This window comes from Muntiacus reevesi, chromosome X (assembly GCF_963930625.1).
Source record: "Muntiacus reevesi chromosome X, mMunRee1.1, whole genome shotgun sequence".
Lineage (NCBI taxonomy): Eukaryota > Metazoa > Chordata > Mammalia > Artiodactyla > Cervidae > Muntiacus > Muntiacus reevesi.
This window is the reverse complement of record NC_089271.1, coordinates 90,810,079-90,881,763: the sequence shown is the minus strand read 5'-3', so window position 1 is coordinate 90,881,763 and position 71,685 is coordinate 90,810,079. Positions and strand designations below refer to the sequence as shown.

The 71,685-nt window shown below is 42.1% G+C and overlaps 2 protein-coding genes, 1 long non-coding RNA gene and 1 pseudogene across 7 annotated transcripts; 3 read left to right on the top strand and 1 right to left on the bottom strand.

Annotated features, from left to right (window-relative positions):
* The first annotated feature begins 13,851 nt into the window (after positions 1-13,851).
* On the top strand, positions 13,852-15,840 carry LOC136153204 (uncharacterized). Its single transcript, XR_010660371.1, has 3 exons — positions 13,852-14,238; positions 14,725-14,792; positions 15,786-15,840. It is a non-coding gene; the product is annotated as an uncharacterized lncRNA (long non-coding RNA).
* Positions 15,841-16,204: 364 nt separating this feature from the next.
* Positions 16,205-24,386, top strand: ARMCX4 (armadillo repeat containing X-linked 4). 2 transcript variants are annotated; one of them, XM_065916160.1, is made up of 3 exons: positions 16,205-16,287; positions 16,572-16,637; positions 17,009-24,386. In XM_065916160.1, the coding sequence occupies exon 3, from the start codon at positions 17,154-17,156 to the stop codon at positions 24,099-24,101; it is 6,948 nt and encodes a 2,315-aa protein (XP_065772232.1). In that variant the 5' UTR covers positions 16,205-16,287; positions 16,572-16,637; positions 17,009-17,153; the 3' UTR covers positions 24,102-24,386. The 2 variants fall into 2 exon arrangements, with proteins under 2 accessions (XP_065772232.1, XP_065772231.1); XM_065916159.1 differs by having other exon boundaries at positions 16,572-16,662.
* A 16,167-nt stretch (positions 24,387-40,553) lies between these two features.
* Positions 40,554-41,642, bottom strand: LOC136153828 (casein kinase I pseudogene; annotated as a pseudogene).
* Positions 41,643-59,661: 18,019 nt separating this feature from the next.
* Positions 59,662-63,811, top strand: ARMCX1 (armadillo repeat containing X-linked 1). 4 transcript variants are annotated; one of them, XM_065915066.1, is made up of 5 exons: positions 59,740-59,797; positions 60,141-60,209; positions 60,696-60,798; positions 61,565-61,681; positions 61,935-63,811. In XM_065915066.1, exon 5 carries the CDS (start codon positions 62,059-62,061, stop codon positions 63,415-63,417), a length of 1,359 nt encoding a protein of 452 aa, XP_065771138.1. In that variant the 5' UTR covers positions 59,740-59,797; positions 60,141-60,209; positions 60,696-60,798; positions 61,565-61,681; positions 61,935-62,058; the 3' UTR covers positions 63,418-63,811. The 4 variants fall into 4 exon arrangements, with proteins under 4 accessions (XP_065771136.1, XP_065771137.1, XP_065771138.1 ...); XM_065915067.1 differs by having other exon boundaries at positions 59,777-59,797; positions 60,144-60,209; XM_065915064.1 differs by lacking the exon at positions 60,141-60,209 and having other exon boundaries at positions 59,662-59,797.
* Positions 63,812-71,685: the final 7,874 nt, after the last annotated feature.

The following is a 71,685-nucleotide window of genomic DNA, read 5'->3' as shown; positions in this document are numbered from 1 at the left end:
AAGCTGGTTTGGTAGTACTGAATTCTCTTAACTTTTGCTTGTCTGAAAAGCTTTTGATTTCTCCATCAATTTTGAATGAGATCCTTGCTGGGTACAGTAATCTTAGTTGTAGATTTTTTTCCCTTTCAGTACTTTAAATATATCCTGCCATTCCCTTCTGGCCTGCAGAGTTTCTGCTGAAAGATCAGCTGTTAAGCATATGGGATTTTCTTTGTATGTTACTTGTTGCTGTTCCCTTGCTGCTTTTAATATTCTTTCTTTGTGTTTAATCTTTGTTAGTTTGATTAGTATGCATCTTGAGATGTTTCTCCCTGGGTTTATCCTTTGTGGGACTTTTTGTGCCTCTTGGACTTGATTGACTATTTCCTTTTCCATTTTAGCGAAATTTTCAACTACAATGTCTTCAAATTTTTTCTCGTATCCTTTCTTTTTCTTTTCTTCTTCTGGGATCCTTATAATTCAAATGTTGGTGCATTTAATATTGTCCCAGAGATGTCTGAGACTATCCTTAGTTCTTTTCATTCTTTTACTTTATTCTGCTCTTCAGCAGTTATTTCCACCATTTTATCTTCCAACTCACTGATCCTTTCTTCTGCTTCAGATGTTCTGCTATTGATTCCTTCTAGAATATTTTTAATTTCAGTAATTGTGTTGTTTTTCTCTTGTGTATGTTTATTCTTTAATTCTTCTAGGTCTTTGTTAATTGATTCTTGCATTTTCTCTATTTTATTTTCAAGGTTTTGAATCATCATTACTATCATTATTCTGAATTCGTTTTCAGGGAGGTTGCCTATTTCCTCTTCATTTATTTAGACTTGTGTGTTTCTAGTTTGTTCCTTCATTTGTGCAGTATTTCTCTGCCATTTAATTTTTTTTAGCTTGTCGTGTTTGAGGTCTCCTTTTCCCAGACTTCAAGGTTGAATTCTTTCTTTCTTTTGGTTTCTGCCCTTGTAAGTTTGGTCCAGTGGTTTGTGTAAGCTTCATGTAGAGTGTAACTTTTGCTTGTGTTCTGGTGGGAAGAGGTGAGGTTTTTTTTTTTTTTTTTTTTTTTTTTTTTTTCCCTCTGATGGGCAGGGCTGAGTGAGGTGGTAATTCTGTCTGCTGATGATTGGGTTCATATTTTTGTCTTTATTCTTTGGATGAAGCATCCTGCACAAGGTGCTACTGGTAGTTGGGTGATACCAGGTCTTGTATACAAGTGGTTGCCTTTGTGGGAGTTCTCACTATTTGATACTCCTTAGGGTTAGGAGTTCTCCAGTAGTCTAGGGTCTTGGGGTCAGCACTCCCACTCCAAAGGCTCAGGGCTTCATCTCTAGCCAGGAATGGAGATTCCACAGGTGGTTTGTTATGACATTAAATGGGACTAAACAAATATCCAAAATGAGAAACCAAAGATGAACCCCAGACAAATGGCAATTACAAAATTAGTCAAATACTCCTTAAAATAATTGAATATACACACCCTGTATATACATATACACCCATAAGCAAAATCAAAACAGTCCAACAAAAATAAAGTACAGTAGATTGACCTGGAGAACAAAGGAAACCAAAAATAATATCAACCAGTTAAGAACAAAACTAACTAAAGCACAAACTGGAAAATGAATCTAAAGCAAAGTACCAGCTGGGGAATAAAGCAACAAAATCAAAACTAACAAATATGGTGAGAAAAAGAAATTAAAAAAAGAAAGAATAGAATTGCAAAGTTAAATAGAGGTAGATAAAGATTTATAAATATTAAAGATTAACTGCAAGGGTAAATGAACAGTAGGTAAAGCAAACAAAGGAATAAATGCAGAAAAATTAATGTTTTAAATTTTTTTAAATTAAAATTAAAAAAGAGAAAAAATAGGAAAAAAGGGAAAACTACAGAACTGCAAAAGGCCAATGCAGAGGCAGAAATTTATAACAGAAATAAAATCTGTGCCTGAAAAAAAAATCTCAGAAGCTTAAATAAATTTCATAGTGTTAATAAAATCAACAACTAAAACAGACTGGTGGAAAAAAGAAAAAAATAAATGAAAAAAATCCAAATGAAACTACAGAGTAAGTCAAAATATAAGAGTAATAAATGTTTTCCTTGGGTCTCTGCTGTCAGTGTCCTTTTCCTCACTGGGAGTCACAGTCCACCTCACCTCCCTAGGATGCCCACCAACACTGCACTTGTCTCTGGACCTGCTGTGGGGGCAGCTCAGACTCTAATCTGGTCCTACTTCCCTGTGTTCTTGCCTCCAATGTCCACAGCTGTTAGAACTAGTGCATTTTCTTTTGTAGGAGCTCTCAATGTCCTTTTATATATTCCATAGACACAGAGTCTTCCTAGTTGATTGTGTGGATTTAATTTGCAGCTTATACAGCTGGTGGGAAGATTTTGGGTCCTCTTTCTTAGCCACACTGTCCCTGTGTTTCAACTGTGGTTTTATTTTCATCTCTGCATGTGGGTCATCCACTGGGATTTGCTCCTGAGGCTGCCCTGGAGGATTGGGTCTGCCCCAGTGAGGGCCAGGTATGGAGGTGGCGCAGCTGCTTGGATTGCAGGAGCTCTGGCAGCCCTAGGTACTCAGGGGAGTTGAAGGCTAGTGCAGCAAGAAATATAGAAGGGTATGGCAGACCACTCCAGTATTCTTGCCTGGAGAAACCCCTGACAGGGAAGCCTGGCAGGCCATAGTCCACAGGGTTGCAAAGAGTTGGACACGACCAAAGCAACCCCGTGTGCATAGATGCAAGATTGTTTTTTGCAGGTGGCAGCTCTGCTCCAGTGAGGGTTGAGTGTGAAGGTGGCACAGCTCCTTGGGTCTTGGGGACCCTGCTGGCACCAAGTGTGCAGGGACAGGGACTGCCTCAGCCACAGGAGTTATGGCCCTATCAGAGTCTTTTTTTTTTTTTTTTTTTTTTTTTAAGTCTCAGGGCTTCCTTGGTGGCTCAGCTGGTAAAGAATTCACCTGCAACTCAGGAGAAGGGAATGGCAATCCACTCCAGTATTCTCGCCTGGAGAATCCCATGGACAGAGGAGTCTGGCAGGTTACAGTCCATGGGGTTGCAAAGAGTTGGACACGACTGCGTGACTAACACACACACTGGCTGCTGGTGATCAGAAGGCCTCTTTGACTAGTCTTTCTGCATTGCTCTACCTGTACAGGCACAAGTGTTCCCTTGCCTGGGGTTCTTCTCTATTGTTTGGTGCATCTGGCACATAAAGGGGCCCCCCTGGCTAGGGTCCTACTTTGTTGTTCTGCATGTCAGGTGCTTGAAGGGCCAGCCTCTCTATTGTTCAGCTGCTGGTGCTGATATGTGGGGAGAGAGTCTATGGTGAAGGCTCCCTCCCCCAACATATGACTCAATAGTATTGCCTTGCTTCCATGGCTGCCTGGCTTTCCTCCACAGGCATTTCCCACCACAATCTCCTCCCTCATATCCCCTCGGGCCATCTCCCAGCAGTCAACAGCAGCCCTTGCCCTGGAATTGCTCCACAATCCCTATGCTACAGCTACCAGCTGCTGTGCCTTCTAGGGGACCCACATCCCTGTCTGGGGTATGTATGGCTGAGGCAAGAATTATCTGTGTGATTCTCATTTCATTTAGGCTATCACATATCAACTGTTTAACTTTCAGCCTCAAATGTTTCTGCTCTGACCCAGACAACTGTTCCAATGTGGGGATTGGACCCCTGCTTCAGTTCCCCCACCCTCCAAGGGCAGATCCAGTCCTACTAATACTCCTATTTTCCCCCTGTTTCTTTGACCTACTGAGTTTTGTGTGGTTCTATATATTCTTTTCCAGTGGTCAGATACACCTGCCTGCTCTCAGCTGGTGTTCTGCAAGCACTTCTGTGTCTGAAGGTGTATTCCTGATGTATCAATGGAGAGATATGTATTCCACATCCACCTACTCCTCTGCCATCTTGGAAATCCAATGAGTTTTATAGATAATATCAATGGATATGGATTTAAGCAAACTCTGGGAGATAGTGGATGAAAGAGGAGCCTGGCGTGGTGCAGTCCATGGGGTCACAAAGAGTTGGACATGACTGAGCAAGTGAATAACACTATAAATGAAGATAGGTCAAGATGGGATAAAAACATTTCCAGGTTTTCTGAATCCAGTCTGGGTTCCTCGCCTGACTTGATATGTACAACTTGTCAATTTTACCACATTGTTTCCCCTTTTAGATGATGGAATTCAAGGGATCAAGATCTGATTGTGTTATAGCTGCTTGGGAGTGACACATTTATATCAGTACCAGTTCATCAAATTCTCTTGATGAGATGAGGAAAGGGAAATGAAAACCCCTTTGTGATAAGGGCTGAAATGCAGGACTGATATTGAAAGATTGTTGCTGAGACATGAAAGATGCTGGGATTCTTGGCCTCCGGAGGAGAGGAATTCAATCCAGGGCCAGTGATGAGGCTTGATTGCTCAGAGCTTCTGTGTGACAGTTTTATTAAAGTATAAAAGAGATAGACAAAACTTCTGACATAGACATCAGAAGGGGGCAGAAAGAGTGCCCCCTGCTAGTCTTTAGCCGGATGTTATATAGCTACTCAGTTCTGTTCAGTCAATTAGTTGTATCTGACTCTTCACAACACCATGGACCACAGCACGACAGGCTTCCCTGTCCATCAAAAACTCCCAGAGTTTACTCATACTCATGTCCATTGAGTCGGTGATGCCATCCAACCATCTCATCCTCTGTTGTCCCCTTCTCCTCCTGCCTTCAATCTTTCCCAGCATCAGGGTCTTTCTAGTGAGTCAGCACTTCTCATCAGGTAGCCAAAGTGTAGGAGTTTCAGCATCAACATCAGTCTTTCCAATAAACACTCAGGACTGAGATCCTTTAAAGATAGACTGATTGGATCTTCTTGCAGTCCAAGGGACTCTCAAGAGTCTTCACCAACACCAACTCCAACTTCTCCAACTTCTCAAGACTCTCAAGAGTCTTCTCCAACACCACAGTTCAGAAGCATCAGTTCTTTGGCATTCAGCTTTCTTTATAGTCCAACTCTCACATCCATACATGGCTACTGGAAAAACCATAGCCTTGACTAGATGGACCTTTGTTGGCAAAGTAATGTCTCTGCTTTTTAATATGCTGTCTAGGTTGGTCATAACTTTCCTTCCAAGGAGCAAGCGTCTTTTAATTTCATGGCTGCATTCACCATCTGCAGTAATTTTGGAGCCCCCCAAATAAAGTCAGCTGCTGTTTCCACTGTTTCCCCATCTATTTGCCATGAAGTGATAGGACCATATGCCATGATATTAGTTTTCTGAATGTTGAGCTTTAAGACAACTTTTTCACTCTCCTCTTTCACTTTCATCAAGAGGCTTTTTAGTTCTTCACTTTCTGCCATAAGGGTGGTGTCACCTGCATACCTGCGGTTATTGATATTTCTCCCGCCAATCTTGATTCTTCATTCAGCCCAAGCATTCTCATGATCAACACTGCATATAAGTTAGATAAGCAGGGTGACAATATATAGCCTTGACGTACTCCTTTTCCTATTTGGAACCAATCTGTTGTTCCATGCCCAGTTCTAACTGTTGCTTCCTGACCTACATACAGATTTCTCAAGAGGCAGGTCAGGTGGTCTGGTATTCCCATCTCTTTCAGAATTTTCCACAGTTTGTTGTGATCCACACAGTCAAAGGCTTTGGCATAGTCAATAAAGCAGAAGTAGATGCATTTCTGGAACTCTCTTGCTTTTTTGATGATCCAGCAAATGTTGGCAATTTGATCTCTGGTTCCTCTGCCTTTTCTACATCCAGATTAAACATCTGGAAGTTCATGGTTCACATACTGTTGAAGCCTGGCTTGGAGAATTTTGAGCATTACTCTACTAGCATGTGAGATGAGTGCAACTGTGCGGTGGTTTGATCATTCTTTGGCATATTTCAGGATTTGAAATAGCTCAACTGGAATTCCATCACCTCACTAGCTTTGTTCGTAATGATGCTTCCTAAGGCCCACTTGACTTCAGATTCCAGGATGTCTGGCTCTAGGTGAGTGATCACACCATCATGATTATCTGGGTTGTGAAGATCTTTTTTGTATGAATTTTCTGTGTATTCTTGCCACCTCTTCTTAATATATTCTGCTTCTGTTAGGTCCATAATATTTCTGTCCTTTATTGTGCCCATCTTTGCATGAAATGTTCCCTTGGTATCTCTAATATTATTGAAGAGATCTCTAGTCTTTCCCAATCTATTGTTTTCCTCTATTTCTTTGCACTGATCACTGAGGAAGGCTTTCTTATCTCTCCTTGCTATTCTTTGGAACTCTGAATTCAAATGGGTATACTTTTCCTTTTCTCCTCTGCTTTTCACTTCTCTTCTTTTCACAGCTATTTGTAAGGCCTCCTCAGACAACCATTTTGCTTTTTTGCATTTCTTTTTCTTGGGGATGGTCTTGATCCCTGTCTCCTGTGCAATGTCATGAACCTCCATCTGTAGTTCATCAGGAACTCTGTCTATCAGATCTAGTCCCTTAAATCTATTTCTCACTTCCACTGTATAGTCATAAGGAATTTGATTTAGGTCATACCTGAATGGTCTAGTGGTTTTCCCTACTTTCTTAAATTAAGTCTGAATTGTGCAATAAGGAGTTGATCTGAGACACAGTCAGCTCCTGGTCTTGTTTTTTGTTGACTGTATAGAGTTTCTCCATCTTTGGATGCAAAGAACACAATCAATCTGATTTTGGTGTTGGCCATCTGGTGATGTCCATGTGTAGAGTCTTCTCTTGTGTTGTTGGAAGAGGGTGCTTGCTATGACCAGTGCCTTCTCTTGGCAGAACTCTATTAGCCTTTGCCCTGCTTCATTCTGTACTCCAAGACCAAATTTGCCTGTTACTCCAGGTGTTTCTTGACTTCCTACTTTTGTATTCCAGTCCCCTATAATGAAAAAGACATCTTTTTGGGGTGTAGTTGTAAAAGGTTTTGTTGTTCTTCATAGAACCATTCAACTTCAGCTTCTTCAGCATTACTGGTTGGAGCATAGACTTGGATTACCATGACATTGAATGGTTTGCCTTGGAAATGAACAGAGATCATTCTGTCGTTTTTGAGATTGCATCCAAGTACTGCATTTTGGACTCTTGTTGACTATGATGGTTGCTCCATTTCTTCTAAGGGATTCCTGTCCACAGTAGTAGATATAATGGTCATCTGAGTTAAATTAACCCACTCAAGTCCATTTTAGTTTGCTGATTCCTAGAATGTAGACATTCACTCTTGCCATCTCCTGTTTGACCACTTCTAATTTGCCTTGATTCATGGACCTAACATTCCAGGTTCCTATGCAATATTGCTTTTTACAGCACTGGACCTTGCTTCTATCACCAGTCCTATCCACATCTGGGTATTGTTTTTGCTTTGGCTCCATTCCTTCATTCTTTCTGGAGTTATTTCTCCACTGATCTCCAGTAGCATATTGGGCACCTACCGACCTGTGGAGTTCATCTTTCAGTATCCTATCATTTTGCCTTCTCATACTGTTCATGGGGTTCTCAAGGCAAGAATACTAAAGTGGTTTGCCATTCCGTTTTCCAGTGGGCCACATTTTGTCAGAACTCTCCACCAAGACCCATCCATCTTGGGTGGCCCTGCATGGCATGGCTTAGTTTCCTTGAGTTGGACAAGGATGTGGCCCATGTGATTAGATTTGTTAGTTTTCTGTGATTGTGGTTTCAGTGTATCTGCCCTCTGATGCCATCTTTCATCGCCTACCGTCTTACTGGGTTTTCTGTTACCTTGAACGTGGGATACCTCTTCATGGCTGTTCCAGCAAAGTTCAGCCACTGCTCCTTACCTTGGACGTGGGATATCTCCTCACGGCCGCTGCTACTGACCTTGAACATAGTATATCTCCTCTCAGCCGCTCACTGCACCAGAGCTACGCAGCTACTAGAAGGCTGCTAATTCTAGAAAGAAATGTCTCAAAACTCAGAGACTGGCACCAGGCCCCTCTTCCACAACATGCATTTTGAGATAACATTGGCACAAGATGAGTTGTTTGGGGCCATAAAATGATTGACTTGAATCTTGAAGAAAGGCAGGTTTCTAAGCAAATATATAGTTTCATTAACATAGATTAGGAGAATAATTATATGAGTAAAACATACTGGTTTGTTGAGCCATTATAGGTTCTGAATCTCTTAAGTGGAACCGATTTGAAGAAAGACAGAGTCTAGGGTAAATACATAGTTCATTAACATAGCTTAAGAAAAACATTTCCATAAGAAAAACACATTGGTTAGCTCAAGGTTTGAGAAAAGTTAAGCTCAGGTGGAATCAGGCGTCATCATGGCAACACAGAATTTTACAAGAAACCTTTAAATTTTGTATAGAGAAGGAAAATAATCTGACACTTGCAGTTTGTTTCCTCCTGCTGCTTAAGAGAGATGAAAAAACAGCTGACACTTGCAACCTATTTCCTCCCTTTGGAGACCCATAGCCTTCCTGCCTGTTACCCTCTCAATACCATTAGGCTTTCCAGGCCGACAAAAAAGCACAGACAAACAAAAAAGCACAAGCTTGGAAATCACAGATGGGAGTATGGAATGCAAACAAGGAATCAAGTATCAAATTTAGAAGCACTTTATATTGGACAGTGTGGTAAAATTATATATATATAAATACATATATATATATATTAGATTTTAATAATGTCTAGGATGAATTTTGTAATCTCTATGGTGACCACTAAAATAACAGTAAAAATGTATCATCAACAGGGTAATAGAGAGGGAAAATAGAATTTAAAAAATATTAAGCAATCCAAAAAAGAGCAAGAGAAAAGAGAAAGAGCAATACAAAATAGGCAGAACAAATAATCAAATAGTGAGATGGTGATTTAAGCCCCAAATAACACTAATTTATTGGTAAACAGCTTAAATATTCCAATCAAAAGACAAAACTTGTCAGTAGATTTTTTAAAATAGTTACGATTTGCTGCTTAGAAGAGATTCACTTTCAGTATCAAGCCACAGAAGGCTGAAAGTGGAAAAATGGAAAAAGATATACCATGCAAATATTAACAAGAGAAATCTGATGTAGCAGTGGCAATATCAGATAAAGTAGATTTTAAAGCAAGGAGCATCAGTAAAGACAAAAAGAGACATTTACAAGTTGTTAACATTTTATTTTATAAGTGTATATAATTTATAAGTATAGGTATATACATCTAGAGTTTTCCCTGTTTATTTATATATGTGTGTGTATATACATATGTATTTGAAAAAAAATCCCATAATACACATATCATCCCTTTACCTATTTTTACTTAAAAAATGTATATCATAAATATATTTCCACTGAAAACTTTTGGTTCTGTTATAGTTTGTAAAGGCTACACTGTATTCTATGATATGACAGTAACGTGACTTCTTTAACATATTCCCTATTGCATATTCAAGTTGCTTAGTATTATAAATAACACTGCAATGAGCATTTTTATGAATATATGTTTGTGCATTTGTTGTATCATTTTGGTAGAATGCTGTTCCAGAAATTAAATTCTTGGATTCAAAGTTATACATATTTTAAAAACGTTCTAATATACATTCAACAAACTTTATTAGTTTATACTCCTGACAATTATGTAAGTGCTGGCAAAAGTTAAAAAAAAAACTGAAGCAACATAAAAAGACCATGAAGAGGGAAAACTTTAAGTAAATTAAGTTAAATTTATGTAATATGGCTGACAAAAAGATTGAGGGCTGCATATCCTGATGGAAAGATACTTAGGGCATGTCACTATTTGCTTACTTTCTGTTAAACTATGTGTTTATTTGTCACTGCGTGCAAATTCCACAAGACTACATTCTAGTACAACATTCAAACCCAGAAAAAGCATTAGTACCACTTTAATGCCACTGTCTTCATCAAAGCACAGTTACCTCCCCTGTTTATAAACTTTTAAAAATGCTTTTCTACACATTACACATACATGTCTTATTAAAATATATAAATCGGTCTCTTCAGTAAGTGGTGCTGGAAAGACTGGACAGCTACATGTAAAGGAATGAAATGAGAACATTCTCTAATAACATACACAAAAATAAACTCAAAATGACTTGAAGACCTAAATGTAAGACCAGATGCTATAAAACTCCTACAGGAAAGCATAAGCAGAGCACTCTTTGACAAAAATCACAGCAATATCTTTTTGGGATCTGCCTCCTGGACTAATGGAAATAAAAACAAAAATAAACAAATGAGACTTAATTGAACTTAAAAGCTTTTGACAGCAAAGGAAACCACCGACAAAATGGAGACAGCTTACAGAATGGGAGAAAATACTTGCAAATGAAGTGACCGGCAAGGGATCAGTCTCCAAAGTATACTGGTTGATGAAGACAGTGGCATTAAAGCGGTACTAATGCTTTTTCTGGGTTTGAATGTTGTACTAGAATGTAGTCTTGTGGAATTTGCACGCAGTGACAAATAAACACATAGTTTAACAGAAAGTAAGCAAATAGTGACATGCCCTAAGTATCTTTCCATCAGGATATGCAGCCCTCAATCTTTTTGTCAGCCATATTACATAAATTTAACTTAATTTACTTAAAGTTTTCCCTCTTCATGGTCTTTTTATGTTGCTTCAGTTTTTTTTTTAACCTTTGCCAGCACTTACATAATTGTCAGGAGTATAAACTAATAAAGTTTGTTATGTTAGAACGTTTTTAAAATATGTATACCTTTGAATCCAAGAATTTAATTTCTGGAACAGCATTCTACCAAAATGATACAACAAATGCACAAACATATATTCATAAAAATGCTCATTGCAGTGTTATTTATAATACTAAACAACTTGAATATGCAATAGGGAATATGTTAAAGAAGTCATGTTACTGTCATATCATAGAATACAGTGTAGCCTTTACAAACTATAACAGAACCAAAAGTTTTCAGTGGAAATATATTTATGATATACATTTTTTTAAGTAAAAATAGGTAAAGGGATGATATGTGTATTATGGGATTTTTTTTCAAATACATATGTATACACACACACACACATATATATAAATAAACAGGGAAAACTCTAGATGTATATATATGTATATATACTTATAAAATAAAATGTTAACAACTTGTAAATGTCCCTTTTTGTCTTTACTGATGCTCCTTGCTTTAAAATCTACTTTATCTGATATTACCACTGCTACATCAGATTTCTCTTGTTAATATTTGCATGGTATATCTTTTTCCATTTTTCCACTTTCAGCCTTCTGTGGCTTGATACTGAAAGTGAATCTCTTCTAAGCAGCAAATCGTAACTATTTTAAAAAATCCACTGACAAGTTTTGTCTTTTGATTGGAATGTTTATCAGTAAATTAGAGGTATATTTGTACTTAAATCTATAATCTTATTATTTGATTATTTGTTCTGTCTATTTTGTATTGCTCTTTCTCTTTTCTCTTGCTTAGTAATTTTTAAATTCTGTTTTCCCTTTCTATTACCTTGTTAATTATAATTTTTTCACTATTATTTTAGTGGTCACCCTAGAGATTACAAATTCATTAAAGTCTAATATAGATAACTTCACCATACTGTCCAACATAAAGAACTTCTAAATTTAATACTTGATTCCTTCCTTGCATTCCCTACGCCCACTGTGATTTTGAAGCTTGTGCTTTTTTGTCTGTGTATACCTGCCTTGAAAGTCTAAAGATATCAGTCCTACATTTTAGCCCTTTTTCATAACATAGGGGTTTTTATTGATGAACTTTTTATATTGTTTCATTTTTTTTTAACCTTTGCAAGCACTTCAAGAGATACCCTATTGTACGTATCTTTTGTGAAACTGTGTTAGTATCAGACTGGCTAAACTCCTAAGAATTGCTTAAAGAATCTGTGGGATATCAGATTTTGCCAAATAGCTCTCCGTAAAAAGGCTTCATCACAGCATCTGCATCTAACAGAGTGTGGAAGTGTCCATTTCCCCATAAACTAGTCAAAAAAATTATCAAATTTCTAAATTTTGATACTCATAGCTGAAATAGGGCAACACATAGTGGTTTGGATTTGCATTTCTTTGAAGTTGAGTCTTTTTTTGTATGTTTATCGGTCACTGGTATTTCTTTTCTTTTTTCTTTTTTTAAATTAATTAATTAATTAATTATTTCGTTTCTTTTTATTAGTTGGAGGCTAATTACTTTACGATATTGTAGTGGTTTTTGCCATACATTGACATGAATCAGCCATGCATTTACATGTGTTCCCCATCCCTATCCCCCCTCCCGCCTCCCTCCCCATCCCATCCCTCTGGGGCATTGAAACAAGTATACTATCAAGGGTGAAATAGATCACCAGCCCAGGTTGGATGCATGAGACAAGTGTTCAGGGCTGGTGCACTGGTATTTCTTTTCTGCAAACAAATCCATTCGAGTCTTTGGCATACTTTCTATTGGGTTATCATATTATTAATGATCAGTAAGAGTTTTTAGATGATTGCAAATAGGCTGTTTGACATTATGCTCCTGGGTTTTTTGTTTCTTTGTTTCTAAAAATTTTACATAAGTTTTAAATGTCTTTATAATCAATTTCTAAATGTTTCCCTGTGATGGAGAGTATAAATTGGTCACAGTCCATTGAGTTCTGAAAAGCCTTAGTGGCTCTAAGGCACTGGTCTTCCAGTGCCTGGGCTTCCTAGTTCACCTCCTGAAAGGGCCTCCCCCACACAGGGGCCCCTCACCCAGGGAGCTTCCTTCTGGGGTGTCAGATTTCAATGTTCTAAGAGAGAGGTTGCCTGAAGAGTTTATATTTAGTGTAGGACTCCCCAGCCCAGACAGCTGGATGTCTGGGGACTAAATTCTGCAGACTTTGTCCCTGCCTTCTGGGATTATTCTGAGGGGCTTGTATAGATGGTACAATGAAATTGTAACAGAAGGCAGAGGGTGAAAAAAACTTTTTTCCTGGCGATGCTATTTGGGATCCAGTGAACTGTGCCTTTTGTGAGAGAAAAAGGACATGAATTTCAGGGACATTGCCCATAGACCTTTACTTTGGCCACAGATCCTACCTACTATCTGCTGGAAGGCGCTGAACAGTGTATGTTCCTGCTACTCGGGGCTCTACAGTGCATGAAAGGCAGATAGTGGAGATATCTCACCACTGTCATGGTCTGATGAAAATCCACCTGTTGAGCCTCATTTCCATTAGTGGGATAATACAGTTGGTCCTTTTCTGGGTGTGATGAGACTTATTTGATTACAGGCTTATGCAAAATCCCAATAAAACTCCTTGAATGGAAAACAGGTTAATCTGGGAAGTCACTGTTTTTTCAGGTACTGGGTTCATCAACCAGGAGTCATCTATTAAGTTCTCAGACACCTGACGGAAGATCATCAATGAAGCTAGAACTTCAAAAAGTTGTAAACCACTTGTGCAAAACTGCCAACCAAGATCGGACAGCTGAATGTCCTTCTAAAGACGAATTTATAGATCCCATTGAAAAACCTACTGGTTTCATTTAGGAAAACTTTATATTTAAAATGTTAATAATTACTAGTCTGTTTTCAAAGCTGTGAAATAGTTTACAGCAACTAGAAAGCATTCTTAATGTGGCATAAAATAACGTCAACAAATGAATGAGTCTTTTGTTATTTTTACAACCTAATTTGTAAATGTCAAACGAAAATGGCTTGACGCCATTTCCTCATTACAAAAACAATGAATGTGACGTAAAACCGGGAAAAAAAAGGGGGGGCACAACAAAAGAAAGTTAAACCTCTCCTTGCGCTCTCTACTCCGCTTCCTGACACCCCTTCCCTGGCCCATGTAGGTGCGGCAACTACCCTAGGACAACGCTAGTCTTAGAGATAGTCCTCAGAGAAGCTGCAGAAAAGGCCGAAGCCAAGGCCTGGAGGTGGAAGGGGGGATGCAGACCCTCCCTGGCAACAAGAGAAGGGCAAACTCCAACCGCAGGGAGGTGATGCCACTTGTGGGCTCTCAGATTGGAGGGAAACGAGCTGAGTGACGGGGCCTCGCGCACAGCTGGGTGGAGGGGGAGACTGTGCGTGAGGAGGTGGAGGGGAGGGTCCTGCTGAACTCCCCACCAGCCCCTGGGAGGGGGGATCGGAGAGCGAGCTCGGCGGTGACGCGGGGCCCTCACGTGACCGCGAGCTGCAGAGCGACGCAGCCTTCGGTGCAGTAGTCACTCCAGTCTGGGTACCAGCTCCCCGCTGCCCTGCACACGGTGGGCTGGCATCGGGCCCGCGGCAAGCAGAGCAGGTAAGGGCCCCGCGCACTGAAGCCAGGGCGGCAGCGGACTGCCAAGCCCGGAGCTGGCCTGGGGGTGGGGGAGAAAGCGGGCTCAAGTTCCTGGAGCCTTCGCTCCGATTCTCCAAGCCCTGCTCCTCCTACCTAAGTCTGTGCTGGGGAAACCTGGGCTTTGACAGGGCGGATGGTGGGGGGAGTGTCTCAAGAGGGAAATGCAGAGATTGAGATGTTCCTTCTTCTCTGACTCTAATCGCTGATTGCACACGTCCGCTCCGCTTCCAGCTGGTTTCAGTGGAAGGGACACGCCGCCACGGTGGCGTTTGCAGAGAAAATGGTGGGCCTTAGTGACTGGACGGCGGGTTTGGTGCGGGTGGCGTCTCGCAAGGTGCGGAGGGACGTTTGATAACCGGGTTCCTGAATCCAGAAAGGCGAGTATTGGGATCTGTGTCCTGGGTGCTAGTCCAAGCACTCAGTGCCTTTTCTCCTGTCTGACGACAGGATTCGTGTGGCAGTGTTTGTGGCGAGGAGAGGGAAGGAGAAGAGCAAACGGCACAGGATCTGCAGAGGTTAGTGTGGGCACGGACACTCGCTGTGAACCGTTGAAGTGCTATGTGATTATTCTCTGTGACAGGAACTTAGGCGCCGCTCTCTGGTTGCTATATAGGGTGGCTCTATAGGGGACTTTCTCTAAACTGTGTTTACTTACCAAACTTACCAAGCTTGGACTTTTTAACTTAAAGTGTATGTTGAAGACATACCAATAAAGACAGCAACTTTTCTATGAATGCTTTTTTTTTGCACCTCAGATAATACTGCGAAAATACAATTGCTGTCTCAAAGAACTACTTTTTTTTTTTTTTTTAGATAACCTTTGCAGGGGACGGATGGAGATTTTGCAGAAGCCCCCGAACCCCAACACACATACCGTCTCTTTTGTTGGAGACTGCTAGAGATGGGTTTAAGGAGAAGTAGATGGCAGTAGGCTGTCATTCTAGAGTATAGGATCTAGGGGCCTCCATCTGTCTCCCCGTTTTCCAGTTTTTCAGATTCTTTCACCTATTGGCACAGGTGAAGGAAATGATAGACTTTGGGGAGAAGGCCTAGAATCCTACAGGTGATTTTAGAATAATTCGCCTCTGCTGCTCCCCTTTTACCTGCCTCCCTTTTCCACCCTGCCTGTTTCAGTGCTGGAGAAGCCCTAGGTTTTGTTTGCCAGAGAACAGGTGTCTAAATCAGATTGTTGTTGTTTTGCCACCAAGTCATGTCTGACTCTTTTGCAACCCCATGGGCTGTAGCCAGCCAGACTCCTCTGTCCATGGGATTTCCCAAGCTAGAATACTGGAGTGGATTGCCATTTCCTTCTCCAGGGGATCTTCCTGACCCAGGGTTTGAACCCAAATCTCCTGCATTGACAGGCATTGGCAGGCAAATACTTTACCACTGAGCCACCAAGCCACCAGGGAAGCCCAGTAAGGCAGGTACCGGGTCTCATGTTTTAGATGCTGAAATGTCATAAGTACTCAACATTTATCTTTCTTTTTTTCTCTGTTTGTTCCTAGGTCTTCCCACAGGGCAACAGTAGGGCTGTTTACCACTGAAAGCAAAGGAAAGTGGAGACTGGCCTGGGACTGTGGAGGTTGGTGTGAAGATGGGCAGTGCATAGGGGTAACAAGCGAGGATGGGCATATAAGATGGCTGAGACTTGAGAGAGTCTCAGTGGAGGGTTCTTCCACTTCTTCTGCACTCTGCCAGATTTCCCTTGTGTTGCCATCCTCCCTGCTGATATCAGTGCAGGAAATGGTAGGAATATTGGGGTAAGGGTGGGCTGCAATGGGGCTGAGAGAAGACTTGAGAGGATGGATCATATTAGCAAATTGGACATGGGCTCTCACAAGGCAGGGATTGGAGTCAGGGATCAGGGTCCTTGTCCATTCTGTGAAGGATCTGATCTCTAGTCCCTGTTTGTTTACTTGTCCACAGCTGGGTCTACAGGTCTGAAAGGCTTGAGATCACTGGAAGCAAGGAAATAAGGAGGAAATTATTCCTGATCAGTATATGCTGGTAAGAGGATGGGTATTGCCTGGGTAGACATTTAAGGTAGGTTGTTGGAGATGAGTGTCTATCTGGAGGTATGCAGTGTCCAGTCTGGAGGATACTCAGCCTCCCCCTTTTCCAGGCACTTTCCCCACCATCCATTCACTTACCCCACACCTTCACCTTTATTGTGATAACAGGGAATGGGGTAAATTGAAGAGGATAGAGAGGTGGTTTGTTAATAATATATCTGTCATGGTAAACAAAATCTTCACTCCTGTCTGTTCCTCCATCTGTCTGTCTGTCTCTAGGTCCACAGATCTCATGAGTTTATAGATCTCCTTTAGGCTATACCTCCAATCAAGAAAAGGAAAGAGGTGGGAATTGCCTTGGTCATTACAGGTTGGTATGAGGGTGGGGACCTGTGAGAGTGGTGACCAGAGTAGCTCCAGTAAAAATCAGGGTGTGAGGGCTTCAGTCTACCATCCATAGTCAGCGCTACCACCATCCTTTCCATTGTTCATTTGATGTAAGAAAATGTGTATGGAAGTACCCTGGGGGAAATTGTTAGGCACTGGGAAAGATGAAGAGGAGATAAAATAAAAGGGATGAAAAGAAAATTTGCTAATTATCCTCTTCTCCCACAAAGCACATCATTTTTACACTTTCCTATTCTTCTGTGTATCTGTCTGTGTGATGCACAGAATTAGAAGAGAAACTTTAGCCCATTTCCTTCCTCCACTTCTAGGTCCATCTCCAGTGGCAGCTGTGGTGGCCTTTGAGTGACTGAAGACCAGCACCCTTGCAGGCTTACATGCAAACCTACTACCCTCTTTTCCCAGTCTAATTGAGCCCCTTTGTATATTGTTCTTGCCTTCATCAAGGGTGATTACATGGGTCGCATTCAGGAAGTGGGCTTGGTGACTGCAGGACTGATGATCTGGGCTGGTGCCTGCTACTGCATTTACAGATTAACCAAGGGAAGAGCCCAGAGTGTGAGGCGACTTGCCAGAAATGGGTCCAAAGTCAAGATGGAGACTGTGGCTGGGATACAAAACCAGACTTTGGCCATGTGTGAAGCCATGGTTGGGACAGAGGTTGAGACTAGACCCAAGCCCAAGACCAGAAAAGAAACTGGAGCAAGAGATAGGTCTGGAGCTGAAGTAGAGACTAAGGTCACTGCTACAGACAGAAGCAAAGTCTATTCTCAAGCCAAGGCAACGGCTGAGGCAGAGACAGAGACCCAATCTGAGGCCAAAACAGTGGCTGGAATAGTGATAACAGAGGCAGTGATTCTGACTGATGCCAAAGCCAGTGAAGTGGCCATGAAAGAGGCAGTGACCCAAACTGACTCTGAGGCTGGGAAACTAATCAAGAAAGAGGCAGTGACCCAGACCAAAGCTAAAGCTTGGGCACTTGGTACCAAGGTAGAGACCAAGAAAGAAGCAATGACCCAGACCAAAGCAGAAACTCATATATTGGCTGAAAAAGAGATAGAAATGAACAGAGTGGTGGTGACACAGAATGAGGCCTTGGCAGTAATCAGGGAAGTGACCAAGACGGGCACCATAAACAAGATCAGAAGTGTGACTGACACCAAGGCAAGAGCCCTGGAAGAGACTGTGAGTGTGGCTAAGACTCTGTCTGAGGTCTGGTCTAGTACCTCAGTTGATGCTCAGGGAAATCCTAATTTTGTGTCCGAGGCAGAAGCTGGAGCAGTCATGAAGCCCTGTTCACTATCTCAGGCTGTGGCCAAGATCCAGATTGACAGCGTTCTTGGTACTGAGGTTGAGGCCAAGGGGAATTGCAAAACCATGTCTCAGGCAGGGTCTTTGGCAGATATGAGAGCTTCTGCTCAGCCTCAAGTTGTAGCCAAGGCCCAGACTGAGGCCATGCTTGGGGTGGCAGTTGATGTTGGGGCTTATACCAAGGCCACATGTGAAGCAGGGGTCAGGGCAGATACAAGTGTTTCTACAGAATCTCAGACTGAGACCAAGAAACAGACTGAGATAGTGTCTGGTGTCAGGGTTGATGACAGGGGAAATACCAATGTCATATCTAGGGCAGTGATGGGAGCTGACATGACGGCTGCCACACAGCCTCTAGTTGTAGCTGATACTCAGGTTGAATTTGTGCCTGATGCCTGGGTTAAGGGTAGAGGCAGTTCCTATGCTGTATCCATGGTGAGGGCTGGAACAGACACTGAGTCCTATACACAGCCTCAGCCTATGATCAGTGTCCAGGCTGATGCCTTGCCTGATGACAGGGTTAAGGCTCAAGGCAATGCCAACACCAAGTCTAAAGAAGAAGCTAGGACAGACACAAAGGCACAGACTTCCACCAAGAGCCAGGCTGAGGCTCTACCTACCACCAGACGTAAAGCTAGGAGCAAAGCCAAAGGCAAGAGTAAGGCAGGGCTTGGAATAGAGATGAAAACCTGTGCACAGCCTCAAGCTGGTGTCAGGGCCCAAGCTGATGTTTTCCCTGATTCCAGAATTGATGGCAAGGGTGATCCTGATGCCAATTCCAGAGCAGGGGCTAAGGTAGAACTGAGGGCCTCTGGTGAACCTCAGGATATGGCCATTTCCCAGGGCGAGGTCTTACCTGATGGCCAGAATAAGGTCCAGGATAATCCCAATGCTGTTTCTAAGGCAGGGACTGGGTCAGATATAAAGAGTTCTGCTCAGCCCCAGGCTGTGGCCAGTTCCCAGGGGGAAGCCTTGCCTGGTGTCAAGAAGAAGGCTCTGGGCAGTGCCAGTGCTGTGTCTAAGGCAGGGGCTGGTCCAGATGCAAAGGGCTCGGCCCAGCCTCCAACAAATGTAACAGGCCCTGCCCAGCTCCAGGCTGTGGCCAGTTCCCAGGGTGAGGCTTTGTGTAGTGTCAAAAATAAGACTCGGGGTGATGCCACTGCTGTGTCTAAAGCAGGGAATGGACAGGATACAAAGAGCTCTGCCCAGCCCCAGGCTGTGGCCAGTACCCAGGGTGAGGCCTTGCCTGGTGTCAAGAAGAAGGCTCGGGGCAGTGCTGGTGCTGTGTCTAAGGCAGGGGCTGGGCCAGATACCACAGGCTCTGCTCAGCCCCAAGCTGTGGTCAGTTCTCAGAGTGAAACCTCACCTGGTACTAAGAATAAGGTCCGGGGCAATCCCAATGCTGCGTCTAAGGCAGGGGCTGGGCCAGATGCAAAGGCCTCTGCTCAGCCTCCAACAGATACAACAGGCCCTGCTCAGCCCCAGGCTATGGGCAATTCCTGGGGTGAAGCCTCACCTGTTACTAAGAATAAGGCCCAGGGCAATCCCAGTGCCATGTCTACAGCAGGGACTGGGCCAGATGCAACGTGTTCTGCCCAGTCTCAAACAGATACAACAAACACTGCCCAGCCCCAAGGTATGGTCAGTTCGCAGGGTGAGGCCTTGCCTGGTGCCAAAAATAACATCAGGGGTAAGCCCAACGATTTGTGCAAGGAAGAGGCTGGAGCAGACCCCATGGGCTCTGCTCAGCCTCAAGCTGAGTCTGATTCCCCAGGAGAATCCTTGCCTGGTGCCAGAAGTAAGGTCCGGGGCAATCCCAGTACAGTGTCTAAGGTGAAATCTGAACCAGATACCAAGGGCTGTGTTCAACCCCAGGCTGCAGCCAGTTCCCAGGGTGAGACCTCGTGTGGTACTAAGAAGAAGACTCGGGGCAGTGCCAGTGCTGCAACCAAGGCAGGCTCTAAGCCAGATACCAAGGGCTGTGTTCAGCCACAGGCTGCAGCCAGTTCCCAGGGTGAGACCTCGTGTGGTACTAAGAAGAAGGCTCGGGGCAGTGCCAGTGCTGTGTCTAAGGCAGGTGCTGGGCCAGATGCAGTGGACTCTGTGCAGCTGCAAACAGATACAACAGGCTCTGCCCCATCCCAGGCTGTGGCCAGTTCCCAGGGGAATGCCTTGCTTGGTGCCAGGAGTAAGGTCAGGGGCAATCGCATTACTGAGTCTAAGGGAGAGACTGGAGCAGGTATGGTGGGCTCTGGCCAGTGTCAGTCTTTAGCCCATTCCCAGAGCAAGACCTCGTTGGGGGTAAAGGACAAGGCTAAGCATAAGTGCGAGGCAGAAGCCACGGGAGATGTCTCTGTAAAGCCCGAGGCTAAGGCCACGTGCACTTCAGAGAGTGAAGGTGGGGCAGGCACTCAGGCCTGCACAAAGTCTCAGTCTAAGGTCCACGACTACTACTGGAATGGGATTGGTGTTGAGGACTGGGTTGCTTCAGAGCGATGGATCAAATTTAGGTTTCAGGCTAGGGATGGATACTGGGAGAATAGCACGTCCTGGGCTGATGATGAGAATGAAGCCAACACCGAGTCCTGGAGTGTGGCTAGGAGTGAGAATGAGGTTGGTATTCAGTCCTGGGCCGGAGCTGGGGACCAGGCCAGTGGAGGGTTCTGGGCTGGGAGTCATGCCAATCAACAGTCCTGGGCTGGAGGACAGGCCAATGGAGGTTACTGGGTAGAGGCTACAGACAGGGCTGTTGGAGGGTCCTGGACTGTAGCTGAGAACCAGGCCAGTGGGACTTCTTGGGCTGGCACTGGGAACCAGACTGTTGTGGTGCCCTGGACTGGAGCTCAGGTGAGTGACAGTTCCTGGGCTGGGGGCCAGACCAGTGGGGTATCTTGGACTGGAGGAGAGGCCATTGGAGTGTCCTGGGCTGTGGTTGAGAACCAGGCCAATGGAGCATCCTGGACTGGGGCTGAGGCACAGGCTGGTGGAAGGTCCCAGGATGGGGCTGGGATTCAGGCTAATGGAGCCTCCTGGGCTCAGGCTACAGCTGGGAATGTGGTTAACATTGGGTACTGGGCTGTGGCTGTGGACCAGGCTACTGGAGGTTCCTGGATTCTGACTAGTGACCTCTCTGGTGGTGCAACCTGGGTTGGGACTAGTGATCTGGCCAAGCCTAGACTTGAGGTTCAGGCCAGTGAAAATGTGTCCTGGACTGGGACTGGGCTGGGGCCTGGAAACCAGTCCAGTGGAAAGGCCTGGGCTGTCACTGCCAACCAAGCCAGCGGAGGGTCTGGGCTAGCGTCTGTGGATCAGTCCAGTGGTGTGTCCTGGGTTACAACTGGAGAACAAGCCAGTGGAGGGGCTAGGGCAGGGATTGTAGGCCAGTCCAGTGTTGGGTCCTGGTCTGGCACTGGGAACCAGGCCAGTGAAGGATTATTGGTTGGGACCGTGGAGCAGGCCAGTGGGGGTTCCTGGACTGGGACTAGTGATCAGTCTTATGGTGGGTCCAAGCCTGGATTTGAGGATCAGGTCAGTGAAGAAGGTTCTTTGGCCCATACTGGTGGTCAGGCTGATGGACAGTCTAGGTTGGGACCCGAGGACCAGTCCAGTGGAGGGTCCTGGGCTAACTCTGGGGACCAAGCCAGTGGAGGGTTCTTGGTTGGAGCTGTGGACCAGGCCAGTAAAGGGTCCTGGGTTGGACCTGGGCATCAGGCTGGTGGTGAGGCAAAGCCTAGGTATGAGGAACAGGCCAAATCTGGAAGAGTATCTTGGGCTGACAGTGCAGGTCAGGCTAGTGGAGGGTCTATACTGGGGCCGAGGGACCAGTCTGTTGGAGATTCCTGGGCTGCTATTGGAGACCAAGCCAGTGGAGGATCCAGGCCAGTGCCTGAGAATCAGTCCAGTGGATGGTTCTATGCTTGCAGTGGGAGTCAGGCCAATACAGGAGGATCCTGGGGTGGCGCTGGTGGCCAGGCAGTTAGAGGGCCTGGGCTCGATCCCATGAACCAGTCCAGTGGTGGGTCCTGGGCTGATAATGGGAGTCAAGCCAGTGGAGGGTCTTGGGCTGGGGCTGCGGATCAGGCTGGTAGCTGTTCCAAACCTGGGTTTGAGGATCAGGCCAGTGGCGGAGTGTTCTGGTCCAGTGCTCAGGACCAGGCCATTGGAGGGTCTAGTCCAAGGCTTGCAGACCAGGCCAGTGGTGGGTCCTGGACTGGTACTGGGAGTCAGGCCAGTGAAAGGTCCTGGATTGTGACTGGAGATCAAGGCAGTAGCTGTTCCAAATCTGGATTTGAGGATCAGGCCAGTGGAGGAGGCTCCTGGGTTGGCACTGGGGATCAGGCTTGTGGAAAATCCTGGACTGGCTCTAAGCCTGCGAATGAGGCCAGTAGAGCATCTAGCATGGGGCCTGAAGAGCAGGCGAGTGGAGGGTCGTGGACGAGCCCTGGAGATCAGCCCAGTAGAAAGTCTCAGGTAAATGCTGGAGTGGAGGCCAGGGAGGGATCCTGGTTTGGAGCCGGGAGTGAGGCTAGCACAGGGTCTTGGTTCTGGAGAGGGGAGGAAGTTGGTATTGTATCTAGTCCTGGGGCTAAAAATGAAGCCAGTATTAAATCCAGCTCAGTAGTTGGGAAAGAAGCCATCATTGGCTCCAGATTTGGGGCTAAGAACAAGGCCAGTATTGGGTCCTGGATGGAATCTGATGAAGCTGTCTATATGGATTCTTGTTTGGGAGCTGAGGCTGGAGCTGTGGCTGGAGCTGAGGCCAGGCAAGAGTCTTGGCTGTGGGATGGAGATGTAGCCAATACAGGTTCTAGGCTTGGGGCTGGGGCAGAGGCTAGTGGGCGGTCCTGGGCTTTGGCTGGGGATGTAGATGAGGATGAGCTAAGTAGAGCATCCAGCCCTGATATTGAGGAGATCAGTTTAAGGTCCTTGTTTTGGGCTGACAGTGAGAACAGTAATGCACTCAGATCTAAGTGTGAGAAAGATGTTAGTTTTGAGCGTGGGGCTAGACATAAGGTCAGCAACAAGGACAAGCTGGAGGCTGCTGGTGGAGTCAATGTAAAGTCTTGTTCCTGGGATGGTAAAAGAAACAGAAGTGAGGATAAATCTGTGCCTAAGACTAAAGCCAAAAAAACAGCTGAGTCAAGAGTCTCATGTCCATCCATGGTCCCTGGGGCAGGACTGGGGTCATGGGCAGGAGCCATGATCTGGACAGAAATGAAATTTCCATACCAAAATGAGTCTTGCTTCCCACCTGAAGATGAACTCAGAAAGCAGATCAGGTCTGGGGAGAAAACTCAGCCCTGGGTTTGCCGTTGTAAACGTGAAAATAACGTGGATCCACGAGAGCTTGAAAAACTCATTTGCATGATTGAGATGACTGAAGATCCTTCTATTCATGAAATAGCCAATAATGCTCTATATAACAGTCGTGATTACCCATTTTCCCATGAAATAATTCGTAATGCAGGTAGAATCTCAATTATTGAAGGCTTGCTTAATAATCCCTATCCCAGTGTTAGGCAGAAGGCTTTAAATGCACTGAATAACATCTCAGTGGCTGCTGAAAACCATAGGAAGGTTAAAACATACTTAAATCAAGTGTGTGAAGACACCATCACCTATCCCTTGAATTCAAATGTGCAGCTGGCTGGACTGAGATTGATAAAACACCTGACTATTATCAGTGAGTATCAGCATATGGTTACAAATTACATTTCAGAATTTCTTCGTTTGTTAACTGTGGGAAGTGGAGAAACTAAAGACCATATTTTGGGAATGCTTTTAAATTTCTCTAAAAATCCCTCTATGACAAAGGACTTGCTCATTGCCAATGCACCAGCATCACTGATTAATATCTTTAGCAAGAAAGAGACAAAGGAGAATATTCTTAATGCTCTTTCACTATTTGAAAATATAAATTACCATTTTAAAAGAAGAGCAAAAGTATTTACCCAAGACAAATTCAGTAAAAATTCCCTTTATTTCATATTCCAACGACCTAAAGCATGTGCCAAGAGACTTCGCATCTTAGCAGCAGAATACAATGACCCTGAGGTGAAAGAAAGAGTTGAGCTGTTATTAAGTAAACTATGATTAGTTGTAATTTTCCAAACAAATTTGAGTAATATTTTGGTTTTGCAGCTTGGAAGTAATGCACATTGTAAATCGCATTATAATTTCTAAAGTGATGTTGCTTATGATGGTCGATAGCTGGACCATTTTATGAACACCAAATGAATTCAATCTTGTACTGAAAATACATGTGTTGATTTTTACCTTGTCTGGATTGAGATATTTTTGGTATGCTTCATGAGCAGAAACTGAACTGATTCTTCATAAGTAAGCTTTGGTCCTTTGTGTGGACTTACGTTTATACATTTGAGACTTTATTTTTATGTCATCAATAAAGTTGTGTGTTTTAAGCAGAAGAAAAGCCACATCTTTGTCCTTGAACCTATGATCTATTTGGAGAGGCAAGATGTATGGGAACAAAAAGGTCCTAGCAGCATGTTAGAGCCTCTGGTCACGGCCAGCTCTTTCCTATTAGTGCTTAAAGGCAACAGAAACTTCTGCAGGCAACAGTGTTCAGGGAAACTTTTACAGAGGAGGGGGCACTTAAGTAGGCTGGGCATGAAGGATGGGCTAAAAACAGAACAGGGCAGAAAGGCATTGGAGAAGGGAGGAGTGATGGGAAAAAAGGCATGGAGGTGGTACTTTTGCTCCACAGAGGAGGCTGGCCTGCCTAGAATACAAAATGTGGAGAGGGGAGTAATGGGAAATACAGTCTAACAGTTGGGGAGAGTCCCATGCATGGAGGGATTTCTAGAACTGATTTCTAGACTGAGGTGTCTATATAATTACTCCACCCACCCCTGGGAGACACCAAAGCCTTTCGTGACCAGAAGTCTGACAGGATGAAAAGGAAATTATGTGACTGACGTGTGTAGAATTGGGTCAGAGTTGGGGTGGGGACAGGAGTTGCCACTGGAAATTGAAGCATCACTTAAGGAAGTTATCACCATAGTTCAGGCATAGATGCTAGAGGTGTGAAGTTTCACTGGTGACCATGGGAGTGGTAAAGGGAGGAAGGAAGTGAGAAATGTTTTGAAAGAAGAAGTGCTGCAACCTATCCTAGGAACATACAGAACGGGACAATTTTATTGTAGGGTCCTGAGGGCATTTGATAGAAAAAATCCTCTTTTTTGTCCAACTCTGGTGTCTATGGGAGTGAATACAGTAGTTATTATTTTGATATTATGAGAAAATATAATAGAAGAAAGGCCTCCCTGGTGGCTCAGTGGTAAAGAACCCACTTGCCAATGCAGGAGACACAGGAGACACGATCCCTGGTTTGGGAAGATTTCCTGGAAGAGGGCATGGCAACCCACTCCAGTATTCTTGCTGGGAACATCCCATGGACAGAGGAGCCTGGCAGGCTACAGTTCATGGGGTCACAAAGAGTCAGACATGACTGAAATGACTGAGCACACATGAGCATAATAGAATGAATGCTTTTAGTGCTTCTATCAACTTTCTTTTACAAGGTTGGTTGGGGTAGGGCCTTTATGGAACCACTGAGGCGGCTGTTGACATCCATATTGGAGATCTACCTCCCTTCCATCCCAAAGTGTGGTGAAGTATGGGAGGAGGAGCACCTTCAAACTGTGCTAGTGGGACCATACTTGGTACAAGATCCATCTGTATACATGTTTCAGAAGCTTTCAAGAAGTGCATGCTCTTTGACCCAGTAATTCCATTTATATTAATTTATCCTTAGGAGATAATCAAATAATTGTCTTGTACAAAGCTGTGCATCTTTGCACTGTTTTGAAGAGTGAAAAATTGTGAATGACCCAAGTGTCTTGAAATAGGCACTTGGCTAAGAAATTAAGGTATGTCTACACATTGAGACATTATTCAACTCTTGAAAGTGATGATAGGCAACTACACTTATTTACATGGAAAAAAAATCTATATATATATATATATATAATGGAGAAAATAGGCTGCAAAGGCATATTCTATAACTTTTATGAAGAAAGAGCATATACCTAAATTACCTCTATGTATAAACTTTGGTGTGCATATTCTGAGAATGTGGATAGTTCCCTATGAGTGTAAGATTAATGGATAATTTTACCTGTTTTCACGTTTATGTATTTTCTTATATTAATGTAAACCAGGACTTTTGCATAATTTGCCAAGAGGGAAATGGATGAATTCAGCCTAAGCAGGCCTGTCAATAGCATTTTGGGGAACTAGAGCAAAAGTGTAAATAGAGGTTCACATACTCATCTTTAAGCATTTGGAAGGTATAAATTAAAATTTTAAAATAAACATTGCTTAAGTAAGGTTGTAAATATAAATGTTTGAAAATTTTAAATTTCATTAACTGTTTTGAAAGTAAAGCTCTTCTCAATTCTAGCATTTGATGGTCACCAAATTTCCAGTGGAAAAAATGATGTCACACTTGCAGTGAATTCTGCAATCTGCTACTCTAATCCTCCTTTAGGGATAAAGAGTTTAATATTTCAGTTGTTTGGAGTGTTTCCAGCAGACAGTCCTCAGCTGTCAAGTCTCTTCAGGAATTGCCTCGGCCAGAAAGCTACCTCCCCCCAAGGTCATACCTCCTTTCTGGGGGACTTCACATTCAATTACATGGCCTTCTTGCCCCAAATGAGACAGCTTAACTTCTCCCTGTGTCCAATCCTTCCTCTTTATTTTCCTTTCTACAGATTTTGATCCTAAGAACATTCCTTAATAAAAACCCTTCATGCTGAATCCTATCTATGAGTCTGCCCTCCAGGAAAACAACCTACAACAGTTGGTACAAGAAGAGGTTCAGAAAAGCATACACTGTGATGAAATTTTGGAGATGGATCACCTGCTGTCTGGCTGGCAATGAGGATTCCATCATTCGTGGTAGGTGGAGTAGATAGGCATGTGGAACATCTAGCAGAGGAGTTGTTAGAGCTTTTGCTGGTAGTGAACTGGAATGGCATTGGTGGAAGGGAATGCATTATTAACTGGTGCTGTGTGGTAGATGTTTGAGAAATTTGTGAGGAATATTAAATATAAAGAAGGGCAGAAAATTGGGTGGTTATTGATATTCCAAGATCAGGGCCCTCATTAGGAGGGAATATGACCCTGACACATGGAATGGGGACGTCTGGATTGATGTCCCTAGATGCCTTACTTCCTCTGCTTTCCCTGAGCCCCTTGAGCATTCAGAAGTGTCCCAGTTCTTCCTTTTAAGGGTTAGTGCTTCACCTTGCTTGAATATGCAGAGCCATTTCCCGGGTAAGATAACGTGTGTTTCCTGCAGAATCTGCCCCCACCTCCCATCCTGGTCACTGGGTCAATGTCTAGGGTTAAATAAAAACATAACGGCATTGGTGATGTGCTGGGCCTAATAAGGAAGGAAAGGGGATACCTCAGGAAGGAGCTGCAGGACCTAGCCAGCGTGCTGGACCTGGCAGGTGCTGAGGGAGTAAGCATGGGACTGAATTCTGAGGGCCTTGATCAGGACAGCTAGAATGAAAAAGTGGATAAGGGAGAACGAATGGATTTGAGAGTCCTTTCCCAAGATACAGAATTTAACACCCTGGCAAAGACCCTAGGAGATCAATATGAACTCACTACTAGAATGACTCCTCAAAGAATGAAAAAAAAAAAATTCCCCACTTTAAGTGAGGTGTAAATGCCAGAGTTGCCATAGCAGATAGTGGGAGGTGGTTGATTAACATCATTGATTCAATGGACATGAACTTGGGCAAACTCCGGGAGATAATGAGGGACAGGGAGGCCTGGCGTGCTGCAGTCCACGGAGTCACAAAGAGTCAGACATGACTTAGCAACCGAACAACAACAACAACGGTGGGAGAAGGCTCAGGGAAGCAGGAATAGAATAAAGTCAGAAATTCCTCTAGTGGACTATGTGCTGCAAGAATTTGCTAAAGCTATAAGGAATGCACTGGTTAAAGGGGTACCAACATCACTAAGTTCGGTGGTGGCTTGCTTCTGCAGATCAGGCTCAGAGTAGGAGAGGGTTATCACAGGACAAAAATCACTGATAGAAATGGTGATGTACTTGAGACAATAGAGGCAAGATAACTGTACTCAACTGTCAGAAGTCAGGTGGATGTAAATACCATAATGCACCACTGGGTCAGCGTAATAGGGAAGCCTGATCCACAGAAAGCTTTGGAAAGGATTACTAGAACAAACACAGTGCTCCCAGTGGATCGATGGTTGTTGTTGTTCAGTCACTCAGTCGTGTCCGACTCTTTGTGATCCCATGGACTGCAGCACGTCAGGCTCCTCTGTCCTTCACTATCTCCCAAAGTTTGCTCAAACTCTACTGAACCACCTGGTAAGCCCCTTCTTGGCATGTGGAGTCTGTCATGTCAGATACAATATCTTTGCTAGAACAGAATAATATGGCCTTAGGTACCTAATAATCAGGTATTGGTTTGGAAAATTATTTTTCCTATCCTATCGGAATGGAACATCTTAAAAGTTCACATTCACATAGATGGCAACAGTATACATTTATAGTTTTTCCTCAAGATTCTACTAATTCCCTGTCCTCTGTCATTACATAATTTGAAGTTATCTGGACCATCTGAATATAATACTGTTAATAGCCCACTATGTTGATGATATCATCTTAATTGGACCAAATGTCTAAGAAGTGGCTAGCACCCTGGAGGCTAAGACATGTGTACTCTGGAATATGGGAAATAAACCTTACAAAGATCCAGAGCCTGGTTACATTAGGTGCAGTTTTTAGATACTGAATGGTCTGAGGCATCCCATGAAGTAGGAAACTCAACATCTTGTAGTCTTTATTAGATTCTGGAAGCAGTACATTTACATCTGGAATTTACTATTTTGACCCATATATTGGGTGACATGAAAAGCTGCCAACTTTGAGTGGGGCCTAGAACAAAAGAAGAGCCTATAGCAGGTTCAGGGGTTTCAAGCAGTCGCCACTTGGACCATGTGAAAAATAAACTCTAAGGTATTAGAATATAATCAGTCTGATTTCAGTATTGACCATCTGGTGATGTCCATGTGTAGTCTTCTCTTGGGTTGTTGGAAGAGGGTGTTTCCTACGACCAGTGCGTTCTCTTGGCAAAACTCTATTAGCCTTTGCCCTGCTTCATTCTGTACTCCAAGGCCAAATTTGCCTGTTACTTTAGGTATTTCTTCACTTCCTACTTTTGCATTCCAGTTCCTTATAATGAAAAGGACATGTTTTTGGGGTGTTCATTCTAGAAGGTCTTGTAGGTCTTCACAGAACTGTTCAACTTTAACTTCTTCAGCATTACTGGTTGAGGCATAGACTTGGATTACTGTGATATTGACTGGTTTGTCTTGGAAATGAGCAGAGATCATTCTGTCGTTTTTGAGGTTGCATCCAAGTACTGCATTTCAGACTCTTTTGTTGACTATGATGAATACTCCACTTCTTCTAAGGGATTCTTGGCCATGGTAGTAGATGTAATGGTTATCTGAGTTAAATCCACCCATTCCAGTCTATTTTAGTTTGCTGATTCCTAAAATGTTGACATTCACTCTTGCCATCTCCTGTTTGATCACTTCCAATTTTCCTTGATTCATGGACCTAACATTCCAGGTTCCTATGTAATATTGCCCTTTACAGCACTGGACCTTGCTTCTATCACCAGTCACATCCACAACTGGGTGTTGTTTTTGCTTTGGTTCCATCTCTTCATTCATTCTAGGGTTATTTCTCTACTGATCTCCAGTAGCATATTGGGCACCTACCGACCTGGGGAGTTCATCTTTCAGTGTCCTAACTTTTTGCCTTTTCATACTATTCATGGGGTTCTCAAGGCAAGAATACTGAAGTGGTTTGCCATTCCCTTCTCCAGTGGACCCCCTTTTGTCAGAATTCTCCACCATGACCTGTCCATCTTGGGTGGACCTACATAGCATGGTTCATAGTTTCATTGAATTAGACAAGGCTGTGGTCCATGTGACCAGATTGGTTAGTTTTCTGTGATTGTGGCTTTCATTCTAACAGAAGCAAAAGATATTAAGAAAAGGTGGCAAAAATACACAGAAGAACTACACAAAAAAGATCTTCGAGACCCAGATAATCATGATGGTGTGATCACTCACCTAGAGCCAGACATCCTGGAATGGGAAGTCAAGTGGGCCTTGGGAAACATCACTATGAACAAAGCTAGTGGAGGTGATGGAATTCCAGTTGAGCTATTTCAAATCCTAAAAGATGATGCTGTGAAAGTGCTGCACTCAATATGCCAGCAAATTTGGAAAACTCAACAGTGGCCACAGGACTGGAAAAAGTCAGTTTTCATTCCAATCCCAAAGAAAGCCAATGCCAAAGAATGTTCAAACTACTGCACAATTGCACGCATCTCACATGCTAGCAAAGTAATGCTCAAAATCCTCCAAGACAGGCTTCAACAGCACGTGAACCATGAACTTCCAGATGTTCAAGCTAGTTTTAGAAAAGGCAGAGGAACCAGAGATCAAATTGCCAACATCCGTTGGATCATTGAAAAAGCAAGAGAGTTCCAGAAAAACATCTATTTCTGCTTTATTGACTATGCCAAAGCCTTTGACTGTGTGGATCACAACAAACTGTGGAAAATTCTGAAAGAGATGGGAATACCAGACCATCTGACCTGCCTCTTGAGAAACCTGTATGCAGGTCAGGAAGCAACAGTTAGAACTGGACATGGAACAACAGACTGGTTCCAAATAGGATAAGGAGTACGTCAAGGCTGTATATTGTCACCCTGCTTATTTAACTTATATGCAGAGTACATCATGAAAAACGCTGGGCTGGGGGAAGCACAAGCTGGAATCAAGATTGGTGGGAGAAATATCAATAACCTCAGATATGCAGATGACACCACCCTTATGGCAGAAAGTGAAGAAGAACTAAAGAGTCTCTTGATGAAAGTGAAAGAGGAGGGTGAAAAAGTTGGCTTAAAGCTCAACATTCAGAAAACTAAGATCATGGCTTCTGGTCCCATCACTTCACTGCAAATAGATGGGGAAGCAATGGAAACAGTGACAGACTTTACTTTTTTTGGCTCCAAAATCGCTACAGATGGTGACTGCAGCCTTGAAATTAAAAGACACTTACTCCTTAGAAGAAAAGTCATGACCAAACTAGACATCATATTAAAAAGCAGAGACGTTAGTTTGCCAGCAAAGGTCTGTCTAGTCAAAACTATGATTTTTCCAGTAGTCATGTATGGATGTGAGAGTTGGACTATAAAGAAAGCTGAGCGCCTAAGAATTGATGCTTTTGAACTGTGGTGCTGGAGAAGACTCTTGAGAGTCCCTTGGACTGCAAGGAGATTCAACCAGTCCATCCTAAAGGAAATCAGTCCTGAATAGTCATTGGAAGAACTGATGCTGAAGCTGAAACTCCTATACTTTTGAAGTACTGATTTGAAGAACTGACTGATTTGAAGAACTGACTCATTTGAAAAGACCCTGATGCTGGGAAAGATTGAAGGTGGGAGGAGAAGGGGATGACAGAGGATGAGATAGTTGAATGGCATCAACAACTCAATAGACATGAGTTTGAGAAAGCTCCGGGAGTTGGTGATAGACAGGGAAGCCTGGTGTACTGCAATCCATGGGGTTGCAAAGAGTCAGACACAACTGAGCGGCTGAACTGAATGATTAGAGGTATCTGTGTTGGCAGAAGATGCCATGTGGAGCTTTTGGTAAGCTCTGAAGGGAAGGTCACAACTTAAACCAGAACTCAGATTCTGCAACAAAGTCATGCCACATGCAGTGGAGAATTACATACTCAAAAGTATATTTTAGAAGTATTTAAAAAAACAGCTTCTGATATGTTACTGTATCCTGATAGAGATGGAATACCCAGCCATAGAACATCAAGTGACTATGCAAGTGACCATACAGCCAGAACAGCTCATCATGAATTGAGTTCTGTCAGATCCTCCAAGGTATAAGGATGGGCAGGCCCAGTAACAAGATGGCAGTTTTACACACAAGCAGGAGTGGAGTGTTTAAGCACCTTGTATTGCTGACCGTGCTCACAGTGCCAGTTGTCTCACTGTATCTCACCATGGGCACTGTTCACTGAACTCATGGTAGGCAAGGTGTGAGCTAAGAGGCTGGAAGAAAATTCAAGTAGCCATAAGAACTGCAGACCATTTATTCTCTTCTGCCTGGCACAGCAGCCGTGGCAGCAGACATAATATAACATAACCACAACGTAACATAACCAGTGTGACCAAGCGAGTACGTTGTGACATGCATGCACAGTGCTATAAGTGATCTCAGCTGTTACATAATCATTATCTACAAAACGTGGGGCGAGAGTGAGAGGCTGTGGGATGAGAGAGCCTGACCACACCATTTTGGCTAATTTGCTCTTTCCCTGCACACCTGCACAGTCAACTAGAGCAGACTCTCCATGATATCCACCACTGTTGCACTAGCATCTTTCACTCACCTTGTACCTGTGGCCTCATAGGGAATCTTTTTTGACAAGTTGACTGAGAAGAAAAAACCCAAGCATTATTTACAGATTGGTGGGCTTGGTGTGTGAGTATCAACAAGGATAGCAATTCCAGCCTGAAAAAGTCATGATGATCAGGAATGAGGGTCTGGATCATATCACCAGGCAATCCACTAAGACCCTAAGAGTGATTGGGATCTATAATTGATAGTGGAAGAGCAAGATGGTCATTTTCAGCTTTGAGACCAGCTGCAATGTGGGGGATATAGTTTGTCCTAAGTTTCCCCTAGGAAGAGAGACCCACCAGACCCCTGGAAGAGCTGATCCTAGAACTTACATAAAGCAGATCTGGGAGGCACAACGAGTGGACTGTGGTGGATGCTGCAATGCCCTGCCCAGAGTTTCCTTTAGCAATAAAGACCTTATTACTTCAGTTGTTAGGAATGCTGCCATCAGAGAGCCCTTGGTTGCTAGCCCCATTCAGGCATTGCATCAGCTGAGAATTGTCTTGTTCAAGATCACACTGTATTCTCAGCATGTCCCACATCCAATGGCTCATTGATGCTGTGTATAAAGACCTGGTCTTCTTGCACTACTTGAGATGGCTTTTAAATTTCATCCTATCTTCAGAATTCCTTACAGGATATGCTGAGGCATTTTATCAATAGTGCACTGACATTTGATTTTTTCCTCATTTCATTCCTTCTTATTTTCTCCCTTTTCTTTCCTAAATGTTTATCCCAGGATTTCTCACCAATAAACCTCCTATACTAATCTTTGCCTTAGAATCTGTTTCCTGGGGATCCAATCTGTGACAGTGATTCATGCGTCTCTCTCTCTCTTCGTACATCCCCAAATTAAGAGTAATATCTGTTGTTTAATACTGTGAAATATTCTTTAGCCTCTATATGCTACAGTTGCAAATAGTGCATTCATTTTTATTACATTTTATGTAGATTTTTATTACATTTTGTTACATTCATTTTTGCAAACCACAAACCAGAAAATAAATACAAGCCAGAAAATGGACACTATTGGGATATGAAAGTTTGTAAGAAAAAAACCTATGGAATTCATATATCTGAGAAGAAGGCTCTGACAAGTTAACTTGTTTTTTCTCTTTCTTAGGTGGTTCACTGCTAAAATCTTCCCTGTAGTCTGAAATAATGTCTGTCTTTTATGTCAGCAGTGGCACAACCCACAAATCTTCTTGGCATTTGGACACAGTTGCCTATTGTTTAGAGGAGACAGGGAAACAGATGTGGAGAAGCATTTTCCTGAAACCTGAAAGTGTTAGTCAGAGTACAGATGTATAAGCTGCACTGTACCAACAATGAACACAAGATCCCATGTGACATAGGCACCCATGTGTTCTTTAATAAGTGTGTGTGTGTGTGTGTGTGTGTGTGTGTGTGTGTGTGTGTGTGTGTGATATACAAGACCCTTGAAAGCATGGGATAGGGGGGACTTGTGTCTAGCTCTTGGGATAGCACTGAGGCTAAGATAGAAATGGATAACACTCCTAGATGTTTTGGAAGATTAAGTAGTCTTATAGCCAGTTTTAACCCACTCCAGTATTCTTGCCTGGAGAATCCCATGGACAGAGGGGCCTGGTGGGCTATAGTACATAGGGTTGCACAGAGTCAGACTGGGTGGTTAAACAACAGAAATTTATTTCTCACAGTTCTGGAGCCTGGGATGTCCAAGATTAGGTGCTGGCAAATTTAGTTTCCATGAGAGCTTTCCTCCTGGCTTGTGGATAGCTGCCCTCTCACTTTGACCTCTCATGGCCTTTTCTTGGTGCATGTGTGTGGAGAGCAAGTGAGCTTTCTGATATCCCTTCTTATAATTAAGGACACTAACTTGTAGGATAAGGGATCCATCCTTATGGACTCATCTGTTGTTCAGTCACTAGGTGGCGTCCGACTCTTCAAGACCCCATGGACCGTAGCATGCCTGGCTTCTCTGTCCTGGCTTCTCTGTCACCATCTCCCAGAGTTTGCCCAAATTCATGTCCAGTGAATTGATGATAATACCATCCAATCATCTCATCCTCTGTCACCCTCTTCTCCTTCTGACTTCAATCTTTACCAGCATCAGGGTCTTTCAAAATGAGTCAGCTGTTCGCATCAGGTGGCTAAAGTATTGGAGCTTCGATTTAGAGGACTCATTTCCAAATACAGCCATACTGGGGGTAAGGCTTTCAAAGTATAAATTTTGGGGAGACACACATTCAGCCCATAAAAGTCCTTGAGTTTTTTTGTACAGAATTGGAGTCTTATTCTACATTCAGTTTCAGAACCTGGTTTTATTAAATGTAATTTTTCTAGTTGTATTGTACCATAAGCAACGATGTTTTAGCGAGTTTATATATTTTGCCTATAGCTAATTCAGCCAAGGACTACTAGCTCAGATGTTCTTCTCTGATTACTCCTGAAAGGGAGTATGCCTTGGGCATTCACACATCCTTCCATATTGCCATGAATGACTGTGATTGTTTTTATTTTTTATAATAATTTTATTTATTTATTTTTGGCTGTGCTGGGTCTTCGTTGCTGTGTGGATTTCCTCTAGCTGTGGAGGGCAGGGGCTACTCTCTAGTTGCAGTGCATGGGCTTCTCATTGTGGTGGCTTCTCTTGTTGCTGAGCCTGGGCTCTAGGGCACAGGCTTCCTATAGTTGTGGCACGTGGGCTCAATGGTTGTGGTTCCCAGGTTCTAGAGCACAAGCTCAATAGTTGTGGTTTATGGGATTTGTTGCTCCACAGCATGTGGGATCTTTCTGAATCAGAGATCAAACCCATGTCTCCTGCATTGGCAGGTGGATGCTTTACCACTGAGCTACCAGGGAAGCCCTGTGATTTTATTTTTAACCTTGACTTTTTAGGATTTGTCCCTGGGTCACAGTAACTTGGTGTTGCAAAGAGTTAGACACGACTTGGCAACTGAACAACAACAACAGAGTAAACTATTGTTCAGTCAGTGCTTGGTCAGAGGTTTTGTTTAAGCTCCTTGTGTCAGTAAGACTTTTGCCAGGTGTTTAGGCGTCTGTGTATAGCTAAGTGAATCCTTTTTCAATGGAAAGAAAAAAAGGCACAATGTAAGAGCTGTGAGTTAAGTTTTATTCAGTGTTTTACTGAGGACTGTATCCCAGGAAACAGTCTCTCTGTAGCTCTGAGAGGTCAGCTCTGAAGAGGTAGGCACAGAAGCCAGGATATATATGATTTTGACTAAGGAAACTTATGACCAACCTAGACAGCATATTAAAAAGCAGAGACATTACTTTGCCAACAATGGTCCTTCTAGTCAGGGTTTTTCCAGTAGTCATGTATGGATGTGAGAGTTGGACTATAAAGAAAGCTGAGTGTGTAAGAATTGAAGCTTTTGAAGTGTGGTGTTGGAGAAGACTCTTGAGAGTCCCTTGGACTGCAAGGAGATCCACCAGTCCATCCTAAAGGAGATCAGTCCTGGGTGTTCATTGGAAGGACTGATATTGAAGCTGAAACTCCAATACTTTGGCCACCTGATGCAAAGAATTGACTCATTTGAAAAGACCCTAATGCTGGGAAAGATTGAGGGCAGGAGAAGGGGACGACAGAGGATGAGATGGTTGGATGGCATCACTGACTCAATGGACATGAGTTTGGGTAGGCTCCGGGAGTTGTTGATGGACAGGGAGGCCAGGCGTGCTGCAGTTCATGGGGTCGCAAAGAGTCGGACATGACTGAGTCACTGAACTGAATTGAACTGAGGGAATATGTACAGTCAAGCACACATTTCAGTAAAAACTTACTGCTAATCATGAGGGCTTCCCTGGTGACTCAGATGGTAAAGCATCTGTCTGCAATGCAGGAGACTTGGGTTTGATCCTTGGGCCGGGAAGATTCCCTGGAGATGGCAACCCATTTCCAGTACTCTTGCCTGGAAAATTCCATGAACGGAGGAGCCTGGCAGGCTACAGTTCATGGGATCACAAAGAGTCGGACACAACTGAGCAACTTCACTGGAGAGTCATGAGGAACAGTTATTTCAGTTAATGATTTTAATTTTTTTTTAATGTATGAGAAAATATAAGACTCTGGGTTGATTCAACATCTTCCATGATATCTAACTATCTCAGGGACCTGTTTTTCCGAAGTACAGACTGCCTCATCCTGTTTTTCATCCTGAATTCTTTTCAGGGTGTACTGTTGGTCAGCAATGGCAGTGGCTTATGACTTAAACCTTGTAGAAACAAATAATGGGCAACACATTCTTTGTTTTTCTTCATTTTACACCCTTCAAGCCTGTTTCATGCCTTTCTCTGATTCTAAGTGGATGCAGCCTAGCATATGCACAGTCTTCCTGACCTTCACAATTGTGGATGATTCCAGGAGGGCTCTGACTGGTTGTCTTTCCCTGGTTTCTCTTCAATAAACTTGTGACTGTTCTGACATTTTCCTTGTGTTAGTGCTACCAGCCTCTTCTCAATTATCCTCCACCACAATCTCCATCATTTTTGACAATGTTTATAAGCATGGAATTTTCTACTACCTTTTCCACCCTTTCCCAGCACCACCTCCCAGAGCAGGAGTGTCTCTCAAGTAAAAGCAGGTCCCTGCCTTCAGCTATCCCGCAGTGATTGAGGCTCTTCCCAGAAGAAAAGGCAGACTATAAGGATGAAGAATTGTACAGCTCTGCCTGAGGGCATTGACTTCCCTTTGTCTCAGGGACAGCCCTGAATGCTTGACACTGACCAGGTATTGCTGGTCCACAGTGCTTTCAATTCTGTGGTAAAGGGAACAAGGCTCTGGTTTTAGTTTGTTTCTGGTAATACCCCCTCTTGATCTTTTTCTGCTAATCAACCAGCATTTGGAAGTTGATGGACTCAAAATAGGATGAATCTGATAGTTGTGTACGACTGAAAACTCCCTTCCTCTCCAGAATAAGCCCATTCGTTTTGTATTTATGGGGGTTTACCCTGTTGGAGTGGGGAATAGTTGTCAAATTCTACCTGATTTGTGAACTGGTTCGTTGTTTCTTTGGATGCTAAGGTTTGCTTTTAGGGGTGCCATTTGTATTTTATCTTTCTGTTTTTAAAGGATGGCAAAAGTTTCATCTGTTCCTAAGGAAAGTCTTCTGGGGCACATTCTGGAAAAATGGTCTGATTACAGCTATGAACCTATGACTAAGGAAAAAAAATAAGATGAAATGAAACTCTTTTGAAATTCCAAAACTAGTTCTTTTTGCACATGCAGTTAAGAGAAACCTTACTTGATAAAACACCTTTTTATAGAATTCTGACCCTAAGAGAACAAAAATATTTTGCCCCACCTCATGATCCATTCCTGCCCTCCTCAGTTCTGTTCTATGCCCTAGGAGGCCAATCCTTCTGGATTATATCCCCAGGCTTCATTTCTGGAGTCTCTTTGAGTTTGACCAATGAAGTACACTGACAGAACTTTGGAGGGCAGAGAGGGCAGACAACATATTTCTTTCTTGCTCACTCCCCAATTTGGACTGTGTTTTATTAACAGTGATTACCAATAACTTTATTGTTAGTGATGGACCAAGACTTCATCTCCTGCCAGAAGGTACCTTTTCTATAGCTATAGCTCCCACCAGGCTCCAGTTTTTTTTTTTTTTTTTTTTTAAAAGGCTCTTGCTTCTTTAGGCCTTGGGTAACAGTTTCCTGCTATTGCTAGTCTCTGGGTATCTCAAAATCCCTAATTTGGTCTCTTAATCTTGCACATATCTCTTTGAATAGTCCCTACATTCAAGTTTCTTGAACCAGCTGAGTTGGATTCTTTTTCCTGCTGGGAATCTATGCTGATAAAGATGTGCTGATGTAAGGCCTAGATCTATTGCTGCTATTTTGGTTCCATCAGAGTGGTCAGCTCAAGGGTGAAGCTTATATGTAACTAAGGGCATGACAGCGGATATTAATCAAATTGTACTTGAAGCCATATATCTTCTGAATACAGCTTATTGAAGTAAGAACAGGTAGATACTTCTTTAATATGATAAAAATATATATGAACTTCTAACAAGAAGTTCTTCATGCTTGAGGAATAAATACTAGACGCATTCCCATAAAAATCAGGACAAAGACAAGGCTGTTAGTTTTCACACAATTACTTAATTAATTAATTTTAATTGGAGGATAACTACACTATTGTGATGATTTTTGCCATACATCAACATGAATTGGCCTCAGGTACACACGTTCACAGAATTATTTAATATTGTTCTGGAAATACTAGTTAATACAATCATCCAAAAGGAAGAAACACAGTACTTATATAGGAAAAGAGGCAAGATTATCATTACTGCAAATGAAACAAACCTGAGAGAATCAATTAAAAACTGTTTGAAACTTTAGGAACTCCATAAAGAGGCTGGTTATAAAATCACTATGCAAAAAACAATCACTTTCATATATAAAAATAATAAACAGTACATGTAAAATAAATATTCAATTTCTAATAATCAGGAAAGGTAAGCTACCTAAGAATAAACTTTTAAAATATGCAAAATATATTCATTCACCCAAGTATTTACTGATAAACTACAGTGTGCCAAGCAATGTTCTAACAGTCATGTTTTTATTGTTTTATGATATTTATATTGAAAAGGAGGCAAAATTATTATTACTACAAATGAAACAAAACTGAATCAATTAAAAACTATTTGAAACTTTAGAAACTTCATAAACAGGTTGCTTATAAAATCACTATGCAAAAAACAATCACTTTCATATATAAAAATAAACAGCATGTAAGATACTCAATTTCTAATAATCATGAAGATAAGCTACTTAAGAATAAACTTTAAAAATATGCAAAATATATTCATTCACACAAGTATTTACTGATAAACTAGTGTGCCAAGCAATGTTTTAAGAGTTATGTTTTTTATGATATTTATATTGAAAAGGAGGCAAGATTATCATTACTGCAAATGAAACAAAGCTGAGAGAATCAATTAAAAACTATTTGAAACTTTAGAAACTTCAGAAAGAGGTTGCTTATAAAATCACTGTGCAAAAAACACTTTCATATATAAAAATAAACAGCATGTAAGATATTCAATTTCTAATAATCATGAGGAAAGATAATCTACTTAAGAATAAACTTTAAAAATATGCAAAATATATTCATTCACATAAGTATTTACTGATAAACTACAGTGCACCAAGCAATGTTCTAGTTTTTTTGTTTATACTTTTTAATCTGTAAAAAACACATTTCAAAATAAAAACAAAATCCCATATCATACAAATGTTTATAATGATTAATTTATCTAAGCAACACACATACATGTCCAGTTGTAAAATGTTAACTAAATTTCTGTGACAAATATGCTTTTTTAAATACCAAGAACATTATAGAGTTAACAAGAGTCCTACAGATAATCTAGTAGTCAATGAGTTTTTCTTAAGTCTTCACTTTAATGCTGTTATTTCAGCACAGGTAAGCAAGCAGTCTTTCATATGCTGGAACACTGGAATCTTTGGTTGCTACTGTATCAGCTGCCTTGCAAATAAGAAGCCAACCATTTAAAAAATGTTTTAAGTGAACAACTTGCGGACCCCAGGGATGAACAGACCTTAAGAATGCACAATTGGGAGCATTTACAACCATCTCAACTGTGGCAGAAGACTGTTCATACCCTGCTTCTGAAACGAGATCTCAAAGCAACACAGCTGAAAATAAACGATGTTAACAAAAAACTGGCATATGCACAATTTCCCCACCAACTTGTGTGTGAACCATAGTTAACTTTTCCACCTGAAAGAATGCAATAGAAAACTGGACAACACGTTTCACAATCTCATTAATATTCACAATTACAGCGGCTACAACTAAGCACACCACATCGCCAATGCTGCCCAGAGTCAGTTTATACTGAAATTACTTTATTTACCCCAAGTGAACGTTTGTCCACAACCACTGGCCAGTGTACATATGAACGAAAATACCTAGATTTGGGGAGAAACATGCTGCTCCGATCACCTTACTCTGCTTCTTCTGTTCCTTGACTCATGCTTACAAACCTTTTCACGTTACTCTTTTTTTTTGTCAGTTTGCTTGCCTGTGGAGGTGGGGGTTTGGGCCTGCTGACCCTGGCCACTTGAAGAGGCTGCCTGCTGTGCTGCTCTCTGCTTTAATATTATCCAATCAAATGCGTAGTCATATTGGTAATTCAGGTTCCTGAAAAGAGTGCGGAAAAGCTGCCTCAGGTACGTGTAATCTGGGGCTTCCACAAAGCGCAGTCCACGACAATAGTTTAAGTATGTAGCAAATTCTGCGGGAAATCCGTCACATAAAGCTTCAATAGATGTGCCCATCTTCTTTTCACAAATCTTTTCGTATTTTTGCTTCACTGTTACAGCCTTTATTCCTTGCCATGGCAGGCTGCTTTTATTAAAATACATCAAAACATATCCTAATGATTCCATGTCATCTCGGCGACTCTGTTCAATACCAAGATGTGTATTGAGGCTAGCATATCGAGCAGTACCAGTGAGACGTTTATCTTCCCTGTATGGTATGTGTTGCTTTGTCTTGCTGTCTCTGTACCTTTTGGCCAAACCAAAATCAACAAGGAATAACTGGTTTGAGGTTAAGGAAGCTGGGTCCTGAGCAGTACTATCAGTCATGCCCCTTTTCCTCTTCCTTGCTTGACATTCTAAACACACATTACAGTGAGGCTCAGCACCCATTAGGAAGTTATCTGGTTTAATATCTCTGTGTATAAAATTCTTTGTATGCAAATATTCGATTCTACTGATCATCTGGTCAGCTAACATAAGTACAGTTTTCATTGTGAACCGTCTTGAGCAGAAATTGAAGAGGTCTTCGAGGCTGGGGCCAAGAAGATCCATGACTAGCACATTATAGTTCTTTTCCTGACCATACCACCATATGCGGGGAATGCCAACCCCACCCTGAAGAAGCTTATAGAGTTTGCTCTCATACAGCAACTGGGGCTGCCTCGCTTTCTGAGGTTCGAGTTTCACTGCCACTTCCTCACCGTTGGTGATATTGATCGCCAAATAGACTTTCCCGAAGGAGCCAGACCCAATCTTTTTTACCAGCTTATATTTCCCTCCAGCAATGAATTCGGCCCTGGAGCCACTGCTGCTCGCCATTCCGAGAGACAAAGATGGAGGCTGGGGCTAAGCCCGGACACCTCTAAGCGGAGGATAGAGGCCTCGAGGGCTAGTCCACCGAGCAAAGCAGCGGAAGGTGGCAGGAAACAGAAACCGCTGGCTCTTTCTCGGCGTTACAGACCCCCCAAATCGGCCAAGCAGAACTGGATCACTGCTGCCGTCGGTTTTTTTTGGCAAAGCCGCTGATGGTTGAGGGGGGTTCTCGAGGTTACCAGGGTTCTGGTGGTCGCCACCTCTGCCTCACTTTTTAGGTGAAAAAGGGGAGCGCTGAGTTAGGGCCGTGAAACCGCTGCCACCGGCTCGAGGGACCTCCGTCACACCACAAACGCCACCATCTTGCTAGTCCGGCACCAGCCAAAACAAAATGTCTGCAGCTCCCAGAAGCCTCTTCAGAGCAAAGCATTCTGGGAAAGGAATCCGGGAGTCTTATATTTTAAACGTATATACATTCTGCTGGGAAAATAAATGAAGGCAAAAAACTAGAAAAACTGGGTTCCCAAGTGGAAAAAATATTCTTTTCCCCAGAAACTTATTTATCTTGTAACTTCATTTAGATTCCCCAGAACTTATTCATCTTATAACTGGAAGTTGGTACCCTTTGACTAACAGTCCCCCATTTCCCCTTTCCTGCAGTCCCTAGCAACCACCATTCTATTCTGTTTTTATGAATTTGGCTTTTAGGTTCCACATATAGTACCATCCATGTTGTCAAAAATAGAATTTCCTTCTTTTCTATGGCTGAATAATATTTCATTATACATATAAAAAGTAAGCTACTTAAGAATTAACAGTTTCCCTTTTCTCCACATCCTCACCAATACTTGTTATCGCTTATTTTTTGTTTTTTTTAATAATAGCCATTCTAACTGATGTGAAGTGGTAACATTGTTTTTAATGCAAGGCTTTATTGGAGCCTCTGCAGCAGCAGCGGGGAGCAAGAACAAACAATAGATTCCCTTGCTTGCTTGCTCCCTGAGGGGGAGGTGAACTTGTTCCTTATATGGGGTGAGGGTAGGGGTGTGTTCAGGGGCTGGGCCAGAGATGTGGCTTAGGTGGTTTGCAGGGGGCATGCTCAGTACCCTGCTTTTACTCTCAACACCGTTTTTGCTCCACGCTCTTCAAAACTGGCAGTTGAGTTTTTTTGTCTGTATCTTTTGTCCACATTTTGCCCCGACTGTATATTCTTGCAGTTACTTTTAGTCACATAGTTTCTTTGTATTGAGTTGCTCTAAGAGAGGTATGTCTAGGTACAAGCATTGCAGCACTGCAGCAAAAGTTCTCAGGTCCCTGCATGTCCCTTTCCCCTCTGAGAGACTCCACACCCTTATTCTTAATCGGTAAGGACTTTACTGTCTCTTCTGACACTTCTTCCAACTGGACGGGGACGACAGACCCTAGCCTACCCTAGAAGTGTAGAAGTCCCTCAATGACTGTTCCAAGGATCTGTAGGGACCCGGGCCAACTCTGCTGGAATAGGTTGAACTCCTTGAACCATCAGGAGCCTTACTTCGAGCTTTGGATCCTAGAAGACACACACTTACAAACTTAACCAAAATGTTAAACAAACAAGTGCTAAAAAAGTAGAAGAACTATAATAGCCATTAAAGGGCCTAGAAAGTGAAGGAACCAGGTTAACTTTGGCAGGGTTCCCTTAACTGTTGACCAGACAGTGGAAGTGACAGAAACCATTCTGCTTAGGTATATATTTTTGTTAATCTCAGGGTTAAAGTTTAACATATTTATCTATTTTAGAATTGAAGATCTGAACTTGTTGGTCCCAGGAGTCCTCCCTTAGACTGAAAAGTCTTAGTCACATGTTTACAACAGTAGGGAAGACAACAGAGCACTAGAGAAGATATAGTATAAATCAGTATGACTGATTTACTGAAAAGAAAAGCATTATAAAAAAATGAAAATCTCCTGCCAGAAATCTTTTTTTTTTCCAGAAATCTTTTTATACCTTGTGAGATCCAAAAGAACAAACTAGAGAACCAGTTTTCAGTTTTCCCACCCATATTGAATAGTGAGGATTGGTGGTTAATTGCCTGCTGAAATCAAGTGGCTTGTTGAATTTTCTCAATGTTGGTTTCTACCTGATATGGGCATCAGGGTTGCTTTTTCTGGGAAACCCTGGTGCCCCAGGTTCCAAGGAAATTAAGGACTTCAATAGTATTCTGATCTGAGGCCTCCATGGCCGGGATGCATATTAATATGTCCTCTACATACTACAGAATGACCCCTTCTTTTAGGTGTATTTCCCTCACCCAGGGCCTAGGTGAACAAGTGTGGCCTGTCCTGAAAACTCTGAGGCAATACTGTCCAATTATATTGGCCAGAATGGGGGTTAGTCCACTTGAAGGAAAATAGATACTGAAGTGAGAGATGAACTGGGATGCAAAAGAAGGCATCCTTGAGGTCAAGCACAGTAAAATATTTGGCATCTCCAGGAATCTGGACTAATATATTATAAGGATTGGCTGCAGGTGATCGATAAGGACCACTGCATCGTTTACTGCTCTAAGGTCTTGTACCATTCTATATTCCCAATTTGGTTTAACTGGCAGAATAGGGGTATTGCATGGAGACTGACAAGGTACTAAGAGGTGATGTTTTAGGTATTTATCTATGAGGGATTGCAAACCTTTTTTTCTTCCAACTTTATGGGATCCTGTCTCGTTAGGATAAGTGACTTATGGCTTAAGGCTAATTTTTACAGATTGGACATTTATAGCTTTCCCAGGGATTCCTTTGTCCCAAACAGCAGGGTTTACTGCATGTAGAATATGGCTGTGAATAGCACCTTGCTCTTCCAACTGGTCTGTCTTAGAGTCAAGAAAAGGGACTGCTCAGGGCCTCCTTATCATAATATGGCTCCTAATAATAACATAGATCCCAGAGGTCTTCCCTAGTAGTGGAGTAGGGTACTCAGGTACAACTAAAAAGGCATGTGAGATCAAACACTGTTCAAACTGGCAAGTGAGAGGCCCAGTGAAGTAACAGGCATGAGTCTTTCCATCAACACCAGTCACAGTACAACTTTTGGAGGAAAGATGCTCAATGCAAGAGATCAGAGCAGAGTAAGTGCCTCCTGCATATATTTTAAAATTGAATTTCTTACCTTCCATGTTGGGCTTCCCTGGTGGTTCGGTGGTAAAGGATCTGCCTGCAATGCAGGAGACTCAGAAGACTTGAGTTCAATCCCTGGATCGGGAATGATCCCCTGGAGAAGGAAATAGCTACCCACTAGTAGTTTTGCCTGGGAAACCCCATGGACAGAGGAGCCTGGCAAGCTACAGCTCATGGGGTCACAGAGAGTTGGACACAACAACTGAAGTGACTGAGCACACACCTGCCATGTCAAGAACCACCCAAGGCTCCTCAGTGGAGGTACACATCTAGTTGGGGGTTGCCACCAGAATCCCTGGGCCACCTCAGTCATCCAGCATGGCCATATCGGGAGCAGGAGTCTCCTTTCACCCTCAGAACTGGGGACAGTTCTACTTCTAATGACCTGTTTGTTTGCAGGCTGGGCATGGACCAGGGATTTCTTTTGGTACTTTGGGGCTCAATAGCCAGTTGACTTACATCTGAAGCATTCTTCCTTGCTGGTTTACCTATGAGGTGATGGTTAACTTCCTCGGCCCCCTTGGGCTGTCCTGAGGTTGCAATGCATGGCTAACAGCTATAGCCATCAGTTTAGCTTGAGCCATGGCCTGCCTGTTTTCACACTGGTTATCTCTTCCTCCTTAGCTTGATCTCTATTATTAAATACCCCAAAGGCCAACTGTAGGAGTTGTGGAATTGGGGTTTGTGGGACTAATTGTTAACTTTTGGAGTTTCTACCTAATATCAGGGGCAGACTGTCTGATAGGGTGTTGTCCCAGCAGGGACTGATCTTTGGGAGTGGATGAATCAATGTTAGTAAATTTTCTAAAAGCCTCCACAAGCCAACCCTGAAGGAGGGCTAGATTTTCGTTTTCTTCTCAAGTCACTCCTTTAACATTTTTCATAGTTAAATGGCTTTTTGATATATTTTCTCATCCTTTCTAATACACATTGGATCGTGTGCTTCCTGGCTTCTGTCCCCTCCTGGCACTTATAACTCCAATGGGGCTCCTGATTTGGGACTCCATCTCCACCCATAATGAAATGTTTGGATTAGTCCCTGCCAAGTTGGTCACCATGCACCTGGGCTGCTACCCAAATTCTTTGCTTTTCCTCAGGTATACAGCAAGTAGACAAGACTATTTGAACATTCTTCTGAGTTAAATCAAAGGCCATAGTTAGGGCCTGAGGCCCTTCAACAAACTTACTAGGGTCTTCCAGTCTCTGTTTGGGTTGGTCTAAATTGGTTACAAGGAGGGGCGCATATATTCTGATAGTCCCTTCACCATTTGCCACTTCCCTAAGAAGGCACATTTTTCCTGATCCTGGGTGACAGGAAGTTTCACTATGAGTTGCCCCGGAGGGACTAGTCTCTCCCTTCTTGAGTAAAGGAGGCTATAAAGGGACATAGGAAAGTGAAGTGTGGAATTGGTCAGAGGGATCTGAAGAAATAGGTGCTTCTAGGAAGTAGGTAGCCCTGGAAAAGCAGGGGAGACTTGGTTTCCTCCCTGAAAATTGGGGGAGATTAAAGGAGGATCATCTAAAATGTCAAAAGTGTTTTCTGATTCCCCATGCTTTTAATTACAGGAGCCACATAGAGTGGGGTTTTGGTAAAGGACCATGAAGGCTTGAACATAGGGAATCTCAGTCCATTTTCCTGTCTTGGGACAGTAAAGATCCAATTGCACAGTGGTATTGTAATTTAGAGACTCATTTTTCTCCACTCCTCTAACTTATATAAAGGCCAGACAGTGTTAGAGTTTCAGTTTTTCCCTTTTATGCAATTTCCAGTTTTTGAGGATATATTCCAGAGGTGTTTCTTCTGGCTTAGAAGAGGATCCTCCCATGTTGAGTAACCTGAAACCAAGACTGCTCCTAGAAATGAAGTCCAGCATCTCAGAGATGTTTACTAGGAAGCTTTTGTCAGAAGAGAGTCAGAGAGTTCTCTGAATTCCCTTCTTGCCTAATGGGATTTTGAGCCTCCACTACACTCCCATCACATATCCAGATATCTTTGGTTGACCCAGCCCCTCATGCCATAGTTCTGTGATAAGGGATGTTTGAACCAGTGCCAGTTCATTGCCAGGGATCTCTTTGAGGGGGATCTGTTGTCTATAAGACTTATGGACTAGCAACAATTTCCCCTAGATTGGGGTGTATTCCTTGAGATTGAGCATTATGAAGCCTAAAGGATGTGGGCTGCTTGGAAGTGGCCAGCAATAGGTAGTCTGTAACAGTGTATGGGCTGCCAAGACCTGGAGTAAAGGGGGTCCCTGAGGTACAAAAAGGAACTCCTGGAGGAAATGGAGTTGGCACAATAGACAATGCCACAGGATCAGGCCCAGAGGTGGGAGTATTTCCACAGGGGATTTTTTTTGAACATAGAGTAAGGTGAGAGACTAAACAGCAGAAGAACCCCAAACCCTTTCCCCAATCTGTTTGGTGGCTGTGATAAAATTGGGGAAAGCCTGATGATCCCATCTGATACATGCAGCAGCAAGTATGGACCATGTTTCTCATGTAATTTAGCATAATAAATGAACAAGTTTAGGATCTCTCTTTGGGATGCTCCAGAGAGCCTTTGAAGCATCTGAAGTTAGTTGGAGGTCAAAAGAACTTTAGTTAGAATTTAATATTTGGGAAATTTGTAAAAAAATTGCAAAAAGTTTTACCTGGTCAGATAGGATCATAGGTCACTGTGAAACAATTATTCCCTGAGCCAAGGTGAAAAAAAGTCTCAAAAGTTAATACAGATTACTTAAAGGCACAGAAACTCACATAATCTGTTATCAAGAGCAGCATCCCAAGAAAACTTTGTTCTCTTATGAGAGAAACCAAAACCAGACTTTCATCAATCTACTCCTAATAAAATTCACTTACTTAATTAAATTTAATCCAACTTTAGAAAATCCTAACCACATACAAAATTTTTTTCTCAACTTCCTCTTCTGCAAACTTTCTGTAGCCATACTTTGTGCCTTATTCTTTCCACTTAGAATTAACAAGCTTTAGGACAAAATCATCCCTTTTTCCTTTAAAAAATATATTTCCATTCCTCATACTTTCTTTTCTGAACACACACATCCTACTTTCCTTAGGCAACCATGAACTGTCTTTTACATTAACATTCTATAGATTGGTAAAGAAAATCTCAAGATGACACAAAACAGCTTTAGTTTCTCTCTCAGAAGAAGGTAAATTTACCTTCTCAAAAGTAGGTAAATTTAGACCTATTTTGCAATTAATGTTCCAATTGCTTGCTTGCTTCCTTCACTTTAGTTGTGTCTGACTTTGCAACTCTATGGATTGTAGCCCACAAGGCTCCTCTGGCCCTGGGATTCTCCAGGCAAGAATACTGGAGTGGGTTGCCATTTCCTTCTTCAGGAGATCTTCCCAGGCCAGGGACTGAACCCATGACTCTTGTGTCTCCTGCCTTGGCAGGCCAATTCTTTACCACTAGTAGCACCTGGGAAGCCCAATAGTTTATTTGAAATGGCCCGAATATTCAATGAATTCCTATTATTTAACTTGATTTATTTTTAGGTTACCAAAATTTGAAGAGACTATTTTTAGATGTACATTTCCAAAGCATAATTATTCTTGTAGAGCTTATCAAAAAGCTCTTATTCTAGTTACATTTACTTAAAAATGTAATCATATCAGGTTTTTTTCCCTGTTGACAAATCTCATAACAGAAAGAATGTGCACTTATTGACTTTCAGTAACCCTAGTTACAATAAGAATATTATACTTGACATTGATGATTCTAAAAACAAGACTATTAATTAAACCCACAAGCTTAAGCTAGCTCTAATATCAGATATTAATTAAATATTGACTGTCTCCCAGACCACATGAATGCAAAATGTATTCTGGTGAATTTTCTTTTATATTTCTGAGAATGTGTATGAACACTCAATTTCCTTTAAGCTAATAAAATACAGCTCATTTACAAGTTAATTTTTACACAAAAACAAACAGAACCAGAGACCTCATAGTTTTTCTGCTTGAATTTAGAATGGGCCTTTCCCCACCTCCGTCTGGGGGACTACAGGTGGATCAGGTAGTTCCTGAGAGCCCAAGGAGAATAGTTACATTGCAAAGGCAGAGAAGAGAGATGGCAAGCTCTTGGAGCCAAGTTTAAAAGCTTAGTTTGCAAAGGCAGAGGAGGGGGAAATGCAAGCTCCTTTCTTTCTGTTTTGTTCTTTTACATCCCACCAAGGGGACTTCCCTGGTGGTCCAGTGGTTAAGAACCTGCCTGCTGATGCAGGGGCAAAGGTTTAATGCCTGGTCTTGGAAGATTTCACATGCTGTGGAGCAACTAAGCCAGGGTGCACCACAACTATTGAGCCCACATGCTGCAACTACTGAAGCTGTTGCACCCTAGAGCCAGTGCTCCACAACAAGAAAAGCCAGAGCAATGAGAATCCAGTGCACCACAACTAGAGGAGCTCCCCACTTGCTGAAACTAGAGAAAGCCCGTCTGTAGCCACGAAGACCCAGCACAGCCAAAAAAACCTTTTTTTAAATCCCACTAAGTAATGCAAGGCTGGAGTCTCAGGCAGGGTGGGCTGTGTTTGTATTTCAAGGTTTAAATACTCCACTGTGCCCAAAATTTTGGCAGAGACTTGCAGAAGCAGTTGGACAAACAAAACTACATAAAATAAAGATACCAGTGACAAAAACTTACAGACACAAACAAGTAGTTTTCAGGATAAAGAGGATGGGAGTGTAGGTATAAGGATCAAGGGCGAAGTAAAGGGAGGAGGTACAGAAAGCCTGAAAAAGAGAAAGAGATGACAGAGAAATAAAGGTGAGAATACTGGGATGACAGGACTTCCAGCCACTACATGATATGAGGTTTAAACCTCTGTCACTTTCCTAAATGTCCCGTCAGGGAGAGCATGCTGGACTAAGGTCTGCACGGTGTGAGGTGAGCCTTTCCCATCTTTGCTTGTCAGCTGTCAGTTGCTGGCTAGAGGGAGCATGGTCTCACAAACTTAGAGGAGTGATACTCTAGCTGCCCAATGTCCACTCTCTTGGAAGGAGAGGACAGAGAGAAGTAGAAAGATTTCAAGAGAGGGAAAAGGACAAGTGGGAGGGGAAAGTATTGCCTGAATGAGGGTACTGAGGCCCCCAGGGACCAGGAAGGCAGACTTATCAACCTCTATGACACTGAAACAAGATGGTCAGGTGGCTACTTGTCACTCATGGGGAAGCTGTGTTTAGTGGTCCTGGAGATGCCCAGATCCTCTTCCCAGAAAGTACAACTGCCCCATGTTGGGTGCCATAAATCTGATACCAACCAGGTTTCTTTGCCTTCCTCAAGCAATAGAAATTGACTAGAGGTCAGACAGGAAATCCAGGCAAGAGTTTATTGGCGCCTGTGCTGTCTTGTGGGGGGTGGTGGTGAGGGTGGGGCAATCGAGAACAAACAAGTTCTTATAAAAATGCCAATTATCCCTCAGTTAACTTTTGAATTAACTATAATCCAAGTGGAAATAAAAGCAAGATTTTTAAGGGAATTTAACAAAATAATTCATTTTATCTGTAAATAAACACATATGACTGAGCAGGCAAATCATGAAAAAGAATAATTAGAGAGGCCTTACTCTTCCAGATATTAAAGCATATTATAAAGACACTATAATTAAAACAGTTTTGTACATAAAAAGAAAAAATAACATTAAAGAAGCACAGAAAATAAAAAATAGATCCAAATATATGTGGATATTTAGCTCATGATAAAGGTAGAATTTAAAATCAGGAACTAGAGAGGTATTATTTGATAACTGATATTAGGAAAATTTGCTAACTATTTGGAAAGAAATAACTCATATGTTAATAAAGCTGTAAAAATATATTCATAATAACATTGACATGTCTTTTGCTTTTTTCACTGTATTGACATTTATACAAATGGTGCAAAAGGAACAATGGTTAAAATTTGTAGCTTACTGATAACAGAGACAATACAACCAAAAAAAATTGTATATGGACCAAAATTTAAACATTAAAAAACACATCTTAAAAATTAGAAGAACACACAGGTCTTCCTGATCAGGACACAAAACTGAAAAAACGTAAAGAGAATTGATACATTTTGTATCATAAAGATTTTTAAAATTCTATAAAGGATAAACCCAAAGAAAATTATAAACTGGGAAAAGAATTATAATGCTTATGACAATCTAAGAGCTCATTTTCTTAATTTACAGGACGTTCTTGTGTATTAATAAGAAAAAGATAAAAAACCTAGTAGAAAAATGGGGCATAGTAGTTCACAGAAAGAGAAATACAAATAGTTAAAGTTATGGGAAGATGTTTAATCCCACTTATAATTTAAGAAATAAAAGAAAATTTTGAATCTCAACATGGAATATAAAACCAAAATTTAAGAGGTGAGAGTTGGGAGCATGGATAAAATTTCAAGTGAGCTTCTGCATAGAAGGAACACACCTCAATATAATAAGAGTCATATATGATAAACCCACAGCAAACATTATCCTCAATGGTGAAAAATTGAAAGCATTTCCCCTAAAGACGAGAACAAGACAAGGGTGCCCACTCTCACCACTACTGTACAACATAGTTTTGGAAGTTTTAGCCACAGCAATCAGAGAAGTAAAAGAAATAAAAGGAATCCACGTTGGAAAAGAAGAAGTAAAACTCTCACTGTTTGCAGATGACATGATCCTCTACATAGAAAACGCTAAAGACTCCACCAGAAAATTACTAGAGCAATCAATGAATATAGTAAAGTTGCAGGATATAAATTAATACACAGAAATCCCTTGCATTCCTATACACTAACAATGAGAAAACAGAAAGAGAAATTAAGGATACAATTCCATTCAACATTGCAACGAAAATAATAAAATACTTAAGAATAAATCTACCTAAAGAAACAAAAGGCCTATATATAGAAAACTATAAAACACTGATGAAAAAAATCAAAGATGACACAAGCAGATGGAGAAATATACCATGTACGTGGATCAAAAGAATCAGCAGAGTGAAAATGAATATACTATCCAAAGTAATCTATAGATTCAATGCAATCCCTATCAAGCTACCAACCGTATTTTTCAGAGAACTAGAACAAATAATTTCACAATTTGTATGGAAATACAAAAAACCTCAAATAGCCAAAGCAATCTTGAGAAAGAAGAATGAAATTGGAGGAATCAACCTGCCTGACTTCAGGCTCTACTACAAAGCCACAGTCGTCAAGACAGTATGGTACTGGCACAAAGACAGAAATATAGATCAATGGAACAAAATAGAAAGCCCAGAGATAAATCCATGCACCTATGGACACCTTATCTTTGACAAAGGAGGCAAGAATATACAATGGAGAAAAGACAATCTCTTTAACAAGTGGTGCTGGGAAAACTGGTTAACCACTTGTAAAAGAATGAAACTAGAACACTTTCTAACAACACACAAAAATAAACTCGAAATGGATTAAAGATCTAAATGTAAGTCCAGAAACTATAAAACTCCTAGAGGAAAACATAGGCAAAACACTCTCTAATGTAAATCATAGCAGGATCCTCTATGACCCACCTCCCAGAGTAATGGAAATAAAAGCAAAAATAAGCAAATGGGACCTAATTAAACTTAAAAGTTTTTGCACAATGAAGGAAACTATAAGAAGGGTGAAAAGACAGCCTTCAGAATGGGAGAAAATAATAGCAAATGAAGCAACTGACAAAGAATTAATCTCCAAAATATACAAGCAGCTCATGCAGCTCAATTCCAGAAAAATAAGCAACCCAATCAAAAAATGGGCCAAAGAGCTAAACAGGCATTTTTCCAAAGAAGACATACAGATGGCTAACAAACAAATGAAAAGATGCTCAACATCACGAATTATCAGAGAAATGCAAATCAAACCCACAATGAGGTACCATTACACGCCAGTCAGAATGGCTTCTATCCAAAAATCTACAAAGAATAAATGCTGGAGAGGGTGCGAAGAAAAAGGAACCCTTCTACATCATTGGTGGGAATGCAAACTAATACAGCCAGTATGGAGAACAGTGTGGAGATTCCTTAAAAAAAACTGGAAATAGAACTGCCATACGACCCAGCAATCCCACTGCTGGGCATACACACCGAGGAAACCAGAACTGAAAGAGACACATGTACCCCAAAGTTCATCGCAACATTGTTTACAATAGCCAGGACATGGAAGCAACCTAGATGTCCATCAGCAGATGAATGGATAAGAAAGATGGTACATATTTACAATGGAATATTACTCAACTAGTAAAAAGAATGCATTTGAATCAGTTCTAATGAGGTGGATGAAACTGGAGCCTATTATACAGAGCGAAGTAAGTTAGAAAGAAAAACACCAATACAGTATATTAACACATATATATGGAATTTAGAAAGATGGTAACGATGACCCTATATGCGAGACAGCAAAAGAGACACAGATGTAAAGAACAGACTTTTGGACTCTGTGGGAGAAGGTGAGGGTGGGATGATTTGAGAGAAGAGCATTGAAACATGTATATTATCATATGTGAATTAGATCACCAGTCCAGGTTTGATACATGAGACAGGGTGCTCAGGGCTGGTGCACTGGGATGACCCTGAGGGATGGTATGGGGAAGGAGGTGGGAGGGAGGGGTCAGGATGGGGAACACATGTACACCCATGGCTGATTTATGTGAATGTATGGCAAAAACCACCACAATATTGTAAAGTAATTAGCCTCCAATTAAAATAAATTTTATTTATTTATCTTTTTAATTTTAAAAAAAGAAACCATTATTTTTATTGGGATTGCATTTTACATTTCTAGATTAATTTAGGAAGAATCAACATAGTTATGTTGCTGAATCTTTCGGTCTAGGAATAGACTTTTCGTCTTCTTTTGTGTCTTCCAGGTTAATTTAAATTCTCTTCATATAGATCTTGTCCAATCTTGTTATATTTATTCTTCAAAAAAGAAAAAATAAATAAAATGAACCTCTACTTTGACCTAGTGATTTCACTTCTAGGAATTTATACTGAGGAAATAGTGCTACAATTGTAAAATAGATATGTAAACAAAGGTTCCCAGGTGGGGCAGCAATAAAGAATCTGCCTGCCAATGCAGGGTTTGATCCCTGGGTCTGGAAGATCCCCTGGAGGAGGAAATGACAACCCACTCCAGTATTCTTGCCTGGAATGTCCCTTGGAAAGAGGAGCCTAGCAGACTACAGTCCATAGCGTCACAAAGAGTGGGTCACAACTGAACACACACGCATATGTAAACAAAGGTCCCCACTGTTGCAGTTTTGCAACAGACAGAGATTGGGAAGAGGCTAAATATAATAGATCGGTTGAATTTTAGTAAATTCACACTACAGAATTTTATTACAGCTGATAAAATGTTGTACATGGTATCTAAGGTGAAAAATGGTGTGTAGAATAATTTGCTTAGTATGATCTCAAATGACTTTTAAAAGGCACATGTGTACACACACTCACATATAATGTATCTACATTATTTTCTTTTTGATGGTGTATGTGGGGAAAAAAAAAATAAAACTTGAGTCAATTGAAAAGTTAGCAGCAGTTTTCACAAGAATTATCCTAGGATTGAGGTAGGTGGGTTATCATGGTGGTTATAAGAAGGGTGGAAAATTTGAGACATTTTTATTTTCTGCTTCTCTCTTTTCCGAGTTAACACTTGCTTTCCTTAATGTCAATTCAAAATTTCTCTCCTTTCACTCAGCAAGGAAACCTTACCCAATCCCCAGACACTGCTGCTTCTTTTAGTATATTAACAGTGTTCCTTTCCTTCGAAGTATTTTGTTCAGTTTGTATGTATATGTGATTATTTCATTATTTTCTTCACTATGAGAGCAGAGTTTGCTTTTGCTCATCAACTTATTCACAATAAGCACAGTACTTTTGACAACTTTCCCTCTTCATCTCCCACTCCCAATATTTTGACGTAGACAATTACATTTTCTCAGTCTTACATAAAGAGTTATGAGAGTTCAGTTGTTAAACGTTTCCCCATCACACAAACACAGATGAAGAAAAACACAGCAGAAACAAATAGCAAACATCACACTAAATGGTGAAATTTTAGGGGCATTCTCAAGGACAAGGTCAGGAGGCTCTCAGTCAGTTACCATTATTATTCAGCATATTCTGGAGGTTCTGGCTGATGTAGTAAACCCAGAAAATGAAAGAATAAGAGATGCAATGATTGGAAAAGGCAAAATTTTAAAAAATCATCATTTTCAGATGATCATGTATGCATACTTAGAAAAACCAAAGTTATCATCTGAAAAACTACCAGCATACCTCTGAGTATTGTGGGTTCATTTCCAGACTACCATAGTAAAGCTAGTATTTCAGTAAAGTGAGTCATGTATTTCTTTGGCTTCTCAGTGCACAAAGAAGTTTTGTTTATACCATTGTTAGGTAGGAAGTTAGGCATGAGCAATGAGGGGTGGCCTAGCCAAAAAGGATGCAACCTGATCTCTAAACCCCATCCCAGACATCCCCAGGAGAGCTCACAAATTGCTACAAAAATAACCACAGAGACTTTTCCAACTCCTGCACATGCTCCCTAAGCACACAGTGGATACAAACTAACCACAGGGGCTTCTCCAAGTAACCTTAGGCAGCTAGGAGCCCATTGTGCTGAGCTGTGCTGTGTTGAGTCGCTTCAGTTGGGGCCGACTCTTTGCCATCCTATGAACTATAGCCTGCCAGGTTCCTCTGTCCATGGGATTCTCCAGGCAAGAATACCAGAGTGGGTTGCCATTCTCTTCTCCAGGGGATCTTCCCAATCCAGGGATTGAACTCGTGTCTCCTTCAGCTCCTGCATTGCAGGCAGATTCTTCACCCACTGAGCCACCTGGGAAGCAGGAGCCCATTGAAGGCTCATAAATATTCTGCACATATATACTTCATGGCAAATAGATGAAGAAACAGTGGCTGACTTTATTTTTTCTGGGTTCCAAAATCACTGTGGATGGTGATTGCAGCCAAGAAATTAAAGGACACTTGCTCCTTGGAAGGAAAGTTATGACCAACCTGGACAGCATATTAAAAAGCAGAGACATTTCTTTGCCAACAAAGGTCGGTCTAGTCAAGGCTAGTTTTTCCATTAGTTATGTTTGGATGTGAGAGCTAGAGTATAAAGAAAGCTGAGCACAGAAAACTTGATGTTTTTGAAGTATGGTGTTGGAGAAGACTCAAGAGTCGCTTGAACTGCAAGGCGATCCAACCAGTCCATCCTAAAGGACATCAGTCCTGGGTGTTCATTGGAGGGACTGATGTTGAAGCTGAAACTCCAATACTTTGGCCACCTGATGCAGAGAGCTGACTCATTTGAAAAGACCCTGATGCTGGGAAAGATTGAAGGCAAGAGGCGAAGGGGACGACAGAGGATGAGATGGTTGGATGGCATCACCAACATAATGAACATGGGTTTGGGTGGACTCTGGGAGTTGGTGATGGACAGGGAGGCCTGGTGTGCTGTGGTTCATGGGGCTGCAAAGAGTTGGACATGACTGAGCGACTGAACTGAACTGAAACTGATAACAGATTGAATTAATGGAAGACATACATAGGCTGTTATATAACTTGCAGTTGTCAATTGGCCTTGAGTGTATGCCCATTTACATTCCCTTTCCTTGATTGGTGGTGGGTACAAGCCCTATTTTGTACAGGGCATAACCAAAAGGAGGAGACAGGAAATATAAAAAGGGGGAGAGCCAAGGAAGTATAAAAAGGAGGAAGCCAAGAAAGTATATAAAGGGGGAAGCCAAGAGAGATTATGAGGGCAACTCCTTTGGGACTGGCCTGTTCCCATGTCTTGGGAGTGTCTGTCTAATAAAAGATCTGTCTGCTTGAGCTAAACTGAGCTGTAACCTGCCTGGCGTTTTAAACCCTTTAGTCCACCATTCCAAATATTTGTTACAATGAGATAAGAACAGAAAAAGAGAAATAAACTATAGTGTAGCTTATTAAGTGTATGAAAGTGTTATGTCTTTAAAAATGTACTTAGGGACTTCCCTGCTGGTCCAGTGGCTAAGACTCTGTGCTCCCAATAAAGGGGACCTAGGTTTGATCTCTGGTCGTGCAACTGATCCCACATGCCCCAACTAAAAGTTTGTATGCTGCACCTGAAGATCCTGTGTAACACAACTAAGACTTGGCACAACCAAATAACTAATTTTTTTTAATGTGTATGCTTTAATTTAAAAATGTTATTAGTAAAAAATGCTAATCATCATTTGAGCTTTCAATGGGTTGTAATGTTTTTGCAATAGTAACATCAAAGATCACAGATCACCATAACAAGTATACTAATAATGAAAAAGTTTGAAATATTGCAAGAATTACCAAGCTGTAATAGAGAGACATGAAGTGAGCACATGCTGTTGGAAATGTGGCACCAATAGACTTGCTTGATACAGTTGCCATGAACCTTCATTTTGTAAAAAACTCAATATCTGTGAATCACAATAAAACAAAGCACAATAAAATGAGTTATGTCCATATTAGAAATATTAAGAAAGGTCACTAAAAGTAAACATGTCAGAATTATTTCCTTTGCCAATAAGCTGGTAGAAAATATAATCATAAAAGGAATATCATCCTTCCAAAGCATCAAAACCATAAAACAACTAATAATAAACAAGTAATGAGTATGAACTACCTGAAGAAACATAAAATTTATTACGATCATAAAGCCTGGCATGCCGCAGTCCATGGGGTCACAAAGAGTTGGACACAGCTTTGCAACTAAACAACAACAAGCAAAGGTTGACATGGATAGAAAGACCCATTTTTTAAAGGTATCAGTTCTAAAATTAAAGTGCAGATTCATTGCACTTGAATGAGATTGTTAAAAGTGATTGCTTTTGCAACAGTTACTGGTGGAACAGGCATTCAAGGGAACTTTCACATTCCAGTTTATACATTTCTGTGTTGTTTGCACATTAAAAAATATAAAGAATGTGTATAATGTGGGAGAGAGAAAAACAGAGGTTGATTACCACTAAAGGGATATATCTTTTTTTTTTTTCCAAGAGAGTACTTCTTAGATTTTTTGTCATAAATGATGCCTGTGAGAATCTGATGAGAGTTATGACCCTTTTTTGAACTAAAATGAACACATGCATCCACATGACTTTGATACAATTTTAGGTAGAACACAGAGGTGGCCATTTGAGGACACCTACTCTATGTTAATCAGGACAGTCAGTGGGGAGAGGTGTACATATGGCTGAAGGGGCACTAAGGTGAGTGTGGGTTGCAGGCAGTGACCCAGCAACAAGGCTGGGTTCCCCCTGGATGCCCTGAGGTAAGAAGGCCAGAGGTGAGAGGTCAGCAGGCTGCACCTCTCAGGTCAGGTGGTATCAGCAGACAGCATAAGGAACAAGGTTAACTGGGCCACCGTGAATCAGGGCAAAGCAGGGCAGGCAGGCCTGGGTGTTTTCCCCCTGCAATTGCTTTTTCAGGCTTCATGGAAATCTGCAGGAGTTGGTGGGAACAGCAGTCCCTTCTCTGCATCCCTGAGTTATCTCTGTGGGAATGTGAAGTATGGAGGGAGGAAAGAAGTCAAATGTGTTTACTCAGGTTGGTCACCTGAGTAAAGTTGGCATTTACCACCTTGGTCACCTGTCCGTGTATATTTTAGGAGTGAACAAAGAGTCAGGTGCCAGAATTCAAGGGGTGAGAAACTCTGGAATATAGGGGAGGTGGGAAGGCATCACCTTCTTCCCTCCCCTCTTGACAAGGCAGGGACAATTTCTCCATCCCTTACACCCTCAGCTTCTTTAGTCATAGTAGGTGGTAGTTTAGTTGCTAAATTGAATCCAACTCTTTGCAAACCCATGGACTATAGCCTGCCAGGCTCCTCTATCCATGGGGTTTTCCAGGCAAGAATACTGGAGTGGGTTGCCATTTCCTCCAGGGGATCTTCCCAACCCAGGGATCAAACCTGTGTCTCCTGCATTGACAGGTGGCTTCTCTGCCACTGAGCCACCAGGGAAGCCCTCATAGATAAAAAGTTAATCTGGGACAGATGTTTAGAAAAGCCATCAAATCACAAGAGGTTCACACAACAGTCAGTCAAAACTTTGAGATAATTGAATGCATTTCTTTCTTTAATCAAACAAGATATGATTGTATTGCTTTTATCAAATTGTAAGTTGACCCAAAATTCGAAAAAGTAATAGATCATTTGTTTAAAATGGCCAAGATTAGACAACAAGTCATCTTTGTGGACTAATTCATAGACCATGTGAAAAATAACAGTTTTCAATTTTAAAACTGGTTACTATATTTAGGAAGTTTCTTTTTGACTGTAACCAGTGGAAACATTTTCCTTGTGTTAGAACTAAATATAATAAAATTAATGAGGCCTTTGGGGTTATTCCCTTACACTTAAATTCTTCTCCACTCAAACAAAAATAGCATCATTTTCTCTATATAGGAATAATGCATTACTGATTTTTAAAAAATGAACAGAAAAGTTTAAGAAAGTAAGATATTCCCACTGCCCATCTCCTTTTCTGAGATCTTAAAACTAATTTCATAGAGGGGAGTAGGGGAAACGCTGCTCATTTGAGGCTGGGGTGGGGGTGTGGAGGTGAAGGGAGAGGTGGGTGGACAGGGAGTAGAGGAGAGAAAAATTATTCCTCAAAGAGTAAGAAAAGACCGATGGACATGGGAACAGATGTAGTCTCTGTTAACCAAAGAAAGGCAAATGCCAACTACAAGAGAAGCTACTTTTGGTTTCTGGGATCAGCAGAGGAACATGAGTGGCAGGACCTGCTGTGGAGAGGAAGGAAGGGGGGTGGGCCAGCTCCTGCCGCACTGCTGGTGGGAGTGGTAATTGGGGTCCTGAGCTCATGAGTGACGTGGCTCTCACGTGAGCAGGAGCCAGACGTTTGCAGACGTCCTTCTAATCCTGGTCTTCGTTTGGTCCGGTTGCCATCTCCCTTTTACCTCGAAGGCGGGCGGGCCTGTGGCCAGGAGAAGAGGAGGAGGAGGAGGTAACTCTGCCCTGCTGCCAGCAGGTCTATTTGTGGATGGGCTCTTGCCTGGGGGATTCCCGCGTTGCTGATAGCGGAGGGTGGAGACGACAGAGGGACACGGCTCGGTTTCTCCACATCCTTGCACTATTTCCTTGGCACTTCCAAAAACAAAAATGGTGGACACTTAGGAGCCAGATTCCAGGGGACATCCCAGACCAGGAGAGGGGAAATCTGAAACCTTTGACATCCAGGGCCTTGAATTGGGAAGGACCCGTGTTAAGATTCTTGTCAGGTGTGCTGCTCCATCTAGCAGCCAGAATCTTGGAGCTGTGCGTCTGTCTTGTCATTCCGCGTCTTTCAGTAGGGCGCTGTACCACTCCGAGCAAAGGAATAAAGAATCTGCCCCGAAGTCCAGCAGGTCCGTGTAAAGGTGGGATTGCCCCGCGACTCCTAGAAGGATGAGGATGGCTGGGCTTCTCGCCCTAACCCGGGCGTATTATTGACTCCCAGTTACCTCCCTGCTGTTTGATACGGGAAACAGGATATGACAGCGCCTGCAGGAAAAAGAGTTGTCTTTGGGGCCGCGAATGCATCAGGGAGGGGGAATCAGATCTTGGGGTTTTCTTTCGCTCCTCTGGTTATCCGCACTCCTTCGCCCCGCCTCCCCTCTTTCCAGTTGTTCCAAAGGGGTGTGGTTTTTCCTGGGAAAATGGCTGACCGCTGGGGCTGGGACTGAGACTCGGGGCTGGGGGATGGGGTGGATGGACGCCCTTGCTGGAGAAGGCTGCTGGTATCAGAGTCCTGAGAAGTGGGGGTAGGGTGAAAGACCAAAAAGTGGAATCCGTTTGACAACCAAGACCTTGGATTCGGAAAAGCTGGTATTGGGACTGTCTGAAGTTCTGTTCTGTCTGCCTAGCCATCCCATCTCTGCCGTGTTGCCTGTCTGTGTCGGTGGATCTTGCGCCTGAAGGCCAGTTCAACCTTAGGAGCAGGAAGAAGAGGAAATTGCCCTGAAACAAGTAGGTCAGAGTGAAGGTGGTGGCACTATTTGGGGATCCCTGGGGTGGAGAAAGGTGAAGACTGCAAACTCCAGTGGGCCTGTGGACATCCCCCTCATACCCCTCCTTCTCTCTGGACCATTGCAGAGCTTGCAAAAGAAAGCGCTCTGCCGGGAAAGAAGTGGTTGGGAGAACGTAGGTGTCTGCGAGAGACCTGGGGTGGGGGTGGGGGTGGGGTAGGGAGGACCTTACTCCAAATTACTCTTCGGTCCCCGAGTTGTCAGTCCTTAGGTTACAGGGAGGCGGAAACCTAGACGAGGGAGGAAGGAAATTGCTCCGGAGCAGTGGATGTAATGGGTGGGGGTAGGAGTATCCTGGTACTTCTGAGATGGTGGGGGTGGCGGAGGCCAGGGCGGAGTTCGAGAGCTTCGTGCATTTTACGCCTGTCTGGCTTCTAGATATTCACTCTGGCTCCACCACCATCCATTTTGTTACAGGGAAGGAGTTGTGGCTGAAGGCAGTGACTTTTTTCGGGGAGGGGTTAGGATGGATGTTTGGAGGAGGTCGTAGGAACGGGGTGGGGGGAGGGGTGACGGGTCAAAACAAACTTTCAGATCAAAGCCACAGCTCACTGAGGAGGGGAGGGTAACCGAAGATGGGAAATACTGGGCTTCGCAGGACTAGGGCCAGTGATGCCAGAGGGGAACGTGTGTCCCGTCTCGGGTGAGGTTCATCTGTCTGTTCCCTGAGCGCTCAGCTCCACCCTCCCCACCCGCTTTGTACGCAGGTTTGCAGGAACTCGGTGTTATTCCAGGCCAGAAATCGAAGGAAGAAACTGCCTGGACCTGTGCCGGGTGTATGTGGGGGTGACTCTGCCCCAAGGACATCTGCAGTGGTAGGGGAGGTAGGGAACTGATTAGTTGTCTTAAATTTAAGGTGCTGGAGTGGGGTAGTTGAAGAGGACGTTGGAGAATCTGGAGGTGGGGAAACTTCCAAAATTCCTGATTGAAGAAAGGAATCAGTGATCTCGCTTTGAGTCCCTGCCATGTCTCTATTTGCTTGGTCTGTTTGTAGGTCTGTAGGTCGATCTGTCTGCATGCAAAGGTGCAAAAAAGAGGAGACTGAAGGTTTAAATCTTTTATCCTTATGTCCTCCAGTATCTGTAGCTGCAGCAAAGCCTGCTGGCTGTGTAGCTGAAGACTCCACAGCCTCATCTCCCCCGCATCTCCACTTGGGAGCACTCCTCCAGCCAGAGCAAGTCCTCCAGACACTCCCTGCATCATGGGCCGAACTCGGGAAGCTGGCTGCGTGGCTGCTGGTGTGGTGATCGGGGCTGGAGCCTGCTACTGTGTATACAGACTGACCTGGGGAAGAGATAACGAGATAATCTGGAACGAGGACGATGATGAGGAGGAGGAATCTCGCAATATTTCAGAGACTGGGAAAGGAGCTAAGGCTAATGCTGGGGCAGGGGCTGGAGCCAGACTTCAGGGTGACTCAAAGGCCAAGGCTGAGGTAGCTGTGGAACTCAAGAGTGGACCTGATGTAAAGGCAGAGGCCCACTCAAAGGCCGAGAGTGGAGGTGGCCTAGAGGCCAAGGCCAAGGCCCTTTTCAGCATTCTGAAGGAACAGGCAAGTGCAAAGGCAAGCAAAGCTGCCAAGTTGGGTTCCATCTTTGGGACCAGGGCCCATGCACCTGGTTTACCCTGCCCAGGAGTCAGGGGTGGAGGCTGCCACCCTGTGAGGAATGGAGCTAGGACTGGGAGCAAGGCTAGTGGCAAGTCCAAGGGAAGGACCAGAAATAAGAGCTCCAGGACTCCAGCTTTGTTATGGCCTGTTCGAAAGGGCAAGTTTAACTTTCCCTATAAAATTGATGATATTCTGGGTGCTACTGACCTTCAAAAGGTCCTTAACATCTTAGAAAGATCTAACGATCCTTTTATTCAAGAAGTAGCCTTGGTCACTCTGGGTAACAATGCAGCATATTCATTTAACCAAAATGCCATTCGCGAATTGGGTGGTCTCCCAATTATTGCAAAACTGATAAAAACGAAAGATCCCATTATTAGGGAAAAGGCATACAATGTTCTTAATAACTTGAGTGTGAATTCGGAAAATCAGGGCAAGATTAAGACATATATCAGTCAAGTGTGTGATGACACCATGATCTGTCGTTTGGACTCAGCTGTGCAGATGGCTGGTCTAAGACTGTTAACCAACATGACTGTGACTAATCATTACCAGCATTTGCTTTCCTATTCTTTTCCAGACTTTTTTGCTTTGTTATTCCTGGGAAATTACTTCACCAAGATTCAGATTATGAAACTAATCATAAACTTTACTGAAAATCCAGCCATGACAAGAGAACTGGTGAGTTGTAAAGTGCCATCAGAATTGATTTCCCTCTTTAATAAAGAATGGGACAGAGAGATTCTTCTTAATATCCTTACCCTATTTGAGAATATAAATGACAACATAAAAAATGAAGGGCTTGCCTCATCCAGGAAAGAATTCAGCAGAAGTTCACTTTTTTTCTTATTCAAAGAATCTGGAGTGTGTGTCAAGAAAATCAAAGCATTAGCAAATCACAGTGATCTGGTCGTGAAAGTAAAAGTCCTAAAGGTATTGACCAAACTCTAATTGGGAGTCTGTCCCAAAAAATATTGAGGAAATTTTTTTAGTTTGCAGTTGGGAACAATGCATTTTGTAAATTCCTTATTTTTTACTGTGCTTATATGGCAAAGAGATCCTTTCAGCTGCTATTTTGGAATAATGACTATTACCTGTCATCAACAGTGATGCTGACTGTGATGGTTTGTTTTAGGCTAGATCATTTTAATGATGTCAGATGAATACTAGAGCTTGTACAAAGAAAGCATTTATTGATTCTATCTTGCTACCTAGATTGAGATATTTTTACTCTTTACTTAAACTGACAGCAAACTAACCACAAATAAGCTATACTTTTGTATTGGTTTACATCTGTTAATCTTGTGTTTCATCAATAAAGTTGTGTGTTTTAACCAGCAAAAAATTATCATGTTCTTGAGTTGATGATATATATGGAGAGGCAAGATATATGGAAACAAAAAGGCGGTAACAAATCTGGGAGCCTCTAATCATGGCTAGCTCTTTCCTATGGCAGAAACTTATGCAACCAACAATGCTCTCCTCCGAAGAGGGGATGCTTTAAGTGGTGGGCATGAAAGATGGGATAAGAACAGGGCAGAAGAGCATTGGAGGAGGGAGGAATTGTGGGAAGAAAGGCATGGAGGTTGCAACTTTCCAGAGGAGGCTGGCCTGCATGGAATACAAAGTGTGGGGAGGGGAGTGATGGAAAAGTCCAGCAGTTGGGGTGAGTCCCATGCATTGAGGATCCCCAATTTCTAAACTGAGGTGTCTATGTATTATTCCTCCCATCCCTGGGAGACACTTTTCGTGACCAGAGGAATGAATGACAGGATGAAAGGGAAATTCTGTGACTGGCTTGTGTGCAGAATAAGTCAGAGTTAGGGTAGGGGCAGGTGTAGCCACTGGAGATTGCAACATCACATAAGGAATTTATCACCATATTTCAGTAATAGATGCTAAAAGTATGAAATTTCACTGATGACCATGGGAGTGGTAAGGGGAGGAAGGATGTAAGAGATGCTTTGAGTGAAGAAGTGCTGTAACCTATCCTGGGGACAATTTCATTGTAGGGTCCTGAGGGCATTTGATAGAAAAACATCCTCTTTTTTGTCCAACTCTGGTGTCTATGAGAGTGAATATGTTAGTTATTACTCTGAAGTTATGAGAAAATAGAATAAATAATATTTTTTAGTGTTTCTATCAGCTTTCCTTTACAAGGTTAGTTGGAGCAGGGCCTTTATGGAACCATCGAGGTGGCTGTTGACATCCATACTGGAGATCTACCTCCCTTCCATCCCAAAGTGTGGTGAAGTGTGGGAGGAGGAGCACCTTCAAACTGTGCTGATGGGACCATACTTGGTACAAGATCCATTTGGATACATGTTTCAGAAGCTTTCAAGATGTGCATCTCTTTGACCCAGAGATTCTACCTGTAGAAATCTGTCTTGAAATAGGCACTTGGCTAAGAAATTAAGATATGTCTATGCATTGAAACATTATTTTACTCTTAAAAATGTTGATGGTCAACTACACCTTTTTACATGGAAAAAATTCAGCATATAATCTTAAGTGGAATAGCCAATTACATTACCATATACTATATTCAATTTTTTATAAACATAAAATATTTACATGTATTATAATTTCTGAAAGGTTATATACCAAAATATGAAAAACGGCTATGAGTAACAGGATAATGAATGAATTTAATATTAAATCTTTTCCTCCATCTATATCAAAATGATTAGCTATCATCTCCATCCTATCACATAATTGCCATTTCTTTTTTTTGGTGAGAACAGTTAAAATGTATTCCATTAGCAATATTAAAGTATATAATACAGTATTACTAGTTATAATCACCATGTTATACATTAGATCCCAGAACTTGTTAATCTTATAACTGGAAATTTGTACCCTTTGACCAATACCTCCCCATTTCCTCTACCCCCCAGCTCCCAGTAAATACCACTCTACTTTCTGAGTTTGTCTTTTTTAGATTCCACATACAAGTGATATCATACAGCATTTTATTTTATACAGTCTGACATTTCACTTAGCATATATGCCCTCAAGTTTTACTGAAGTTGTTGAAGACAGTACGTTTTCCTTCTTTCTCATGGCTGTGGTATATATACTGCATCTTCTTTATCCATTCATTTGTTGGAAACATAGATTGTTTCCATATCTTGGCTATTTTGAATAATGCTGCAATGCTCATGGGTGTGCAGACATCTTTTGTAGATCTTGTTTTTATTTTCTTTGGACATATATCCATAAATGGATTGCTGGATCACATGACAGTTCTGTTTATCAAATTTTAAGGAACTTTCATACTGTTTCCATAGTGACTGTGAGTAAGTGAGTGATAGTTGCTCAGTCATGCCTGACTCTTTGCAACCCCATGGACTGTAGCCTGCCAGGCTCCTCTGTTCATGGAATTCTCCAGGCAGGATTACTGGAGTGGGTTGCCATTTCCTTCTCCAGGATAGTGACTGTACCAACTGGCATTTCCACCAGTGGTACACAAAGTTTCCCTTTTTCCATGTCCTCATCAACACTTGTTATCTCTTGTCTTTTTGATGATAGCCATTATAACAGGTGTGAGGTGATACTTCACTGTGGTTTTGATTTCTCTTTCCCTGATGATTAGTAGGTGTTGAGTACCTTTTTGTATAAATGTTGGCCTAGTAGATTTTAAATAAATTGATACATTCCTCTGAGAAATAGGATCTTTGTTCTCTTCTGAGAGCTGAAAATGTTTCCTCTATTCCATCTCATCAATTTTACAGCATTCTCTGGGTTTAGACATGAAGACATGAAGCATAAGTGTTTCTAAGAGTAGGACTGGTGGAATTTTGGAAATACACATACATGTTTCTGGATTTAACACATTTCTTATAAATGTTTTTTAAGTGTTCTGTTTTCATTAAAGAAATTCATTGTAAGTATACTCTGTATTTTCAAGTGTCACTTGGTGACTTGAGAGTCAAATTTTGTGTTTATGTTAAATATTGTCATAGCACTAAGTAACACCACTGTATTCAGTGATCATAAGATGGACATTTCCTTACCCCACCCCCAGTTTTAGTATTTCTGAAGTTATGATAGGTCTTACAGTCTTGTCATAGTTTAAATAAAAGAATTTTTTCATTCTCAGTAGTATATGAAACAAAGATGTATCTAATAATCAAAGGCATCTTAGATCAATGAAATTGTTTCTTGTCAATGAGACTATGTAAAGACATACTTAATACACAGAAGATGCATTTGTTCCATGATAAGTTAAGTATCACTTTCTACTGATAAGAGATTTTGCAGTAGTTTGAGTTACGAAACTGGCAGAGGGTTGAGGGGTAGTCCTCAGACTCACCCTACTGAAGGAATGTCTAAATCAAGAGAATCTGATTTAGTGGAGAAATCAAGAGAATCTGATTTAGGTGGAGGCTGTCACCCTGTGAGGAATGGAGCTAGGGCTGGGAGCAAGGCTAGTGGCAAGTCCAAGGGAAGGACCAGAATTAAGAGCACCAGGACTCCAGCTTTGTTATGGCCTGTTCAAAAGGGCAAGTTCAACTTTCCCTATAAAATTGATGATATATATTCTGGGTGCTACTGACCTTCAAAAGGCCCTTAACACCTTAGAAAGATCTAAAGATCCTTTTATTCAAGAAGTAGCCTTGGTTACTCAGGGTAACAATGCAGCATACTCATTTAACCAAAATACCATTCATGAATTGGGTGGTCTCCCAATTATTGCAAAACTGATAAAAATGAAAGATTCCTATTAGGGAAAAGCCAATTAGAATAATATTACTCAATTTTGTAAGCAGGCTATTTATGTCAAAGACATGTATGTTATAGAAGAAAAGAGGTGGGTGGTACCTAGCATTTGTCAGAAACTAGCATTTTATGGCACCCCACTCCAATACTCTTGCCTGGAAAGTCCCATGGACAGAGGAGCCTGGTAGGCTGCAGTCCATGAGGTCACTAAGAGTCAGACAGGACTGAGCGACTTCACTTTCACGCGCTGGAGAAGGAAATGGCAACCCACTTCAGTGTTCTTGCCTGGAGAATCCCAGGGACAGGGGAGCCTGGTGGGCTGCTGTCTATGTGGTTGCGCAGAGTTGGACATGACTGAAGTGATGCAGCAGCAGCAGCATTTTATATATTTCCCTCCCACTTCCACCTTAATCTCAATAATCCTGTCAAGTAAATATTATATCTTTGCTAAGGAAGAAATGAGATGTAGATAATTGGGTAAGATTCCCAAGATGACTCAGCAAGAGGTAGAGCCAGTGGCCTTCCAAACATGAGCAACTGTTTCCTTTAAAATCCTCATTATAGAGCCAAACATCAGTATAATGCCTCCATAGATACCCAACACAAATCTCCTCTTGATGAAGACAGAGATGGAGATGAGGTTCTGTATATTGATTACATAACTTTGTAGATATCCACACAGCAAGATGTAGAAGAAAGAGTAAAGTCTTAGAAGTTGCCTATAGGTGAGGCTTGGGTGAGAAACAAAGATACTGATATGTATATTATTGCTCTTATGTGTCAGATAGGGTGAATAGTTGGAGATTGGAGTAAATAATAAAAAAAACTTCTATATTGATAACTTGAACTTGGAGTGCTGAGTGACTTTTTGACCTGGGGTGGCAATGAGGTGAACCTGGGTAATAAAAAGCCACCCGGCAGCAGGGGCACAGGCCTGACCAGTGTCCATCTGCTCCGCAGGACTTCTCATCCTCTCCTCCCTTCCCATTCTGCTTCCCTTTCCCTCCCTCACACTTCTCTCTTTCTTCCCTCCTCTGAGAGACCACTGAGAGTAGTCTTTTTGTGCTTCTGTGTCTTTTGGGAGTGATCATTTCATTTCCATGCCACCAGGTCATGCACCAATGGGCATTTTGATACAGAATGATAATTGTCGTTGCTGTGGTAACAAGGTAACCCTGAGTATATATGGCTGGATGCCAAGACTTTTCGGACCGTTGTTGAACGGAGACTGAGAAAGCACCGGTCTTATTGTGGAACAGCCCTATGTGCATTGCATGAATCTTGATGTCCCATACCTGGTATTATTTGGAACTGAATCACCCGGACTTTGGGAAGTGCTATGTGAGACAGATGTGTGACTGCCTGGTCCAGAGAAGACACAGGGCCGGCCGAGCCACGCTCTGGTGTCTGCTTTCACATCAGAGGTTGCCATTCAAACATTTTGGGAAGGGCACCCTTCTAGTATAGTAGCCATGATAGTGGCAGCTTGTGGGGGCAGGGAGGAGCCAGTCTCCTTTCTTTAGAGAACATGGCAACTTCTGGGAAACTGAGGAAATTAGAAACTCAGGATATTCTTGTATTTTTGTTTTTATCTCATCCAATGATTTTAGTGGAAACGATGGCAGATTTTATTTTCTTGGTCTCCAAAATCACTACAGATGGTGACTGCAGCCACAAAATTAAAAGACACTTGCTCCTTGGAAGAAAAGCTATGACCAACCTAGACAGCACATTAAAAACCTTTGCCGACTTCACTTTGCCGACAAATGTCCGTCTAGTCAAAGCTATGGTTTTTCCAGTAGTCATGTATGGATGTGAGAGTTGGACCATAAAGAAGGCTGAGTGCCAAAGAATTGATACGTTTGAAGTGTGGTGCTGGAGAAGATTCATGAGAGTCCCATGGACAGCAAGAAGATCAAACCAGTCACTACTAAAGGAAATCAACCCCGAATATTCACTGGAAGGACTGATGCTGACACTGAAGTTCCAATACTTTGGCCACCTGATACGAAGAGCCAACTCATTGGAAAAGACTCTGATGCTAGGAAAGACCAAGGGCAGGAGGAGAAGCGGAAGAGAGAGGACAAGATGGTTAGATAACATGCATTTGAGCAAACTCCAGAAGATAGTGAAGGACAGGGAAGCCTGGCATGCTGCAGCCCATGGGGTTGCAAATAGTTGGACATGACTTAGTGACAGAACAACATCAATGATTTTAGGAATTTGAGTGGGTCTATCCCAGTCAAGTGTGTTCAGAGGCAATTTTACAAAGATGGAGTATAGTCCTCTTATAAATTATCACCCAAAGCATAATATTTAAGGCTCAGGAAACTGGTTTTCTATTTTTAAATTCATATTTTACTTGCCTTGTTTCAAAAGAGATTCAAAGTGTAGATTTAGCAAATTGATGTAGTTTAGGCAAATTTTGTGTTTATGCCTCTGTTTGGTTAATTTCTCTGCTCTATTCCCTTGAGAGTGGTTTTGCGAAGAATGATTATGACTATTTTCAATGCTAACATTTTACAGTCATTCTTCATCATATCCCAGACTGAAGCTTTTTTCCCCTGATTTCTCCATTCAAACTGTGGCTCTTCTTGCCTTTAAACCAGAACTATCATGCTGCCATCTCCGGGTGCAGAAGACTAGGATATTGACCCCTGAGGTCAATATTGACCCCTGTGGTATCAAGCAGGATGACACATATTTACTTTCAGAGATGTGTATCTCCATGCTTTTCCCTCTCCACTGTGTCCTTCTCAGGCTTGTGTTAAGGGCTTGGGCATTGTTGGGTTTGGGGATAAGCCTGAGGGGAGGGAGAAAGGAGGGAGTGGGAAAGGAGCCTTGTTGGAGGGGTAGCTTCATTCTAACAGGTTCATGTCAAAGGAATTTGATCCACCACTGACAGTGGGCTAAGTGTAACTCTTTGACCCTTGTTGACTGTTTACATTTTAAAAAGTGAAAGAGTAAGTGTATTACAAATATCTTTTGGCATTAGAGCCTTCTGTTTATTGAGTATTTCTAAGTTTGCACATGGACATAGTGTTATTAAATTGGGTGGATTTTCATTTTGAAAACAACAAAAAAAGAGAATGAGAGTCTATGTTACTCTAAGAAATGTAATTACCAAGTAGAACAGATTCTTAGTGTTGGCTGCTCAGAATATTCTTTCCCTAAGATCAATGTACATCAGGAACCACATTATCACAGAAGGTTGTTTATTTAGTGCTCAGGGAATTGGGGCAAGCTGACTTAGCTAGATGTTAGTGCTGTCAAAGTAGATTGATATCTAATTCATTTGGTGTTATTCTTTTTTTCCCTTTATAGGTGATCTAATTTTTCATATTTTCCCTTTCTGGCATCTGGGTTTTTGTTCATTTTGAGGAAAGTCTTTCCTACCTCTAAGTTATAAAAATAAACTATAATACATCTTGATATTTGGTAGTATAAATCTTTATTTTTTTAGGATTCTCTTATTCTTGTCTCTTTGTGTTTCCATATAGATTTTAAAAATAACTTGCCAATTTATGCACACACAGACACTGACACATGCACATACTGTAGCTGTTTGGGTTTTAATTGGGATTATAATTAATCTAGAAATCAATTTAGAAAGTATTATCATATTTACAGGGGCTTCCCAGATGGCACTATTAGTGAAGAACCAGCCTGCTGATTCAGGAGACGTTAAGAGACATGGGTTCGATCCCTGGGTCTGGAAGATCCCCTGGAAGAGGTCATGGCAACCCACTCCTGTATTCTTGCCTGGAGAATCCCATGGACAGAGGAGCCTGGGGGGCTACAGCTCATAGGGTTGCAAAGAGTTGGATACTACTGAAGTGACTTAGCATGAACCAGAACATATTTACAATATTGAGTTATCCAATCCATTAACATGATATATTCCTTCCTTTAATTATGTCTTTTAACATCTTTCAATAATGTCTGAACTTCCATCTTCAGTCTTCTAGGTATTTTGTTTGAATTATTAATATTTATAAGACTTGGTAGTTTTCAATGCTGTTTCTAAGAGACTTAGATTTTAGAATTTCATTTTCTGATTTCTTGCTGCTGATATAGGAATAGAGGTGATTTTAAAAACTATACTGACATTGTGTTGCATGATCTTGTTGAAATAATTTAATTTTAATAGTTTGTTCATAGATTCTTTTCTGTTTTCTACATATGTAATACTTTTGTATGCAAATAGTCTTCCTTCTTCAGTTTTCTTGAACTTTCCTTTCTTTTTCTTCCCTTGTTGCACTGCATAGAATCCTCAGCATGGTAATGAATAAAAGTGGTGATAGTGGCCATCCTTTTCTTGTTATGTATCTCAGGTGAAAGCTCCTGATACTTTAACATTAACTATGGTATTTGTTCCTTTGTTTTTGTAGGTAGTTTTTAATCAAGTTATGGAAGCTTCTTTTTTATTTCTGGATGGCTAAAAGTTTAGAAAATGTTTTTAGTGGAAGTACAGTTAATTTACAATATTGTGTTAGT

What these genes read in the sequence shown, in the direction of transcription:
- ARMCX4 (XM_065916160.1), top strand. Translation starts at nt 17,154, where the DNA reads ATGGGTCGCATTCAGGAAGTGGGCTTGGTGACTGCAGGACTGATGATC.
- ARMCX1 (XM_065915065.1), top strand. Translation starts at nt 62,059, where the DNA reads ATGGGCCGAACTCGGGAAGCTGGCTGCGTGGCTGCTGGTGTGGTGATC.